At 40.2% G+C, this 72089-nt stretch overlaps 1 protein-coding gene across 2 annotated transcripts; it reads right to left on the bottom strand.

The window, feature by feature from the left end:
* Nucleotides 1–12510: 12510 nt before the first annotated feature.
* On the bottom strand, nt 12511–60084 carry RAD23B (RAD23 homolog B, nucleotide excision repair protein). 2 transcript variants are annotated; one of them, XM_031014545.3, is made up of 10 exons: nt 59473–60084; nt 42967–43048; nt 41070–41149; nt 36531–36799; nt 31427–31482; nt 24249–24376; nt 21064–21199; nt 19159–19286; nt 18169–18339; nt 12511–13861 (listed from the first exon to the last, which is right to left on the bottom strand). In XM_031014545.3, exons 1-10 carry the CDS (start codon nt 59536–59538, stop codon nt 13748–13750), a joined length of 1230 nt encoding a protein of 409 aa, XP_030870405.1. In that variant the 5' UTR covers nt 59539–60084; the 3' UTR covers nt 12511–13747. The 2 variants fall into 2 exon arrangements, with proteins under 2 accessions (XP_030870405.1, XP_004048453.1); XM_004048405.5 differs by lacking the exon at nt 59473–60084 and adding an exon at nt 58257–58479.
* Nucleotides 60085–72089: the final 12005 nt, after the last annotated feature.

The raw sequence follows: 72089 nt of genomic DNA, 5'->3' as shown, positions 1-72089 counted from the left end.
AAAAAAAAAAAAAAAGAAAGAAAGAAAGAAAAAAAGAAAAGAAAAACAAATGTTTTGAAAATAAAAGCCATTCACTTGTAATTTTTTTTTTCATTGTGGTAGGGAAGCATCAGGGAAGTCTTTATGGAGGTGATTATTAATCTGAGGCTTGAAACTCCTTGTCACTGATTCATTTATTCAACCAAAATGTATTGAGCACCTACTAGGTGCCAGGTAGTAAGGACATCCAGAAGAAAAACATACAGGCCTGCCCTCCAGGAGTTCACACTGTCATGATGGAAAAAAAAAAAAAAAAGAAAAAAATCAGACAGAGGCAATGCTTTGTGTCGAGGGCAAGTATTGACAGCAGAGTCCATGGGAGACTCCTGGTCCAGTGGGGGCGTGAGGGATGTCACAGGAGACCCCCGGTCCAGTGTCAGGTTGTGAAGGTGTTCATGAGAGTCCCTTGGTCCAGTGAGAGGGTCATGGGAGGCCCCTGATCCAGTGGCACCCAGTGGCAAAGCCTGGGGAAGAAGGAATATCTGGGATGAGGAATAAGGGCTGAGTCTAGAAGGCTGAATGGGAATAGAAGGGGAAGAAGTATCCAGAGAGACCCTAGAGGGATATATGCAAAGGTCTGGAGGCCAGCCATCTTTCCCTGGGCCCTGAAACAGGCTAATAGCCATTTGTATGTGTGTGAGTTCCAAGCTAACTGAGAAATCTATGAGGCCTAAGCCAGCTTTTCTGGGGTTATTGCAAATCCATCATTGCTCAAAGTTGCATTGTGTAGCTTGCGATTACGAGCTTTGTAAAGTCCCATAGAAAGGGATACAGGAGGCCGAAAGGCATTCCAGGCCACAAGAAAGAATAGCCTTTTGGAAAGATTCTTGGTTCACTTTTTCCCCAGACACCTCCCCTGCCCAGGGGCTGCAGGGACCTCTGGCTTAAGAATGGCCATTGCTCCAGCTGGAAGATAGCACCTGGACTGGCTCAGGGCTAGACAGAGGAGACGGGGAGCTTCAGGTGGTATCACAGGCCAGATAGGGGATCCTGCCATGACCTATGGATGCCTCACAGAGCACTTGTCTTTGTTTGGATGGCTTTTGAAGGTGATTATTATTTTGAAGGATTGATTATTCTAAAGCAACAGACTTCCCTATCCCTTCTCCACTGCATTTACGGCAAAATAAACTTGAAAAAGAAAAAACCCACTCATCTGACTCCAGATCCTATCAGTTTTCCCTGTGCCTCTTCCTCCAGCCATGGCTTAGAAGGGTAAAAGTTCAAGCTATCTCAGATACCTGAAGAAAAGCCCACTGTCCCCCCAACCCTAATATTTGTATAGACAAAAAAAAAAAATTGGTCTAAATGGGCTCAGAGAAGGCCTGGAGCCAAGTGAGTCCCCAACCTCCCTGGGCTATGTTCTAGTTATGAGAATTTGGGCACATAGCTCACCCTCTCTAAACCTCAGTTTCCTCCTCTGCATGGCATTGTGTGTGTGTGTGTGTGTGTGTGTGTGTGTGTGAAACGGAGTTTCGCTCTTGTTGCCGAGGCTGGAGTGCAATGGCGTGACCTCGGCTCACCGCAATCTCCGCCTCCAGGGTTCAAGTGATTCTCCTGCCTCAGTCTCCCGAGTAGCTGGGATTACAGCCATGAGCCACCATACCCAGCTGATTTTGTATTTTTAGTAGAGACAGGTTTTCTCCATGTTGGTCAGGCTGGTCTCAAACTCCTGACCTCAGGTGATCCGCCCACCTCGGCCTCTCAAAGTGCTGGGATTATAGGCGTGAGCCACCAGGCCCGGCCCGACACTTCTTAGAATGGCCTTAGTCAATGCAGATAGAGCTCTCGGTACCTGAAGTTATAGGGGTTTAGTTCTCTTCCTCTTTCCCCTGTAGTTTCGGCAATAGAGGCAAGTATGAGCTGGGTCTCTAGACCAGCGTCTTCCCTTCCTCCAGCGACCCGATTTCCCACAGCTTTTCAGCGACCCACGGATGCTGGGCCTTTCCCTCTTTGTGCTCCTCCCCTGAAACTACACGGCTCTCCCTCACCACAAGGGGGCGTGCCGGCGCATGGCAGACAGCACTTGCCCTCCAGGTGTTCAGCCTGTTGCATGTCAGGTCCTGGCTTTTTCCATCACTCACTTGGACTTTTTGTTTTACTTCCTCCCTACAATGTGAGACAGACTCTCCCTCCTCTCCCACCCTCTATCCTTCAAAGACTTCAAGCAAACTTCCTTTTAGTTCCCTTGTCAGCTATAGGTGCTGAATTCCCACTACTGCCGACAAGGCCAGTTTTGCTTTTGGTTTTGAGACCAATGTCCATGAAACAAACGTGCAAATCAATAGCTATGGTCAGATACGCACCGTTTGTGTACCACATGTTCAGGGAGTGGAACAAGGGAACAATCCTCTGCTGGCTCTGGGGCAGGAAAGCCTTCACAGAGCCTGTAACGTTGTTTGGTTTCAAGCGATTCTCCTGCCTCAGCCTCCCGAGTAGCTGGGACCACAGGCGCCGCCACCATGCCCAGCTAATAGTAGAGACGGGGTTTCACCAAGTTGGCCAGGCTGGTCTCGAACTCCTGACCTCGTGATCCGCCCGTCTCGGCCTCCCAAAGTGCTGGGATTACAGGCGTGAGCCACCGCACCTGGCCACGTTGAAGTGGGTTTTAAACGTTGGCCTACTGAGGAGAGAGGAATGGGGGAGAGTTTCTAGGCAGAGCACACCAGAGTGTAAATGCATAGAGGGGTGGAAAAAGCCAGGGTAACGAAGCCCTGTTGAATGCTGTGGGGAGGGAGGGAGACCAGACTGAAGGTGTAAATTGGAGCAAGTTTATAAGGTACGCTGAAAGCCAAGCAGGGAGTTTAGAGTTTGTTTTCCTGAAAGCAGGAATGGAGAGCAGAATGGCGGAGAAGCATCACACAGCACCAGGTATGTGAGCTTCCAACCATGTCTCCAGCAGACAAGAGGGGACACTTCACCAGTGCCCCAGTGGCCTTCCCAGGTACTCTATTCTGAGTCATCTAATACATCTAACAGAGAACCATCACCTAACACGGCAGTTCTCAAGTTTTTTGGTCTTATGCCCTTTTCCCTCTTAAAAATTGAGAAACCCAGAAGATTTTGTTTTTGTTTTTGTTTTTTGAGATAGAGTCTCGCTCTGTTGCCCAGGGTGGAGTACAGTGGCACGATCTCGGTTAACTGCAACCTCTGCCTCCCGGGTTCAAGTGATTCTCCTGCCTCAGCCTCCCGAGTAGCTGGGATTACAGGCATGTGCCACCATGCCCGGCTAATTTTGTATTTTTAGTAGAGATGGGGTTTCTCCATGTTGGTCAGGCTGGTCTTCAACTCCTGACCTCAGGTGATCCGCCAGCCTCGGCTTCCCAAAGTGCTGGGATTACAGGCGTGAGCCACCGTGCCCGGACTAGTGTTTTTATGAAAATAATTTTGACGCTTGTAATCCCAGCAGTTTTGGGAGGCCAAGGCAGGCAGATCACTTGAGGTCAGGAGTTCAAGGCCAGCCTGATCAACATGGTGGAACCCCATCTCTACTAAAAAAAAAAAAAAAAAAAAAAAATTAGCCAGATGTGGTGGCAGGCATCTGTAATTGCAGCTACTTGGGCTATTGAGGCAGGAAAATCACTTGAACCCGGGAGGCAGAGGTTGCCATGAGCCAAGATCATGTCACTGCACTCTAGCCTGGGTGACAGAGCAAGACTCTGACTCAAAAAAAAAAAAAAAAGTTTTGATTTCATATAACCATCCCCTGAAAATAGTCCTCATACTGCATGTTAAGAACTGCTGGTCTAGCAATAACCAGGCAAATCACCAGAGGAACAAATAACTGTCAAAACAGCAGAGAGAGAAAGAAATCACAGGCAGGATAGAGACTGGCTCAGGGAATGTGAAGCGGCAGGGGCTACAGGGAGGCAGTGTCACTTAGGGTGACTTCGGAACCAATCAACTTAGGTTTGCCACCTGGCTGTCACTTGGTAGCTGTGTAGCTCTACCCTGACTGACCTCAGTTATCCCATTTGTAAAATTGCAAAAGTGCCTCATACAAGCACTTAGCACAGGGTGAGACACTGGACTTGTAAATAATAGCTCCATTTTCTTGGTCCAGAATATAACTTTATGAAAACAGCAGTATTTGTTTAGTAGGCTGTTTCTGCTTCTATAACATGTGTCAGACATGACCCCCAAAGGCACAGACACCTTGAAAAGTCTGGTGTATTATTAGCACAGTCACTTAGTCTAAGGGCACAGTGTGATGTGGCTGCCAAATCAGCAAGACCAAATTTAGGCTGTATTAATAGAGGTATTATGCACAGAACAAGGGAGGTGAGGGCTCCCCTGTAGTGCCTATTGCTCAGCCCCTACTGAAGTATCGGGTTCATCTGAATGAAGGACTCAATACACTCGTCCCAACTGAGGGACTTTTTTCAGCTGAAGGCTTGGCCAGAGGGAGGGACATGGTCAGAGAAAACGCAACCACTCTTCTCAAAGACCTAAAGGATTGACACAGGAAAGAGGGGTTACATTGGCTCAGGGTGACCCCCAGAAGTGAACTAGAACCTGAGGATAGCCTGGTTAGAGAGGAAGATCAGAGATCCTAACATAGCGACCCTTCAACCACTGGAGTGTCTGAAATCCAAGAGGCCTGAGCTGGAGGGTGTGTGTGCAGTTATTGGAAGTGTGCATGTGGAGGCTGGAAGTCACGCGTGCGGGAGGCACTGCACTTGATCGTGGGGGTCACCTTCTAGCCCTTCCCAATTTGAGTTCCTGTGCCTCTGGAAGAGCAGCAAGACTGTCAGAGGAAATCAAAAGAAAACATTGAGAAGAGACAGTTCCTCGAGATGGGAAGGACCAGCAGTGGGCATTCTGTTTGACAGGTTTGCTTGGTTCTCCGCCAAATTTGACCTGGAGGTTGGATGCAGCTGCCAATCCTGTGGCCTAGAAACAGACAGGAGAAAACAAGGCATTGCTCAGAAACAGCTCATAAAAATAAAAACTTTCTGTTCCCCAAATGCCAAATGCTTGGGCGGTGCTGCCCAGCTGAGTGGGAAGCGCCCTGGCCACTTGGGAACGCTGAGCCGATCACAGTGAAGCAGGGAAGGCAATGGCACCCTGAGATCAAAGAGGCTCACCCCACGCTCCTGGAAATAACTCAGCAACACACTCGTCGTGGGAGAAAGGCAAAGAGAACTTCTCTTCCCAGACGGTCTTTGACTTCAGGGTAGGCAGTTGGCACCCGCATCAAAAACCAAACCTGGCCTTTGTAAAGATGTTTTCAATCCACTCTCTCACTTGATCTCCACCAGCAACCTGGGGCAGGCATCCGCAGCTCTATTTTGCAGATGAGAAAACAAGAGCAGAGGTAGACTGATTTGGCTGAGGTCACCCAGCTGATGTGGCTGTGAAGATAACAATCGGGGCCCGACGGACTCCAAGTTCAAAGCCAGGCCCTCAGACCTGGCCTCAGCACAGGCTTTCCGGGAGTGCAGCTGTCAGTGTGCTCTCCAACTAAGTCTCAGATGCATGCCCATCTGGAACTGGTCAGTAGAACCCTGCAGTCTCCACCACCAGCCAGCTCACTGCATTATGTGTCAAGTCTTTCAGAACCTGGTGGAAAAGTCCTTGGAGCTGAGGAAGGAAAAACAGAGCTGCCTTTGAGGCACTGTTCATTGAACATCTTAGGCCACTTTCAGAACCGAAGGGTTCCGGAAAAGGTAAAGAGGAGCTTAGGGCCACAAGAAAAATGACAAAAGGCATCCCAACTATTGTTCATTGTCTGTTTATCCATCCAATGATGCCTCAGCATCTCCTTTGGTCTTTGGTCCAGCCCTTCACCAGGTTCTGGGGATACAGAGATGAAAGGCACAGCCCTGAATTTGAGAGAGCTCACCAGTTTTCTCTCGTTCAGTACCTTCAGTGATACACCAAATGCAGATAATCCCAGTTCAGGGTGTTCACCTTTATGGCAGATACTTAGAAGCAGCTGAGGGAACCCAGAGGAATTCCTGGCCCAAATTAGAGGGGAAAAGGGGGTCATGGGAAGGCTTCCTGGAAGAGGGGCCATATTTTATATATAAAAAAAATTAGCAACATAAAGGAGGTGGGAAAAATTCCAAACCACATGGCAATTGCTCCTTGTTCACGGGACGCATGAATCAGAACAGCAACATGCGCCAGGACAGACAGGAGGGCACAATGCCAGGGTGGGGGGTGCACTACCAGCCTAGCCTATGGGGCTGCTTTTTCCCCTAACCCCCAACCCTGTCTCTCACCACAAGCAGCACCTGAAACACACTGGTCCTAAACTCCAAGTAGGAGGTAACCTTCCGGTGGAACAGCAACTAGAGCAGAACAAATAAGGCCCTTCCTTTCCCATGTAGCTGTGCTTTCCTAGAAGCTCCATCATAGGAGTGCTACACTAGGAAATCTAAACACATTTCACTTCCATTTCCAAGTCCACTTCAAATATGAATGCCTCGGCTGTGCAGGAAAGTGGCCAAGCCGAGTGGCAACTCAGCACAAGAAAGGGAGCAGAGTGCTGCTTGGCGCTGGTTACCTTCAGGGAAGGTGAAATTATATTGAGGATAATGGGATCCAAGTTTCTCACTGCCCTGGAAGGAGTCAGAAATATGGGAAGGGAGAAGACAGAATGAACCTCATGGCATTTTTATTTTTTGAAACAGGGTCTCCCCCTGTCACCCAGGCTGGAGTGCAGTGCCGTGATCTCGGCTCACTGGAACCTCAACCTTCTGGGCTCAAGCGATCCTCCCACCTCAGCACCCCCAAGTAGTTGGGACCACAGGCATGTGCCACCATACCTGGCTAATTTTTGTATTTTTCGTAGAGACAAGGTTTCACCATGTTGCCCAGGCTGGCCTTGAACTCCTGGACTCCAGCGATCCGCCCACCTTGGCTTCCCAAAGTGCTGGGATTACAGGCTTCAGCCACCATGCCCAGCCTGAACCTTATGGCATTGGATCAGAATTAATGGTACCAGAGTGAACTCCCTTTTCAGTGTCTATGTATCAAATGTAAATGTAAGGACGTATTTACTGTGTGTCCACTTAGACGGCTTGGGAGCAGTGAGACTCTAATAGCAGTGAGCACGCCTAGAGCAAGGGTTTGCTTTCTAAATACAGTCTACATTAAGGGGAGCTAGAGCTCCTTGATAAATAGCCGATTCCAGGACTAGGGCACAGGAAATGCAAGAGCCTGGAATACATTACTGTGCCAGAAGGTAGGGAAGTACTCAGAGGGTAATGGCATGTCGAAACACAGAAGCCAGCTTTAAGAAAACACACAATCAGCCAGGCGCGGTGGCTCACGCCTGTAATCCCAGCACTTTGGGAGGCCGAGGCAGGCGGATCATTTGAGCTCAGGAGTTCGAGACCAGCCTGGCCAATACGGTGAAACCCTGTCTCTACTAAAAAAAAGAAAACACACAATCACAGAACCCGGGACAATTCCAACATCAAAGTAATGATGGTAAGGGATTATGTACCATCGAATAAAATAGGAATCAAAGACCATACAGATATGACTAATAAATGAGGGGAAAGAGAGTAAGAATACAGGACAATGTTAACTAATAAAGTAGAAGGAATTTGAAAATCACCACTTGGAAACCATTACAGTAGGCAAGAAACAACAATACTAAAAAGAATGGGCCAAACTTTGATGAGAAATAGGATATTTATGAAGGCTCAAAATATCTCCCTATAAAATATTTATCCAATACAAAGGGACAAAGAGTAACTTTCCAGGGAAGACTGGCTGACACCACCTGCCTCAGGGACCAAGTGACCACCACCAATGATGGGACAAATTGACACCCTGTGTCACCTTATGGGGTGCAGCTAGAAGGGCACAACAGCACTTCTGTTTCCTCCAAACACGCATACCAAGGGTAGTAATGAGGAAACACCAAACATACATTGAGGGACATTTTATAAGACAACTATCCTACAGTCTTCAAAAAATGTTAAGGTCATAAAGATCAAGGAGGGAGAGGGACTGAGAAAGTGAACTGGAGATTCATTAAATGCAGTTAAACACAGCGTGTTAACCTGGATCAGGCCCTTTTGCTTGGAGGACAATGTTGGTGCAAGTGTAAAATTTTATAAGGTTCTCTAAGGTGGTGGTGGGGTATGTGGGAGCTCTGGTGCTGTTCCTGCAACTTTTTCTGCAAGTGTGAAATTGTGTAAGTATGAAGAAACTGCCAATGCTCTTTGCAAAAATGCAAATATGGTATAAAAATTATAAAACCATCTTGAATTACAACACTTAAAGATATGACTGAAAATATTTTACAGTTAAGAAGTAACAAACTGGTTAAAAAGCAGTTTAACTTTGCAATTTCCTTAGAATCGAAGACAATATAAAAATTATAGTCAAAATGCTGTTAAGCAGAAGCAGACCTAATTGACAGCTCCCTATACAAAAAATAACAACAACAACAAAACGCCTACAATGAACTAAAATGTTAAGCTGCAAGAATCACTCCAGGGTCCATAAAATCATCCAATAAACAAAAAACCGAACCCTCAAGCTGTTCTAAGACATAGTCCCACCACCAAATATTCTCAACAAAATAAATTTCAATGAATTTTGAAGCAATATTATTGTGCTCAAATCTGCTATTGTGTGCAAACAAAACCCATATGGCTTGTACAATTGTGCAGCCAAACAAAAGCAGTTTTAAAACAATTTTGGACTTACAGAGGTGGAAGCTGTCAACATCCAAATCCAGTTATCCATATAAAACATCCCAAGAGCCTGAGGTGGCAACCCAATCGGCAGTTGCAGTCCTGGTCAGCACACTGAAGTGTGGAGGGCCATTTACAGCTGAGAAGCCTGTGATGGTTTTGTGTCAACCTGATTGGGTGAAGGGATGCCTAGATAGCTGGTAAAATGGTATTTCTGGTGTGTAGGTGAGGGTGTTTCCAGAAGAGTTTAGCATTTCAATCAGTAGACCAGAGTACATCTACTGGATGATGCCCACCCTCACCAATGCAGGTGGGTGTCATCCATTCTGTTGAAGGCCCAAACGAAAAGGCAGAGGAAGAGCCAATTTGCTCTTGAGCTGGAACGTCCACTTTCTCCTTTTCTGGGTACCATGGGCCTTACACCAGTGCAACTGACCCCACCCTTGGCCATCTCAGGCCTCTGATCTTACTGAACTACACCAATTCCTCTCCTGGTTCTTCAGCTTGCAGACAGCATACTGTAGAACTGCTAGGTCTCCATAATCAGATGAGTCTACTTCCATAATAAATCTCCGTTTGTTTTTTTCTGGAGAACCCTGACTTACGCAAAGCTCATCTAGAAAGCTAACAGATATGTAGGAGAGAGCTTCTGGATCTTTTCAACATGGCAAACATGGTACTTGTATAACACGCTGGGAAAACAGATGAGGTTGCCTGGGATTAGAGCCCAGGTTCCCCAGCTGCCTTGAAGACGACCTCATGGGCTGAGGAAAATCACCATTTCTAAACATCTACACCTATTGCAAGCCGAGTTAGGAAGCTCTGGAATAGGAAGATGAGGAGTGCATAAGTCAAAGGCAACAAGAATGGAAAATTAAATATGACTAAGACATGAGGCAGAAGTCTGGGATGACTGTTTTCTAATTTGTGCTCGTGGAAGACAATTAGGTTAGATCTGTAAAGGATCCATTACTATTAAAATGGCCACTGTCACAGTACATCAAGTTCAATGGCAGAGACCATGTTGGTATCCGCAGCACCATACCACACATGAAGCAAACTTGTCATCCGTTTCTTTGGTCCTCCCAGCCTCCTCTCCACAGTGAAAACCCTACATGAGGGACCACTGCTTTCTAAATCTAACTTCATCACAGTGAAGGCTCTTTACAACCAACTTGTAACTGTTCTTGCAGTTCCCCAAATGTTACTGACAATGCAGTATCTTTTTCCTAGCAAGTCCGAGCCTTCACTCAGACTCATCACTCCCCTTTCCATCCTCCCATCCACAAGGTACACAGTTCTGGAAGCTACCCACCCACCCAACAAAACAGGTCCAATTGCTGTAACTTCTCCCTCTAAGGTTCCACCCACTCTCTTCTTCCAGCTGCAGTTAAGATGCTTCCTCCAGTTGCCCCAACTCCAATCCCAGGGCATAAGAATTTCCAGATGCTTTCATCGGGCTTTTGTTTTCTGGTTGACTTGTCACACTTTGCCAGGTGCTTTTGACAACATGGTGATGGACTTCATTATCCTACTGTAAGAATAAGAAACAGTGTAGCAAAATCCAAGAGTAACTTAGACACCACTAGGCCAGCACATCAGGCTCACAATGTTCCTTTTCTTTGTGAGTGGATAATAGGGGTTATATCACTCCTCTGGAAAGATCTGTGACAGTCACATGGAAGCCAGCCTACAGCTAAGACCTGAAGTCAAGAGTCCAAGAATGTCAGGAGAGGAATAAAAAGCATCATATAACTTAGGGTAGACTAGTCAGTTTTGAACAGGGGCACCAAACCTTTGCTGTAAAGGGCCAGATAGTGATTATTTAGGCTTTGCAGGCCACAGTCTGCTGCAGCTATCCAACAGCAAACTTCTGTAGCACAAAAGCAGCTACAGACAATATGTAAACAAATGAGGATGGCTGTGTTTCAATAACACTTTTAAGGACACTGAAATGTAAATGAAAACTTTTGAGGTGATAAAAAACATATACAATTGAAACCATTTAAAAATGTAAAGATCACTCTTAGTTCATGGACCACATAACAGGCATATGCCAGATTTGGCTCATGAAGCTGTAGTTTGCCAGCCCTTGGCTTAGGGGGAAAAAATGGGGAAAATGGATGGGGGAGGCCAACTGAACTTCATGGCTGGAGAATCCACCAGAACTGACTGGGTAAGGAACACTCATTCTCTCCAATTGCTTACTTTCGGTAGAACATTTTGTAGCAGGCTTTGGCTGGCTGCTTCAGACAAGAAGTATGGAACAATGGAAATTTTATGCATTCCCTAAAAGACCTCACTAACCTTAACATCCCAGCAAGTATCCCATCTCTGTGTTGAGAAAAGAACCAGGAGACCCAATAAAGTCAATCTAGTGCCTGGGCCTCCTATATGATACACTCACCAATTACTGAAGTAAAAAGAAGTATCAGTGACAGAAGCGTTGTCAACTTTCAATCTGATTCTATGTGACAGAATCATTTAAAAAATGAGAAGTGCAATGTTGGATGTATTGAAAATATTTTATAATCAATTCTCTAGAATCCTAGCCATCCAGTACAGGAAAAAATTATATTGGAACACTTCTGTATTTTTAAACAATGAAAAAAAATTTGACTAGAGGATGGCATAAGAAATTTACAAATACAAACTTACGCTTCCTCACATTTCCCACAGAGCAACTAAACGAGAAAAAGATTTCAAGAAATGACAGTATACCTCAAATGCAAAATTCCAAAGTCAAACAGCTACTTACATTAAGAGATTTACCAAAACAGTTTGTAAATTAAACAATAACAGCAAAAGGCACAAAAAGCCTATTTCTTTTATGGTGTCTCGGCTGATTCTTTAAGAAGCAGATAAACAAGGTACTGTAAGGAACGATCAAAACTTGGCCTGAGCTGTCTTCTGATAATTATTAATCCTAGTATATCCAGATTTGTTGTCCAAGGACAAAAGCTCCATGCCACCTTCTGCTGTCACTTTCCAAGGAAGAGGCTGCTGTTTTTTTTTTTTGTTTCCAGTTTTCACTATGATCTGAGTAGACAGAGAATGTCATAAAATAAATGAGAGTATTCCATTATCCAATCAGAAATGCCACCTCTTTTCCCAACTCATTGCTCTGACTTGAAAGATGAACGTATATATGAATTCTCATTTTATTCTCCTGAGAAATTATGCATGATCCATTATAAAACATACAGGTAATACAAAGTCCAAAAGCCTGTCATGTTTATGGCAGTGGTGTGATCTCGGCTCACCGCAACCTTCACTTCCCGGGTTCAAGCAATTCTCATGCCTCAGCCTCCCAAGTAGCTGGGACCACAGGCGTGCGCCACCATGCCTGGCTATTTTTTGTATTTTTAGTATAGACGGGGTTTCGCCATGACGGTCAGGCTGGTCTCAATCTCCTGGCCTCAAGTGATCTGCCCACCTCGGCCTCCCAAAGTGCTGGGATTATAGGCGTGAGCCACCATACCAAGCCAGTTTCATTTATTTTCATAATAGGTTATGAGTACGTGATGTAAATGCTTAAAAGTCATCACCATACTGTGCTAAAGATATTGAGAAATTATGCAGATAAATCTGTGCAAATTCATCTTCTTAGTATCAGATGGTTAAAAAAAAGGAAACAAAAAACAAAAGCAATCCAAATTATTTCTTTAAATACTCTTATTTATACTCAGGAAAACAGATTTGAAAAACTGAACAAGTAGACATCTGCCCCGTTTATGATTAAATAACAATGCCAATGAAGTAGATTCCACAGAAAAAACTGAGATGAAAAAATCCAAATAAAAGCCAACACTGCTATTAAGATTTTTCTTTTAATATGCCATGAAATATCTTGATTGTATATTTTCCAAAGTACTTTCCAGCCACATCTCCCAACCCTTCCAAAAGACTTTGCCAGTCTTTCCAATGCAATAAAAGATGCTGGATTATAGTTTTGTCTACCATTTCTTTTTGAAAGCAATATTATACTAATGACTTTAATGGTAATACACTCTTATCTAATAAAGAAACACATTTACAAATATCAGAAACCCAGTTTTGAAACATTTGCATTAATTTTGAACTGAATCAGCATTTTGTGGGTTTTTAAAAAGGCAGCAGTTTGACTCACGACTTGCTGATAAACACGTTTCTGCTGAGGGAAGGGGAAAAGACAGGGAGAGTGAAATGCTGCATTTCTCCATTGGCCCCAAAAGTGCTAATTTCACAAAGGGATACATCAAAAGCAAACATGCAATGGTTGTTTTAAAACTTTTACTGCAATATAACAATGAAGTAAACAGTAATTAGACACCTACCAATTTTTTCCCCAAAACAAAAAAAAATGTAAACAGGAAAATAACTCTGCCTATACTTGTACAGCTTCTCAAATCATGTTAGAAGGGTCTCACATTCAATGATCAAGAAATTTTAAAATAGCAGTAATTATTTTCATTTTAAGAAAAGGTTCCCTTTCTCCCCTCCCACCCCAAGTATTCAACATGAAAGAATGGGCTTCCTTACACATTAATTTTATACTTATTTTTGAAGCAGCAACAATTAACCATCAATTTGGCATTTCTGTTTACAGTCGCTACAAAAATTTTTTAAATTTCACAAAGCCATTATCCAGTGTTGCCATGAAACAGAGACTGTAAATTCTAGGTAGCTAAGATTCTTTCTGAAACCAATGTTAAGTCAAAGAAATATAAAGCAGGGCATTACACTAAGTTTCTGGATCTAGTACACTAAAAAGAGTGAAACCTAGGAAAAGTTACCTACTGTTTTACAGAAGAAATAAAGACCTGCAAAAGCTGATTTTTGGTTGTATATATTTTACACACTGTGTGGAGTTGCGGCATCTGCTAACTGAAGCAGACATGCACTGTATTTATCCCTGCCCTGTATCCTAGATCCCTCCCTCCCCACCCCCAACAATCTACTACCTTATACCAAGTATTGTGGATATGAGCCCAAGTCATCCCAGACAATCCAGTGAACAAGTTAGTGTAATGCACTGGTGTGAAGTGTGAGATATAAAAAAGTCCCTTTCAATCTTCATCAAAGTTCTGCTGTAGAAGAAAATTGGCAGCCAAATTCTCATTCTTCTCACAAGCAAAATACGCTTGTATCACAAGTCCTTCAGGAAATCCTAATGCCTTTAACTGGAAGAAAAAGGAAAAAAATATAAATCCAACACACCAATTATGGCACATTTAATTTTATTTACATATTATAGATTCCAGCATAGCACTAAAGACAAATCACTACTCAAAAACATACTGCAACCCAAAAAAGCTCTTGAGAATTTTACATGAATTCATCTCTATCAATATGGATTTACTGCCCAACCCAAGGGATTAGATGGAATCTAGACCCTTTCCTTTACTAATCACCTAAAAAAGTCTTTGTTTCTAGTTAAAGCTTAATAGATACTATGCAAATACTCTTTGGCCTAATTAAAAATTAGCTGCTAACTGCTATGGTTTAAAAATAAATGACTCTACAGAAATATGTAAATCAAATGGCTTTTAGTATATTAAGAGTGAAGATAAGGATGAGAGTACCTGCAGTATAGTTTAACCACCTCACCTAATTATTTGTAAATTAAAAGCAAATTATGTTTTATTTATTAATGCCAACTCATGTCTTTCATTTGGATCAAACATCACTCTCAATCTCCTTGCTTTATTCAACACTCCATACTAGAAAAACAGGTGACCAATTATTAGTAATACATGGTACATTTTGAAGATAGTGTTCTATTTTTATCTGCTTAACAGTTACAGCATTTTAAATGGTAATACCAGCTACTTAATTTCATTTTCCTAGTCTATTATATTAAAAATCACTTGTGACAACACTCACTCCTTTTAAAAGCCTTTAAAAACTCAGCCAAATGTCACCCTCCTCAATTGTCTCAATCACCTTGAGTTAGATCACAGGTCCCAAACCCCCAGACCGTGAACTGGCACCAGCCATTGGCCTGTTAGGAACTGGGCCGCCCAGGAGGAGGTGAGCAGTGGGCAAGCAAGGAACTGGGCTGCACGGGAGGAGGTGAGCAGTGGGCAAGCAAGTGAAGCTTCATCTGTATTTACAGCCACTCCCCATCACTCGAATTACCACCTGAGCTCCGTCTCCTGTTGTATCAGCGGCGGCATTAGATTCTCACATGAGCATGAACCCTACTGTGAACTGTGCATGAGAGGGATCTAGGGTCTGTGCTCCGTATGATAGCCTAACAAATGCCTGATGATGTGAGATGGAACAGTTTCATCCCAAAACCACCGCCCCACCCCACTTCCTAACCTAACCAACGCCTGATGATCGGAGGTGGAACAGTTTCATCCCAAAATCACTGCGCCCACCCCACCTATGTTGGTAGAAAAAAAGGTCTTCTATGTAACTGGTCCCTGGTGCCAAAAAGGTTGAAGACTGCTCTGTCAGATTATATTCGGAAATAACCCTTAAAATTTGGGCAAAAATCCCAATTCATCACGAATAACTATTCATCTACGAAAGCAGAAGAAACTAAAAAATCAGTTTGTTATCTGGGTTTTATCCAGATTAAAGCTAGGATAGGTGAAGTAAAGGGTACAATCCAACTGCCTGCTTCTATAAAACACACAATTTAGATTCAAAGACACAAGTAGGTTGAAAGTAAAATGATAGAAAAAGGTATATACCATGCAAATGGCAACCAAAAAAGAGCTAGAATGGCTATATCAGAGGAAACAGATTTAAGATAAAAATTGTTACTACAGACAAAAGGCATTTTATGATAAAAAAGGATCAGGAAGACACAACAATTACATGTAACAGAGCCACAAAATACATAAAATAAAAACTGAGAATTAAAGGTAGAAATTGGCAATTAACAATAATAGTTAGAGACATCTATAGCTCCACCTTCAATAATAGATAAAACAGCTAAGGAAGAAGACTTGACTACAAACTAGATCTATCAGATATTTATAGACCACTTAATAAGAACTACACTATATTCTTCTTCAGTATACACAGAACATTCTTCAGAAATACCATGTTAGGCCACAAAACGAACCTCAATAAGTTGAAAAGTATTGAAAGTATATTCTCTGATTATAATGGAATGAATTTAGAAATCGAAAGGAGAAAATTTGGGAAATTCATAAACTTATGGAAATTAACACAATCCTAAATAACGAATGAATTAAATTAGAAACCAAATGGGAAATTAAAAAACATTTTGAGATGAAAGAAAGCAAAAATACAATATACTAAAACTTATGGGATGCTGCTATAGCATAAACGCAGAAGGAATATTATAGCTATAAACATCTATGCTAACAAAGATAGATAATAATTTAATCTTAAACTAAAACTAAACAAAGAACTAAACTAAACCTAACCTAAAAAAGGAAGAACAAACTAGAAGCAAGCAAGAGGGAAATAAACATTAGAGAGACTTAAAAACAAACAAACAAAAAAAAGACTAGAAAAACAATAGGGAGAATCAACAAAACCCAAAGTTATTTTTGTCATTAACAACAACCACAAAATGAACAAAATTAAAACCTTTAGCTAAACTGAAGGGAAAAAACAAAAATAGGACTCAAATGACTGAAATCAGGAATAAATGCAGGAACATTATTACTTTATCAAAAGAGGAAATAAAATGATTATAAGGAAATACGTACAATTGCATGTCAACAAATTAGACAGCTTAGATAAAATAGACAAATTCCAAGTCAAAAACCACCAAAACTGACTCTAAAAGAAATAGAAAAGTTGGCCGGGTGCAGTGGCTCACGCCTGTAATCCCAGCACTTTAGCAGACTGAGGCGGGTGGATCACGAAGTCATGAGATCAAGACCATCCTGGCTAACATGTTGAAACCCCGTCTCTACTAAAAAAATACAAAACAAAATTAGCCGGGCATGGTGGCGGGTGCCTGTGGTCCCAGCTACTCGGGAGGCTGAGGCAGGAGAATGGTGTGAACCCAGGAGGTGGAGCTTGCAATGAGCAGAGATCACGCCACTGCAATCCAGCCTGGGCAACAGAGCGAGACTCCGTCTCAAAAAAAAAAAAAAAAAAGAAATACAAAAGTTGAATAGACAAGTAACAAGAGACTGAATCAGTAATCACAAAACTTCCCCCCCAAAAAAGCCCAGGCCCAGACTACTGGTGAATTCTATCAACTATTCAAAAAATTCACACCAATTCTTAATAAATACTTCCAGACAACAGGAGAGAATAATTCCCAACTCACTCTAAGAGGCCAGTATTACCCAGACACCAAATTCAGACAAAAACATCACAAAAAAACTACAGACCAATATGACTTATGAACAGATGCAAAAATCCTCAACAAAATACAAGCAGGCTGAATCCAGCAACGTATAAAAATGATCGTATGCTGTAACCAGTAAAATTTATCTCAGAAATGCAAGGTTGGTTCAACATACAAAATCAATCAACGTAATAAAGCATATACTAAAGGACAAAAATCACACGATCATCTTAATAAAGAAAGAAAAAAACATTTGACAAAATCCTACACCTTTTCGTGATGAACAAACTAGTAACAGAAGAGAATTTCTTCAATCTGATAAAGGGCATCCACAAAAAACCCATAGATAATATCATACTTAGTGATGAAAGACTGAATGCTTTCCCCTAAGATCAAGAACCAGACAAGGATGTCGTTGGTTCTTGCTAGTCTAATAATATACTGGAGGCTCCAGATAGGGCAATTAGATAAGACAAAGAAATAAAAGGTATCCATATTGGAAAAGAAGTAAAACTGTCTCCATGTGCAGATGACATGACCTTGTATATGGAAAATCCTAATGAACACATGCACAAACTACTTAATGAATAAATAACAGTTCAAGAAGGTTTTATGATAAAAGATCAATATACACAAATTGTATTTTTATATAGTTAGCAATGAACAGTCTGAAAATGAAATTAAGAGAAAAATCCATTTATAACAGCATCAAAAAGAATAAAAATACTTAGGAATAATTTTAACAAAAGTATTACACAACTTCTACACTGAAAACTACAGGACACTATTGAAAGAAATTATAGAAAAACCTTAGTATTAATATGTGACTTCTGAGCATTTGAAATGGGGCTAGCATGACTAAGGAATTTTTTTGTTTTTGTTTTTGTTTTTGAGACAGAGTCTCACTCTGTTGCCCAGGCTGGAGTGCAGTGGCACAATCTCGGCTCACTGCAACCTCCACCTCCCAGGTCCAAGCAATTCTCCTGCCTCAGCCTCCCAAGTAGCTGAGATTACAGGTATGTGCCACCACGCCAGCTAATTTTTGTATTTTTAGTAGAGATGGGGTTTTACCACGTTGGCCAGGCTGGTCTTGAACTCCTGACCTCAGGTGATCCACCTGCCTTGGCCTCCCAAAGTGCTGGAATTACAGGCATGAGCCCAGCCAAGAACTAATTTTTTTAAAGTTTTATTTAAACTCACCCTTTCTATAGCTTCTTTTTCCTGAGGCGTTACTTGAATGTAGTTCATATGACCACTTCCAGCTTCTGCAATTCCTCCACTGCCACCTCCACCTCCTCCTCCTTGACCACCAGCTTCTTGAACTGGTTCATTTAACATCTGAATAAAATGCTCCTGGTGTTGGCTAATTTGCTGTGGTGATATGAAGGACAGAGAAAAATAATACACTGATATTAAGTATCTGCAGGAACAGAGAAATTCTAAATATTACTAAGAGAAAAGGCTACACTTTTGCAAACGTAGTAATTTAGTGATTCTGGATTATTCAGTCTTTGGAAGGATGTGATTTCTTGTACATTAGTAAAGAAATTCAGTACTTTTGGGCAAAGTAAACAGCGAAGAAATTCAAATTCTTAAGTGCTCTGAGCCTCCTGTGTTTAAAAAAACAAAACAAAAACAAACAAACAAAAAAAACCACTGTGGGACTGTAAGAATAGAACTTATTCTTAATACTTGCATATATTTTTTACCTTCCACACTAGTGGGCATTAAAATGCTGTATAAAATTCAAATACTTGGTGATCTGATCATTAAAGAAGCCCCACAGCTATTTTTTCCAAGAGTAAGTTGTTCCTGTTGCTTAAAAGTTCCTAAGAAAAAGGAACTGAGTAATAAGCTTGTGAAAAGTGATTTAAAGTTAGGCAGTTTCTCTGTTAAACAGCTTCCCAAATTCTTTAACATATTAATGTGTAGTGGGAATCTCCAAAAAGGAAATATAAAATGTTTCCCAAACTTATTACTATTTGGTCAACTTAATTTAACCCAACCTCCATATCCCAACTGCTTTTTTTAGTACACCTATCTAGATTACAGTATCTAAGTGTAGCTTGGAAGAAAACATTCACATTCTCAAATACAGAGTTGTATTTGAGGAGCGGAAGGACCGTTCATGGACTTTTTCAAATTGTGACACACTCTAAATCACTTGTGAAACTGACACTGATTAGTCACCTGAAGTAACTGAGGATTCTCTCGACCTATCTGCTGTAGTAACGCTGGAAGCAAGGAAGGATTCTGTTGAATAATTTGTCTCATCTGTTGAAACTGAGGCTGATTCCGTAAAAATTCAAGGGGATGTCCTGAAATACACATAAACATTTTTAAACAAAAGCAGTAAATACATACAGAAACAGTGGTTAAACAATACATTTAGACAGCAAACACTATCAAGGAAAAAATGATTTGAGTTCTCAGATGTAATAAAATGAAGTAAATAATGATGAAATCTTCCAACTGTACCAACTTGCAAGTTTTATACGGCAAAAATTACTCCTATTAGTAAAGGCAGGGAGTGCAGAACGCTGACTGTAATATGAACCAAAGTTTCCTATAATTGCCCTTGGCACTCAACGTTATAAAATAATATTAGAAACTTGTCTCCTGTGTGTGTTCTATCAAAATAAAAAGTACTAAAAGTTGTTCCTGTTGCTTAAAAGTTCCTAAGAAAAATATACACCACAACTAACAAAAACAAAACTCACTTACTTTATAAACAATGAAAACCCCTAAAAGAACACAATCTGAGCTTGAATTCCTAGGAAATGCTAAACCAAAGAAGAAAAAGATATTTAAAGTCTGAGGTCAGGTTTTGCAAATCAGGAGAAACTTTAATCCAAACTTACATTAAGGAAGACTTCCGGTTATTACCATTAATTTTCAAACATTTGTGAACTACAAAAACTCGGATAAATAAGCTGTATGGCAATCTAGTACTAATATATCTAAACCCTTCAGTCTAAAATCCATTCACAATAATAAATGTTAATAATGCCAAATAAAATATAAAATACAGAACTTCTGGCTTTTTCAGGGTGCTGGTAATTGTCTGGTTATGCTATAGGAAACCAAAAATCGTACATACAGGAATTGTTTTTGAGGTTACTAATGAATAAAAGAGAATTTTTAGATGTATGTTGTAATTTCCTATTCAGGAAGACAATCATTCCAATTGAAATGACCACAGCACAAGGGTTTTTTGTTCTTCCATATATAATACTACTAGCTTTACAGGTGAAGGCAACAAGACTTAGAGACTATGTCACCTAATAAGTGCTGAAAGGAACAGGACCCCAAATCCAAAGCAGAGCTGTGGTCATCTCTTTCCACTTCCATATGCTGAATCACAACAAACAAAGGGCCTGTCCTTGGGAGACTGTACACAAAGCACTGAGTGACCTTTGTCAACCAGAGGTGACTATCATTATCAGAGCTAGGAAATGCACGGAAGAATGGCCTTTTCAAGATCAACAGTTTAAATTACTTTATTAATATACAGAAGAACGAACGAAGGAGAACACTGCGTAATTCCTAAGCTGACCGCAGGTTCCAGGCTTTGCTCTGTTAGTCAGACCTATAGCAATGTGTGGGGTATGGTCAGCATCCCAGTAAAGAGACTTCAATTCAAGCTTTGCTTTCTCCTCTGGATACAAGGTTTTAAACCTCTCACGGTTTCAATTCCTTGGCTGTATAATTACTAAAATCCTGCTGGCTTTGAAATTACATACACTTTGTAACATTTATGGAGAGAGTAAGAGACAAAGTGAGCAAACCATTCTGAATGGCATCAGAAAGTAACACTAAATACAAACTGGAAAGCATCTTTTCCTTAAAACAAATAAAACAGAATATGCCCTTAGGCAAAACTGCAACACTGATGTTTAATATCAGCAAGGATACCTTTTACATCCACTTGGGAAAGTTTCTTTTGGGCCTTTCTCAAACATTAGTGAAGAGAGAACTTAACGAATTATTCGACTGCTCTGGGAATGAACGTCATTTCTGAAGTATTTCAGATTAAATTATTTTACACTAAAAATTCAGGGCCATTCCCTCCCCATCCAAAAGATTCCACTTTACCTCCAGAACTTGTTGTTGTAGTTGTTGCTGTCGTAGTTGCTGCAGCTGCAGCCACTGCTGAAGACTGAGGAGCCCCAGTACTAGCTGCTTGAGGGGGGTCAACCACAGCCTGACTTTCTCTATCTCCAGGGATTCCCTATAATAGAATTTCCAAGCTTTAAGATATCCCATCATGCAAAATTAAATATTATACAGAGTAAAAGATTTATAGTCTATTTAACATCTTGTTTGATTTTCAAAAGCATCAAACAGATGTCTGCTTCAATTAAAAGTAAAGGATTATTAAGCTGCATGGATTCAAATTAGATTAGAAATGACCTGGGTGCATTATAGAAAAACCCACATTGCTATAACAATGCAAAGCAGCACTGTCCAACAGAACTTACCATGATGATGGAAATATTCTCTGTGTTGTTCAATAAGACACCTACCAGGCACACGTAATTAGCATCAAATTTGAAAAATATTGATACATGTACCTTCTTAAAACTGAACACAACCAAAGGTTTTTGTGCTACCTATTAGTTCAGTTGACTTTTTAACTTCCTAGAAATCTTTACCAGCTGTTACTCAGTGATAAAAAGGATTGAGTTTGCAACTCTAGCTTAAGATAATCCAAAAAAAGAGGTTTTGATGCACACTTGACAGTTCTGAAATGACTCCTGGGGGAAAAAATATCTAATGGATACAGACCAGGTACACAGTGGCCAGGCAGGAGGATCTCCCCTACTGATCCATGGTACTGAGAAACTGTCACTCAGAAAGTATCTCATAAATTTGAGATACTTTTGAGTGAAGTGTTTCTTAAAGTGTCAAAGTATCTCATAAATGAGATACTTAAAGTATCGCAAAAAATTTAATTTTTCAAAATTCATAAAATCGATATAAAAGAAATTGAAACCATTTAGTTTTTAGGTGATGCCTTTTGTAAGTTTATAGTACTTATCTTTTAAAGTTATTAAGAGCTTAAAACTGCACGCACTAAACTCTTTTGGGACACCTATTTTGATGCACATGATTGACAGACTTGTCATTTAAAATTTTTAAAAAGTCTTTATCAAGTTCTTATAGATTTTGAAGAGAATAAAGAACCAAGTATTATAATTGAATAAGATGATAAATGCTTCCATTCCCTAATAAACCAGAAGCCAAAAGCAACAACATATAAAGGATGAAGAGTAACACAGCAGGAAAATGGCTGCATGGATTAGATGTCACTCCAGGCATTAAAACCAATGTTTTTGAATGAGTTCACCAATTCAAACCTTTAACTCAGATGGGCAGTTATTTAAGTGCTAACAAACTACATACAAATTTAGGATCCAGAGCGTCCATCAAATTCTCTTTTTATTAAACTAAAAAGTTAATCTTCATTGCTATAGATCGACCTCTATTCTCACACATTACATAGCCTCTTATATAAATGCTCAACATTTCTTCTTTCCATCCACTCACCTTAACCTGTCTCTTAACTAGTAACAGTTAAAAGCAACTTTTCCCCTCCAGTCTATGAAACAAAGAGCAAATATATAAAAAACATTTTAGTTATAAATTGTTTTCAATGAACTCATGTCTCATCTATTTATTTGCATTTGATGCTCTACAGCAGTTTTAGCATTTGGTAACAATGATTCTGTATTTTTATACCTCAAAACTCCATATCTATTAGATCAAAATAACTGATACTGTTGAACTTATACAGAATTCTAAATCAAGTGTAAATGAAAGCCACTCCATAAAAGCTAATACTTTTATACAATCTGTTTAGGGTACGCACTCCTCACCAAACAAATTCACAACAATTATTAATTCCACAATTCCAAACAAACTGGATAAACTGTCAGCATTTAAAGACACTACTCAAGAAGACAATGAAAAAGTGAATTTAAAAAGATAAAATAATATGCTAAGAAAAAGGTTTTGTGAACTTCACATGCAAATGCATGGGCAAATAAATGGTGGAGGCAGAGTACAGTTATGAGGCTTACAACTGACTCTTCTGAAACTAGCTAGCTACCTGAAAGGAGTTTTTAACAGAAGTACAACCTAGACACAAATGAATGGGTTAAACTGTGGATGTAATTCCCAAAAGGGTTAGAATCAGGCAACTTTAAGATGATATTTAGGGCAATTCAGACTTTGATAATACTCCAAAACACCACAGACAATTATAGAAGTCTAAGATTTTTAAAAAGTTAATTCAATTACTTTAGCCTGTGTCACATCTGTCAAACTAACAGACTTTCATCTTAATACCACGGGTTTCAGTTGATGTCCACAACAACCTATTTCTCAAAAACTCCCATTACCAGTAAAAAAAAGAATACTTTATTCAAAAAGTCCCTCAACTCCTACTGACTATAAAAACAAATTCAAATGCCAACGGAACCAGGTAAGTAACATCATTCATTAAACGCATGATGCTACATTGGTAACAGAGTGAATCAGAGGATAATGAATTAGATTCCATGATCTAAAATATTTTCCTTAATCCCTTGCAAAAATCTGGGATCAAAGTTGTCCAGTGAAACCAGAAATCTGTACTTTTATGTGAAATTTCCCAGTTTTTAAAAAGCTGGCAACTTATTACAGAAATATACACAGTATAAGCAAAAGAATTTGGCCCGGATTCTCAAGCTTGAAATTTTGGCCGGGCACAGTGGCTCACGCCTGTAATCCCAGCACTTTGGGAGGCTGAGGCGGGCGGATCATGAGGTCAGGAGATCAAGACCATCCTGGCTAACATGGTGAAATCCCATCTTACTAAAAATACAAAAAAATTAGCCGGGCATGGTGGCAGGCGCCTGTGGTCCCAGCTACTTGGGAGGCTGAGGCAGGAGAAAGGCGTGAACCCGGGAGGTGGAGCTTGTGGTGAGCAGAGATCATGCCACTGCACTCCAGTCTGGGCGACAGAGCGAAGACTCCGTCTCAAAAAAAAAGAAAATAAATTTTTGTTCTGAATAATTCACGCATAGTGGCACCTAAAAAGCTACTACAATGTTGGACCATTAGATTAAAAAAGGTTACATTTTATTAACACAAAATACAAACATACTAGAAAAAAAAAGCATTATGTATATCATCTAGCATATATCAGTGACAAGTGAACTGGTCCTTTAAAATCTGTTTCTTTGAGATTTTAATCTTAAACAACAGAATGGAGTAAAGTAAAACATATTTCTCACCATTAAAAGATACTCCACTGCTCTGTCAGGGTTGTTGAAACTGGCTCTCAGGGCTGCAATTACTTGCTCTCGTTCATAGCCCATTGACATGATCTCAGTTACCATATTCTCGTAAGACTGACCCGTCACTAAAAAGGGAGGGTGGAGGGGAAAGAAAAGGAACATTTAATAAATAAGCATTCTCTATACATTTACTGATTCATGTATACAACATTTCAGGCACTACTATGCTAGGAATACAAAGATGAGTAACAGTATAAATTACAACATATATGTAGTAGGTAATGGTCCTCCAAAGATGCCCTCTGGTTTGATCCCTGGAACCTATAAATAGGTTACATGGCAAAGGGAAATTGCGGTTATAGATAAAATTAAGGTTGCTAATCAGCTGACTTTAAGACAGAGACCTCATTCTGGATTATCCAGGTGGGTCCAGCGTAATGACATGAATCCTTAATAGTAGTAGGAGGAGGCAGATGAGGGGGTCAGAGAAACAGGTGTGACGAGGAGACAAAACCAGGATGAGATGTTATGCTGTTGCCTTTGAAGATGCAGAAAGGGGCTACCAGCCAAGGTATGTGAGCAGTCTCTAGAAGCTGGACAGGATCAGGAAAAAAATTCTTCCCCGGAGTCTCCAAAAAGGAATGCCTGCTCCCTGATTTTAGTACAGTGAGCCCTGTGTTACACTTCTAACCTACAGTACTAGAAGACAGTTAATGTGTGTTGTTCTACACCACTAAGTTTGTGGTAACTTACTACAGTAGCAACAGGAAACTCATATAATATGTTTCAGAGTACAATAGAAAAATGAGGTATGAAGGTAAGGGAGAATTAGCAGGAGGTCAGGGAAGGCAACTGGTAAGAAGAGACACCGAATTCTGAAAACATGCTGGTGAAGGGATGGTATTTCGAACCATCAACTCCGATGGAACAAGTTCACAGTTTCCCTTTGATACCTTATATAACTGAAACGGGGGAAAGAGAGGTTAGGAGCTAGAAAGTTAAAATCTTGTACACTATACAAAGTTGGTAAAATGCCCAAAGCGCTAATATTCCAACAAGTCACTTCTTACAGACTCCTATGCTCCCTCCTCTCAGCACAGACAACACTCTGAATAAATGAAACCTATTTTCCTCATAAACTTACCTCACTTAAAACTATCCGTTCTTCTGCTTGTGTTCTGGGGACCATTACCTTTATTGTTGCCTCACACTCAAACCAAACTGGATTTGGTTATCCTCCCTCTTCTCCACCAACATCTTTCCCCCTCTGTGTAATTATCCTGGGTAAGTAGTTAACTATGTCCTATATTTCGCTCTAAAACAAAAACACACCTCCCACCTTTGACTTCATCCTAATTCCTCTTTGAGGAACCATCTGCTGTCTTCTCATCACAGCCATTGCTATTGAACATGTGTCCACTTTCTCACATTCCACTCATTCCTCAACTAATTGCAATTCAGATTTCCCTCTCAAATGTGTCCCACCATTGTCTGTCTTCTCTCTTTAAACAAATGGCACCTCTATTTACCTAAGCGCTTGGACAAAAACCCTGGTGATTCCAGTTCCTTTTCCTCTTCCTTCCACACCTCACTTAACAGCATACCTGGTAGGTTCTATCTCTAAATTACACCCCAAACCCATCTCTTCATTCTCTACTGTCATCACTGAAGACAAGCCCACAACAGTCTCTAGATGGGATTACACCCTGTTTCCAACTCTTGTCTCCATATCTATAATCTATTCTTCAGCCAGCTGCAAAAGTCAATTAAACACACACACACACACACACACACACACACACACACACACACACACACACGCGCACACGCACAAAACCCCTCATTTCATTTCTGGCTCCCAACCCTCAACAATCCTCCACCCACCACAATCATCTTCCCGGTGTTACTTCAGCAGGCCACACCTTTTCCTGCCCCAGGGCCTTTACACAACACCAGCCATCTTAGATGGCCAGTTCCTTCAACATATTTCAGTTCCATATTTAAAAGGCATTGCCTAGTCATACTAGGTAGCCTTCTGTTTTTTCTTTAGGGAAGCCCTTTGTGTTCTTAATATCACTTATCTTTTTTTTTTTTAATGTTTCATTATTTTTTTCTTGCCCCAACTGAATGCAAGTTTGACTGTGCAGGAAACCACGTCATTCTGCATGTTTCCCTGATACACAGCTGACACCGAGTATCTGTTGAATAATTTTTTTCTGCAGAATTTTCAAAAATAAAGGTGTTTAATAGCTAAAAACCCCCAAATATCACAAACAGATTAAGCATTTGATATCTTGCTTAAAATAATGACTTTCCTTTTCCCATCCCATAAAACAATAAATTTTAATTATTTATTTTCTTATCTACTGATGTAATTCGAGCACAAAGCAACTCAAGTAGCAATACACTTTCAGTAACCTAATTCCCAGATACAGAAATCAGTATCAATACAAACGAAATTACGAGCTACAGAAAATCAGAACTGCACTATTTTAACATGGTGTTTCTCATTTAGTTCTCTCTCACTACTTCATAAGAAAGGTTTAATTTCAACTCCTTTAAAAGATGAGGAGGGTACAGCTTGGAGAGATTAATAATTTGGTAAAGACTAGGTGTGGTGGCTCACGCCTGTAATCCCAGCACTCGGGAGGCCGAGGCGGGCAGATCACGAGATCAGGAGATCGAGACAATCCTGGCCAACATGGTGAAACCCCGTCTCTACTAAAAATACAAAAAAAATTAGCTGGGCATGGTGGCACGCGCCTGTAGTCCCACCTACTCAGGAGGCTGAGGCAGGAGAATTGCCTGAACCCCGGAGGCGGAGAATGCAGTGAGCCAAGATCACGCCACTGCACTCCAGTCTGGCGACAGAGCAAGACTGTCTCCAAAAAAGAAAAAAATTCGTCAAAGTATTAAGTCATGGTGCAGAGATACAAACCCAGGCTGACAGTCAAGAGTCTCCACACCTAATCATTACACTATGACTCCTAAAATCATGTTTCCTAGTTAAATTATACAATCTCAAAAAAATACCCATAAGCAATGTGATACTTTTTAGATCTTAAAAGTCCAAAGGCAAATGACTTGTAAAAAGAACTAGAGAGGCCAGCACAGTGGCTCACACCTGTAATCCCAGCACTCTGGGAGGCCGAGGCAGGCAGATCACCTAAGATCAGGAGTTCGAGACCAGCCTGGCCAACGTGGTGAAACCCCGTATCTACTAAAAATACAAAAATTATCTGGGCATGGTGGCAGGCGCCTGTAATCCCAGCTACTTGGAAGGCTGAGGCAGGAGAATTTCTTGAACCTAAGAGGCGGAGGTTGCAGTGAGCTGAGACTGTGCCACTGCACTCCAGCCTGGGTGACAAAGAGAGAGAGTCTCAAAAACAAAACAAAACAAAACAAAACAAAACAAAAAAAAAAGAAAAACGAGAGAGACTGGACAAGAAACAGAGTAATGAGGCAAAAGAGGTGGTGATGAAGAACCTTATATATGTCATTCAGAATAAGCTTTGATCATATTGCCTGACTTCAAATAATACTACCAGGCTATTGTAACCAAAACAGCATGGTACTGGTATAAAAACAGACACATCAATCAATGGAACAGAACAGAGAACCCAGAAATAAAGCTGCATACCTACAACCCAAATGATCTTCAACAAAGTCAACAAAAACATACACCGGGGAAAGGACACCCTATTCAACAAATGGTGCTGGGAAATTGGATAGCCATGTTTAGAAGAACGAAACTAGACCCAGACTTCTCATCAAACACAAAAGTTAACTCAAAACAGATTAAAGCCTAAATATTAAGACCTGAAACTACGAAAAAACCTAGAAGAAAACCTAGAAAAACTCTTCTGGACACTGGCTTAGGCAATCTAACAAAGTGCTATTATCCAGAACTTTAAAACATCAAGAAAAAACCAAATAACCCCATTAAAAAGTGGGCAAAAAACATGACTGGCAAAAAACATTCTTCAAAAGCAGACACACAAGTGGCCAACAAACATGAAAAAATCCTCAACATCACCAATCATCAGAGAAATGCAAATTAAAACCACAATGAGATGCCCCATCTTACACCAGATGTTGGGCAAGGATGTGGAGAAAATAGAATGCTTATACACTGCTGGCGGAAATGTCCATTAGTACATCCTTTATGGAAAACAGTACGGAAATTTCTGAAAGAACTCAAAAACAGAACTATCATTTAATCCAGAAATCCCACTACTATGTATATATACCCAAAGGGAAATAAATCATTATATCAAAAAGATACCTGCACTTGTATGTTAATCACAACATTATTCACAATAGTAAAGATATGGAATCATCAATGGAGGATGAGATAAAGAAAATGTGGTGTGTGTGTGTAATAATACTCACCCAACAAAAAGAATAAAACCATGTCTTTTTTACAGCAACATGGATAGAACTACAGAGGCCACTATCCTAAATGAAATAACTCAGTAACAGTCAAATACCCCATGTCCTCACAAGTGGGAGCTGAACAATAGGCACACATCATATAGAGTGGAATAATAGACACTGGAAACTACAAAAAAGGTGGGGAGTGGAGTGTGGGTTCAAAAATTTCCTGTTTGGTACAATGTTCATTATTCAGGTGATGGCTACACTAAAAGCCCAAACTTCACCACCACATAATATATGCATGTAAGAAATCTGCACTTGTACTCCCTATATACAAATTTTAAAAATTAAAAAGAATAAGCTTTGGACTTATATTCTAGGTCATGAGGAACTATTAAAGGAATTAACGAAGACCCCATTAGAGTTGCTTTCCACTCTGGTAAGGAAGAGGTAGACCAGGTGGATAAGGATAATGCAAGAGTACAAGTGAAATAAGGACCTGAACTAAGGCAACTAAATGACAGTGAAAACAAATATTCCAGAGACTTTAAGAAACAGAGTCATTAGTAACTGTGGAATGAGGGGAAGAAAGGGAAGGAGGAAGGAAGGAGAAAGGAAGGAGGAAGGAAGGAGAAAGGAAAGGAGAAAGGAGAGAGGACAGAGGAGAAAGGAGAAAGGAAAAGAAAAGAAACACTCACTGGGCCAAAAGAGGCAGAGGGTGGATGAATGAATGACGGTACAAGTAAGAAGTGAACAAGAAAAGAGTCAGACTGGGGAATAAAAAATGAGTCAGTTTGAAACCTGAAGTCATGGAGGTTCTAAAGTTTTCTAGTTGACAATGTGAAGATACGAGTTTGGGAGTTCAGAGGGAGATCTGTACTGCAGCTGTAATTTGGGGAATCTATATAGTATATGGATGGTATTGGTCATTCCCATAATTTAAACTTTGAACTATGACCTAGAATGGAACCATAGAAAACTCATACATTTAATGGTCAGGTAAAATAAAATGAATTAACTGGCCGGGCACTGTGGCTCACACCTGTAATCCCAGCACTTTGGAGGCCGAGGCGGGCAGATCACAAGGTCAGGAGATTGAGACCATCTTGGCTAGCAGGGTGAAACCCCATCTCTACTAAAAATACACAAAATTAGTCGGGCATGGTGGCACGTGCCTGTAATCCCAGCTACTCAGGAGGCTGAGGCGGGAGAATCGCTTAAACCTGGGAGGTGGAGGTTGCAGTGAGCCGAGATCATGCCACTGCACTCCAGCCTGGGCGACAGAGTGAGACTACGAAAGGAAAAGGAAGGGAAGAAAGAAAAGAGAAAAGAAAATAAAGGAAAAAAGAAAAGAATTAACTAGAAAGCTTGAGAAGGAAGAGCCTGAGGTATGGATCAGGAAAAGAGTGGTATCACAGAAGCCAAAGAAGGAAAGTTTAAAGAAGCAAGGTTAATTTGTACAGCAACAAGATAAATCAGAAAAATAAAATAAAAAAGCAGGGAATCAACATAGAGACTTGGGTAAATTAAAGATGAAAATGTAGAGGGATCCCGAGACCATAAAGCTGAGAATGGGAAGACATCGTCACAGAGGCTTGAGTAGCAGCAGCTACAGCATGGCCTCCCAGGCTCCCGGGAACTCAGGAGCATCAACGCATTCCAGCTGCAGCAGCAGTGACCACAGCCAGAGCCTTCAACACCATCAGGGGCAAGTGCCAGCTGGCTCCAGCCCCGAGGCCACAGACAGTTTACTGCCTCTCTGGGTAATCCTATTTTCCAGCCCTTCCAATTCCTAACAATTTCCTAAGATTAAGCCTTTCCCTCTTCGAAATAGAGTGGTTTCTGTTTTCCTGGCTAGAGACTAACTCACACTGTATTTGATAGCAGAGTGGTTTTAGGACACTGCTCCTCAAAGATGAAAATCTGGGGTTGTCACACCCAGGCGATCTTAGATAATTTAAACTACTGTTTTGCCACTAAATGTACATGCCATTTTCCACAGCAACGAGGGCATCACGGAGTTCCAGCCCAACTACTCAGAGAACCAACTCAGATGCTAGGAGGTGGTACTGCTGCTGGAACCCTGCTGATGTAGAAGCTAAGCAGGAATCCAGAAGCCTACAGGCACCAAAGCTGCTGTTTCTACCTATTCCTCGCTTTCTCCCTCCCTGCCATTTAAGAGTAACAAACTAGGAATGGAGTTGCCAGCCAATAAACCAGTAATTAGCAGGAACTGTATCAGAGATGCCACAATGGGAGAAAAAAAAAGCTGCTTCATGTTGACAGATTGGGGTGATGGGAGATGGAAAGGCATTATTCAGTAGGTAAAATTAAAAGTTGGGGTAAAAAGGCATTTTTGCTGCAAGCCAATGCAAGCAACAAGATGTAGATGGGAATGTATAGTGCCATCAAGTTGAATTAAGTCTGATGGTGTATACACATGAAGTGTGAGGCAGATCTAGAAAAATTTCATACCCATTTCAAAGACCCTTGGTAATAAATCCATACACAGATCAACCATGTTAGGATCACATTTAAAATTCACATCCGGAAAATGGAAATTTATTTGCTTTAACCAAGTATGCTCAACTCAGAGCAAGTTTTAAAGAACTCAATACATAAATATTAAAAGTCTTTAGTAACACTATTAATTGAATAATTACCTAAATCGATCATCTTACAGCTTGATTATAAACAACCATGCAAATTATTAACACTTACTTTTATCATGATCTAGAAAAGTGAAACCTCTTTCGTATCTCTTTATAGGTTATTTATAAAGAAAAGTAGATACTTACCAAGTGCACTCGTTGCATCTTCAAAAAGGTTTGACCGAGAAGAATCACCCGATGTACTATAAAAGGATTTTAGAAAAATCACATTTTAAAAAGTATATAAAATTTAATTTACATTAGTTTAGTAACTATCCAATTGGTAAATAGATTCTTTGATTTTAATTAAATATAAAAGTCTGACTACAGTATTTAAACTGTCTCTTCTAGATTAAATCCAAAAGCTTTATCTACAACATTTGTGGTTTGGGGAAAATTTTCAGTCTTGGTACTCCTTCTATTCTGAGACTCCATCACTTTAAATATCAAAATATATAAAATAATATCCTAACAGCTATCTATTGAATACAAAAAAGATAATGCACAATTATTTACCTGAAATAATTTACATGAGAAGTTAAATAATTTATAAATCAAGTCACACCAGAAGAAATATCAAAAGCAGTATACAAAATAGCACATGGAGAAACCAAATTAGGCTATAAAGTCTTTACATAATGAGGTCTTATAGGTAAGTTCTGAATGAGGACACTGAAAGAAGACATTCAAATAAAGAAACATGGCATATGCAAAAAAGGTAGATATGGGTTAAATCCAAGTTTGAATGTAATGAAAATCAGTTTAAAGAGATTAAGTTTCTGTTGGGAAACTACAGAGAAGTCTGCAATAAAAGACAGAAAATTATGAAAGACCAAGAGCAGGCCAAAGAAAAATAAACTTAAGTTTACAACAGTGGTAAAGGTAGTAGTTAGAAGTTTAAATTAAAGCAGACACACATACACACTTAGACCTGTATCTCAATTAAAAACAACACACACATTATATTTCAGTTCTGAGAAAGCCCTTGGTAGTATATGATAAGAGCAGAAAACTCAAGTTTGGATTCATAAATTACTTAACCTTTCTAAGCCTGTTTCTTCATCAGTACAATGTCAACGACCGTATCATATACTCCAAAGTGTTGTGGGTAGGGCTACACTAGTACAGTGCTTAGCAAAGTGTCTGGCATCGTAACACCCAATATGAATATTATGATTAATATAATCCTTTGGTATAATTTAAGTTCTTCATTAAATATACTGTAAAACTAATACAGAGAAAATAAAATTTCAAAATGCACAATATATAAAAACTAAATTTTTCCTACCCCTAACCCAGAGACAACCACTATGACACCAATTTCTATTTAAAAGAATAACAACTTGTGTCTTGCTTTGGTGTTTTTTTTTGTTTTGTTTTTTTTTTTTTTAGCCTTTGTGTTTTTTTAACTTAACAATCATTCTATGTTGGCACAATCAAATCTACTTCAATTTCTTCCCAAAGGTGCACAGTATTCCATTTAAAAGACCAAATCAAGCTCTTATTAAGCAATGTGTAGTTTGGTTTCCTGCATTTAAATTCTTTCTATAGTCAAATTTATCAATCTTTCCTGTTATAATTTTTTTTTTTTGGTTGTCTTGCTTAGGAATGACTTCTCACAGTGAAGACTATTCTCTTGTTTCCTTGTTCTCCATTAGCTTATGGCTTTGCTTTTACATTAAATCCGTATCCATCTATAATTTATTTTTGCAGGTGTACAGTATGAGGGGTCATTCTTTTTTCATTCCAGATGGTGAGATCTCAATAGCATTTTCCCCACATTGTTCTGAAACTGTACCTTTATATTAAGTTCCTGTATCTATTTGGGTCTATTTCGAAGCTACTGTTGATTTCGCTGACCAATCTTTCTAATATGAGCCGTTCCAAACTGTTTTAATCATTACTGTACAATACATTTTAAAATCCGGTAAGACACATCTCCCTTAGAATAATTTACACTATTATCACACTTTTTTTTTTTTTTTTTTTTTTGAGATGGAGTCTCACTCTGTCGCCCAGGCTGGAGTGCAGCGGCGCAATCTCGGCTCACTGCAAGCTCCACCTCCCGGGTTCACGCCATTCTCCTGCCTCAGCCTCCTGAGTACCTGGGACTACAGGCGCCCGCCACCACGCCCAGCTAATTTTTTGTATTTTTAGTAGAGACGGGGTTTCACTGTGTTAGCCAGGATGGTCTCAATCTCCTGACCTTGTGATCCGCCTGCCTCTGCCTCCCAAAGTGCTGGGATTACAGGCGTGAGCCACCGCCCCCGGCCCACACATTGTTTTTAAAAAGTTCTCTTTAAACATCACCGATAAGACTGGATGTACATATACTTTAACCACTATTCTTTAATCTTGATTCTGCCTCACTACTTCTCCCCTCTCCAACCACAGAGGAAACCACTCATTAGTTATATGTCAACGCTTGCCTTTTCTTCTTCTACACATTAACATGCATACCCACAGAAAATGTACAATGTTGTTTATGGGTTTTGTCTGGTTTATGGTTATTGCCTATACTCTTTTGCAACCTGCTTTTTTCACTCAATAACAAAGCCTCAAAACCACACTCATTTAACATGCTTATACAGTACATACTTTAACTGTCTTGTAGTATCAGCTATCAGGGTTTCTCAAATTTTACAAAGTCCGAGAATCCCAAGTATTCACCAGGAGGGCTTGTTGATTTCTGGGATCCACTCCCAGATAATTCTGATTTACAGGTCCAGGGTGGCCCAAGAATTCAGGTCAAACACACTCCCAGTGATGCTGATGCAGCCTATTGACTACCACACTTTGAGTAGTCCTGTTCTCTACTACGAATAAACCACAGGTCAATTTAGGATTCCAATTTGTCCTTTATTACAAACAATACAGTCATGTGCACAAGTGCAGTTTCTCTCAGGTAGATATCAAGTGGAATTTGCACTGTAACAAACAATTTTTAAAAGAACAAAATTGACCTAAAGAAACAAATCCCTAATAACAAAACGTCAGGTCAGTGGTCCTAAACAGACTTCCTGACACTCCACAAACTCTTATCAGCTTATCTCCTGATAATTATTCACTAGGTTTTGTGCTTCACAAGACACTAGATATTTTCCAGCAAAGATAAAGGAACTAAGACACATTTTAGCAGCTTCTTTTCTGAGTTTCTCTCATTCCTCTCTTCCTGTGTTGTATTTCTGAGGTAAAATTTTGAGAAATAAGAGTAAGCAGTTGGTGTACAAAGTCCAACTAAGTAAGAAACTCTAGTGTCTGCTTTCCTGGATCACTGACCATCAAGTTACTTGTGCAACTTCTGTAGGTCTGAAAAGATAACCCTGGCTCTTTTTAGAATAGGCAAGTAAAACTGCAACTCCAGGAAGAAAATAAAACTAGAGTTAATGGGCTGGGCATGGTGGCTCATGCCTATAATCCCAGCACTTTCGGAGGCCGAGGTGGGCAGATCACCTGAGGTCGGGAGTTCGAGACCAGCCTGGCTAACATGGTGAAACCCCTTCTCTACTAAAAATACAAAAATTAGCTGGGCATGGTGCCATGCGCCTGTAATCCCAACTACTCAGGAGGCTGAGACAGGAGAATCGCTTGAACCCAGAAGGTGGAGGTTGTAGTGAGCCGAGGTCACGCCACCGCACTCCAGCCTGGGTGGCAGAGCAAGACTCTGTCTCAAAAAAAAAAAAAGTGGAGTTAATAAAGAAAGAAATTTAAATTGATGGCATTAGCACATTAAAATGTATTGATCAACTCTAAAATTCTCACACTGTAAGCTTTTTTTTTAAAAGGAGCTTAAAGCAATTAAGAGAATAAGATGTATTGTGCTGATTGACTTAAGACATATTAAGTTTGTAATATTTAAGTGCTTTAGTAAACCGATTTTTTTAAATGTGTAAGTTCCCTCTCATATACAGACCTGATCAACAGCCCTTTGATGTAACAGCTTAACCTGACTCTAGGTGGTATCCACTAGGATAAGACGGTTGAATGCATTTCTAGTTGTACATGGGAAAGATGGATCAAGTTAGGCAATGGTGTCATAGAATGCTTAAAGCAGTGTTCTAGGCAAGTAACAGGGCAAATATTCTATTGCCTAAACCCATGTTGTCTTCTTAGGGAATCAATTATTTAGAAAGATACCACCAAGTAAGCAATGAACCAGGTGGCTCAGACTCCTCCAAACATGGTTGACTAAGTCAGACACAGAAACCACACTCTAAGGCAGAACACTAAAATGAAGGATCACAACTATATCTTTCTGATCATTGTCATATATATCTTAACCCCTTTCCATGTCTGTAAACCCTTCCAGTCACTGCATAGTTTTCCACTGTGTCTGATTCTGACTCGAAAGATCATAACTACTGCCTCTGAGGTCCTGAGTTGCACTAAGTCACAAAATACAAACAGTTGTAGTGCCAGTGAAGGCTGGTCATAATATAACTCATCCTCTTAGATCAAGGAATTGTGCTGTATGATTTCCAACCAAGAGAACTCTGACTTAAGCATCTGCTTTGGTCATTTTACCTGATCATCTGGGGAGAAAAAAAAAGTCTTGTCTTAAACTGCTCAATAATCCTAACTGCGTAAGCAGCCACTTAGTTGAGGTGTCTCTGCTGTCAACTTCCCACAAGAAATTATTTCTTGCTCCTCAAATATCTCAACACTCTTTTCCATTTTTTCCCCTAAAGATCCACACAGGCAGAAGCCTGAATTTCTCACAAGTTCACAAAGATACAGATACAACAGTGAAAAACTGAAATAATCCATAGGTTCAGGTTACAAGAGCTAACAAATGTCAGAACCAAACACAATGCTATATAACTATGGGAAAGATTTACTAACATGGAAGGATGCTTATGATACATATGACAATGACCACAAAGAATACAGATCAAGTACAAATGATGATCAGGGTGGCAATGTCATGATGTAATCCTTATTCATTTTGGTTATTTGTATTTCCTAACGTTTCTACTCAAAAAAAAAAATGACTTTCACCTGCTTTCTCCTTTCCACTGCCTCCCACCCTGCCCAAATCAACAGAGTACAGAAATCTGATTACGAAAATTTGTACTTATATTCTCCTTAGTAAGCTATCAAAACAGACGCAGCATATGTTTTAGTCAAACGTTTAAAAAAAGCTTAACATAGTAGATATAGTCGGTTTGATCAAAACAATATCAAAATAAATGCATGAAGTTCCTGTTAAACACGGATTTTGAGATAGAATTTCCTAGAATCCAGTTCCTACCTGTCAGTTGCTGTTGGGCTAGTAGCCACTGGTGTCTCTGCTGGCTTTTCTGCAGGTTTCTCTTGTTTAGCTGCACTAGCAGGTGCAGGTTCAGAAGATGCTGTCGCTGATGCTGGAGTGATGGATGCAGGTGTGGAAGTGGGAGCCAAGGCAGGGACAGGGGTTGGAGCCTGAGCCACAGTTGTGGTGGTGGAGGAAGTAACTGCTGTAGTGCTGGCAGGAGCTGACTGCTGAGTTGTAGCTGGTGCTGGTGTGGACACTGCTTTGGGCTAAACACATTAAAAGACAAAATAATTACGATAAAATACTACATACTGCCTGATCTCTAATTAGACTGTACCGTTACAGGATGCCACAAACGTAGCACTAATAACAACCTATAACTTGAAAATAATTTTGTAAAATGACACAATAAATGATCAATATTAACAATCTGACTCATGGTTACTCTTTCGAAGCTCATGACAGCGTATGTTAATCTTAACTATCAACCACAATTAATTTTACCCAACAATTTCCGTCTTCATATCAAGTTAATATAAAATAAAAAATTTGAAATAGAGTATATATATATATACATATATATATATATATATAAAAACCCCGTATCATTTTCCCAAAAAAACTTTACGTACCTAAGTTGTAACTTTAAGGTACCTAATACCACTTAAAAGCATTAACAAAATAATTTTCTTTAATTTTAAAGACAGGGTCTTGCTGCCTTGCCCAGGCTGGTCTTGAACTCCCGGCCTGAAGCAATCCTCCCACCACGGGCTCCCAAAGCGCTAGGATTACAGGCATAAACTACCACATCCAGCCCAAAATAATGTTCTTGAAATGGCAGTATAAATGTTTATTTATAAACATGTCAAATATTCTGTTGTACTGTATTTTTAGAAGAGGGAGGAAAATCCCAAAATTGACTACAAATCAACAGATCCAAGTACAAAAAGGTTCACAATACTTTCAGACATATATGTAGTTAAGCAGAAAAATAAAGTCCAAATTAAGTTACCTCCACACGCTCAGCACTTTCTGAACTGGAAATAGAGCCATAAAGTTTCCCACAGAGCAAAAAACAATTAGTTGACCCTTGAACAACAAGGGTTTGAACTGCACTGGGTCCACTTATATGATAATTTTTTTCAATATAAGTTACACTGAGTGTGCCTGCCTCTCCTACCTCCTCCATCTCTGCCACCTTGAGACCGCAATACCAACCCTTTCTCTTTCTCAGCCTATTCAGTGTGAAGACAAGGATGAAGACCTTTATGATGATCCACTTACACTTAATGAACACTAAAAATATTCTCTCTCGTGATTTTCTTTTGTTTCGTTTTGAGAGAGGGTCTCACTCTATCGCCCAGACTGGAGTGCAGTGGTACGATCACAGCTCACTGCAGCCTCAACCTCCCAAGGCTCCTGGCTCCTGCCTCAGCCACTGCCCCCGCCCCCAACACCAGGTAGCTGGGACTACGGGCTCACACTACCACTCCCCGCTAAATTTTTGTATTTTTTTTTTTTTGTAGAGACAAGGTTTCGCCATGTTACCCAGACAGGTCTCCAACACCTGAGCTCAAGCGATCCGCCCACCTTGGCCTCCCAAGGCAATGGGATTACAGGCATCAGCCACCATACCTGGCAATGATTTTCTTAATAGTTTCTCTAGCTTACTTTAATACAGTATATCATGCATGTAACATATAAAACATGTATTAATCCACTGTTTACGTTATCAGTAAGGCTTCTGGTCAAGAGTAGGCTATTAGTAGGTAAGTTTTGGGCAAGTCAAAAGGTATATGCAGATTTCTGACTGTAGGGGAGAGACCGGCACTCCTAAGCTCAGTGGTGTTCAAGGGTCAACTGTACATGTGTAAAAATCATACATGATTTTTAGTCTTCTCCTAAGGCCTGTCAATGCTTGCTACCTGTTTAGTTCATAACTTTCCCAAGGACAAAAGGTAGCTGTTTTAGTGGAAGACAAGGCTTAAATTCAACATAATTTGCCACAAGCATAAACAAACTCTAAAACCAATGAGCTGCCTTGTCTTTTTGATTTGAACTAATAAAGAAGACACTAGGAAAAAGGTTAGTGAAAGGTGATAGGTTTTTAAAAAATACTAGTAGCATTACTCCCTTCTTTTCCTATTTAACTTAACTTTCTTAACAGCCAATATAATATTCTGCAGATTATTAATGTTCTAAAACTAAAATGAGCTGAAATCCTGAGATGATTCTGGATCTTCAGTTATTCTGGATAAACTGGAGCTTCACAAAGGTGAAAATTCAGAGTCTTAAGCACCAAAACTTTATAATAACCAATCTAGATAAAAATGTATTTTTAAATGTGGTATACTCATTTAATATTTTCCTTAATTATTTGTTATCAAAATAATATTGCAATATAACTTCCCTTCAAGGTTCCTACTGCCAAGAACAGCTATTTATACTTTATTCTAAACAGTACCAAGCCCTTCTCTGCTTTTTAGTTTTTATTCTTGCTTTTGATCTTAATAGCTTTTTCCTTTCCCTTCTTTGTATTAATAAGGTCATTTCTCAGTGCTTCCATAATGCCTTACTGTAGCAGCATTCCCTCCCTTCTCATAGTTGTCCTCTACTATTAACTTCAAATAAAACAATCATAAATATCATTAGAATCCTATGTAATATTAGGAATAAAAGACTTTAAGGAAAAACAAAAGGACTGTATGCAATATAACGATAGGCTTCAAGTATCTATTCCTCAAACACACGCACCTATTGAGACTTTTTCTGCTTAATTCTTGTGTTCTAAATAGTCAGGATTACTGAATATTAAAAGAAACTAAGACCAGTAACAAAACATATTTAAATGTGTGGCTATCACATTTCCCATTATGTACTATGTATGCTAAAACTAGATAGGAAAATAGGACAGTATTCAGTCTTAAAAGTTCAGCAAATTCTGGCACAAGCTATAACATAGATAGATGAACCTGGATGACATTATGCTAAGTGAAATAAGCCAGTCACAAAAAGACAAATACCATAGGATTCCACTTATATGATGGTGATAGCTGCAAAACAATGTAACTATGTTATTGAACTGTACACTTAAAATGATTAAACTGGAAGTTTGTTATATTTTACCACAGTTGAATAAAAAAACCTAGATGATACAAGGTTTCCTCAAGATTCTGCTTCTGTTTTTAAACTTAACATATAATGACTTAAGTTCTTAAGTATAGCAAAATCAACATGGTTCTTAATGAATTAAAAAATGTTCAACACATGTAAACTATTTAGCTTCTTGTTTCCCAGTACAAAAGCATGTGGTAATTAAAATTTATTTCTTCGATTCTATTTTCTATGACTATTAACTATTTTGTGACTTTGAGAAAAAACCCACATTTAATCCACTTTTGGCTTTTGATGAAGTGGTTTCAATTAGTGATTTAAACTCATTTTCAGTGCTACAAGTAACACTGTTCTTTCTCAGATTATGACAATCCAGTCCTAAAAATGAATGTCATGAGTACCACTTCTCCATTTGTCTCTTAATTCTACACTGCATTATATATCTTTAAATAAACAAGTATATAGTCTCTTAAAAAAATCCATGTTCATTCTCTGCTTTAAAAAAAATTTAATTTTATAAATTGTTCCAAATACATTCCAGCCTACTAAATCACAAAAAAGTATCTGTTTAAAACTTCCAGGCTGGGTGCGGTGGCTCACGCCTGTAATCCCAGCACTTTGGGAGGCCGAGGTGGGCGGATCACGAGGTCAGGAGATCGAGACCATCCTGGCTAACACGGTGAAACCCTGTCTCTACTAAAAATACAAAAAAATTAGCCGGGCGTGGTGGCATGCGCCTGTAGTCCCAGCTACTAGGGAGGCTGAGGCAGGAGAATGGCATGAACCCAGGAGACAGAGCTTGTAGTCAGCCAAGACAGCGTCACTGCGCTCCAGCCTGGGCAACAGAGCAAGACTCCGTCTCAAAAAAAAAAAAAACAAAACAAAAACAAAAAAAACTTCCTCATAAAAATCATTCCTTCATTTCTTTAGTTATCTTTTCCCTTTTTTTAGTTTCTAAAAACATATTCTTTCACTAAGAACTATCACTGTAATAATAAGCTTTCATGCCTTTTCTGTCTTGAGGAATCTGTTAGGACTAGTACGTAATTTAGCAAGTCTATTTAAGGCAAGCTTACAAAAACTACAGAATAAACATTTATTCCACTTATAAAGACATTTTAAAAGAATTATATAACGATTTCACTACTGTAGCAAAAATAATTTTAACATGACATTTTATTTTTCAATTGTTTTAATTTACATAAAATTTTATTAAAACTATATTATAGTTTAATGTGTAATTAATGTAAAACATTAATAACTTTATGTTTCACTTAAGGTAAATTCTTAAAAACCTTTCATAGTAGTTAAGTGTACACCACTATGGATATGTATAAACTGTGTCCATTGTGTGGACTTGTGATCATCATTTTTAAAAAGACCCACATGCATAAAGATATACAGAATGAGGTTGAAACTTACTTTGGTCACCATAACCACCACAAAGTTTTTCTCATCAATTTTATATTCTTTGAGAGCAGTATCATCATTGAGGATTTTGCCTAATACATTAAGAGAAAAAAAAATCATTTAAGGCATAATCTTTCTCTTACACTTAAGTTAAAACAACTTTCTACTCGAAATATGAATATTTCAGAAATATTAAAATATGAATCACCAACATAAATTCTATCAGTTTGTACTTTTCCCAAAGAAAAACCAATCAATCAAGATAAAAATAAAACAACTCCTAAGCGGCAGGGCATGGTGGCTCACACCTGTAATCACAACACTTTGGTAGGCTGAGGAGGAAATATAGCTTGAGGCCAGGAGTTTGAAACCAGCATGGCCAACATAGCAAGACCCTGTTTATGAAAAAAAAAAAAAAATTCAAAATTAGCCAGGCATTGTGGCACATGCCTATGGTCCTAGCTACTTGGGAGGCTGAGGCAGGAGGATCACCTGAGCTCAGGAGTTCAAGGATACAGCAAGTATAATCACACCACTGCACTCCAGCTTGGGTGACAGAGCAAGACCCTCTCTCAAACAAATAAAACTAAAAAGCATAAGCATTTGACTAAAAGATGTCAAACTTATATAGTGTATATAGAATGACAATCAATTTTTACAAATGTATTGATTATACAAAAGACTTACTGGGCAAGGAAATATGAAAGAGGCCCTGAAAAGGAGGAGATCATGAAGATAAAGAAAATTCAATACTCCGATTGCTCAGGGGTCCTCTGGAAAATAACCTATATTCTTTTATGATATGAAGAAAGGGAGAGAAACAAATTTCCTGCTCCCCAAAATACTGATATCTGATAAATCAGAAATGTTCTAACACTATCAAAGCAAGATACTAAAAGTACTTCAGAAAACGACATGATACACAAGAAAGGGCAAGATGCTACAGAACTCAGAAATGCACGAAGTACACAAGACTGTGGTCGTGCTGAAGGTCACTATTAGGTAGGTAGGACTCTCTACTGTTTCTTGATACATGAATTTAGTTTTCCACCTTTAAAAAGCTATTGAATCAAAAGCTGCTAACATTAAGTCAGAAAGGAATATGGATAGGAATGGGAAAACAGGCCAAAACAAGAAACTGGAAATTTGAATTTTATGTCCGCTTCTTTAGGCTTCTGAATTCTGACCTATAAAAATAATGGGACTGAATCACCAGGTTAGCATTTCCTTCAGGCTGTCTCACTTTAGGGAACACTATTCAGAAAAAGAGAAGAATCCATGGGCGATCAAACACCCACCTTACTAACATCTACAATGAAAGCATTTTCTCTAAAAATTTGGATATCAAATGTATTTTTAATATACATTTTCCTGGTTATTAGTGAGGCTAGTCAAATGTGTAATTCCTACTCTTATCCTTTGTTGCTTTATTGGTCATCCTTTCCTTATTGATTTCTAAGAATTCTTTACATAATCTGAATATTAATTTTTCTTCTCCCTGTAGGTGTCTGTGTGATGTGTTTTTTCTGTACTCTTCAGTTAGTTTTGGTTAAAATAATTTTACAGGAATGATTCCAAACATACGAATAACAACACAATCAGTATAAATGGTTTCAATTCAATTTAAAAAAAAAAAGCTCCGTTTGATTAAAAACACAAAAGCCAGTTACATGATGCTTACAAAAGATAAAACAAAACTAATACCATTTGATGGAAAAATACATAGGGCAAATGTGAATAAAGAGAAGATTGAATATTAATATTAGATTCAAATGACTGCTCTTTCACTGCTTTTATTTGTACAGTCATTTTTCTGACAATTTGAATATACTACAATATATAAGATAACATTTCTAAAACTAAAAGAATATCAAGACATGGCATGTTAATTTTAATATTTAATTCATACCTGCATAAATTAATTTTTGACCTGCTACCGGAAAGGCATCTTTCCCCTTTTCAGATTCAATCTTCTCTTTCAGTGCTTTCACCTATAGGAAAAATAAAGATTTGTTTTGGAAAAAGTCTAAATAAAAAATGACAATCCAGAATCTGAATAAATAATGGAAGACAAAAATTATATACATAATTATTAATGCTTCCAAAACCTCAAATATTATGTTTTTCCAATTTATATCAAAAAAGATTCAACACTAACTCATATTATTAGTTATGATAGGCATAAACTTTAACACCATCTGATACACACAGATTTTTTAAAATTTACTAGTTGACCTGATAATTTAAAATAAAGTTTTCAACATCAAAGTTTTGGTTTATATAGTGTTTATGGGTTTATTTTCCACGGAGCAAGAAAGTAAAGCTCAATCACCTAAAAAATCTAAGAAATAAAACAGTCTCATCAACAATAAGAATACTTCAATGTTAAAGGTTAAATTGTGAATGTTAAAAGGCAAATGATTCATTTTAAGTGTTATGTTTCATTACAATCACCAGGGGGACTTTACAAACACCAATTAAAACATAATCTCTGAGAGTGGGACCTTGACATTAGTATTTTTAAAAAGTTTTACAGGTGTTTCCAAAGTTCAGCCCAGGCTGAAAACCTCCAGACAACTTCAATGCTCTTAAACAAGCAGCTTAGCTTCTCTCAGCATCAGCTTCATCTGTAAGAGGAGCTGGAATCCATGACCTTTATAGTCTCTTCATTTCCTAAAATTGTGTGACAATTAGGCTCATTATACAGTATTTACAAAAATGAGTCTAATGAACTTCTTAACTTGTTAAGTAGGGAGGTACAGGAGTAAAAAAGGCAGAGATGGCTTTCCCATTTGCCTTTATAGAACTACTTTCATTACTTTAAAGGCACAAAAACCAAGGAGAAAAATTCAATACTTCTTGAAAATTATCTAAGTTGACAGTTCTCTTGAGTTTTAGACAGAAAGGGATACAAATAAAGGTTTCTTTTGTACAATTAAAAAGTGATGGTGTGTACTTCAAAGATAAAAAAAGCTTATTTAGCTTCAGATGTTAACATACAATTTCACACAATCCTCAAAACTCTGGGACAAAGGGAAATGTCACCCACTCAATTTTATAGATGAGGAGACGGAAATAAAGAGGTTACCACCCCTTATGACTCCAAGCAGAGTATTTTGCAAATACCATATAAACCTTCCTTGCTGCACTGATCTTCCTGAAATGGGTCAGTAGCATCACTGCTATTCTGATGTTCCCCAAAGTAGAAATCCATCACAAAAATCTCAATCCACTATTTTCCACTGTTCCCCATTTCAAAGGTAAAACACAAGTAAAATTTTTTTAAAGCCAAACATCAGATTTGCAAAAAAAAAAAAAAAAGTAAAACAGTGTCAGTCTTTTCAGTGCTTTGTTGTTACTGTTATTTTGGCACACAGTTATTTTTTGCAAAAAAAGTAAGTATAATATTTATTATAATAAGTTTATATTTATTTTTAAATGAACATTAATAAAGTTTGTTTTAATTTCTAATGTGGTAAACATTAATAAATGCAAGTACATTGGGTCAGGCGCAGTGGCTCATGCCTGTAATCCCAGCACTTTGGGAGGCTGCAGTGGGAGGATCACCTGAGGCCAGGAGTTCGAGGTCAGCCTGGCTAACACAGTAAAACCCTGTCTCTACTAAAAATGCAAAAAAAAAAAAAAAAAAATTTGCCAAGCATGGTGGTAAATGCCTGTAATCCCAGCTACTTGGGAGGACGAGGTACAAGAATCATTTGAAAAGTGGAGGTTGCAGTGGGCCAAGATCACACCACTGCACTCTAGCCTGGGTGACAGAGTGAGAATCTGCCTTAAAAAATAAATAAATAAAATAAAACGTAAGCATATCGACAAAAGTTATTTTGGAGCCCTCAATAACTTATTTAAATGTAAACAAGTCTTGAAACCAAGTCATTTGAGGACTGCTGTCCTACATGCTAAGAGACTTGCCAAGTCAACTGATGGCAGAGCATGGGTGGAGCACTCAGTGGTGTATGGTAAATTTCTTCTCAAACTTTGTTTACAGAGGGACAAAAGGATACAATATTTGCAAGTGTGATTATTTAGGAAAACTACAAATAAATTACAGACCAAGTGTATCTCTATGCATGAACCCAGTTCTCAGAACAATACATAGTGGCTTGGCATGGAGTGGGTGCTCCATTATCCTGTGCTGGACAAATAAATGAACAGACCATAGACATATGTGAAGAAAAAAAAGACACACATGAAGCAACAAATAAAAGAAAATAAACATGCAGGAATATCTCATTCTTGACAGGTTACAATGAAGTATAAGACAGACTTAAATATTTCATATTTCAAAACGCTTAAATAAATAACGGGACTCTCTAGCTTTATATCAAAAATGAGGGAGGACAAAAGGAAAAAAAAGCCCCATAAATTAAGAAAAGCTGGACCAAAAAAAAAAAAAGGCCCTTTAGTAATTTACTACTAAATAACTTTTGCTTCAAAGAAATCAAAATTGATTAAAAAATATTAAGGCTGGGCACAGTGGTTCACGCCTGTAATCCCATACTTCGGGAGGCCAAGGCAGACGGATCACCTAAGGTTGGATTCGAGACCAGCCTGGCCAACATGGTGAAACCCCATCTCTACTAAAAATACAAAAATTAGCCGGGCATGGTAGCTGGCACCTGTAATCCCAGCTACTTCGGAGGCTGAGGCAGGAGAACTGCTTGAATCCCAGGAGGCAGAGGTTGCAGTGAGCCAAGATCATACCATTGCACTCCAGCCTGGATGACAAGACCAAGATTCTGTCTCAAAAACAAAACAAAACAAAACAAACACAGAATATTAAGAACATAACAATGGGAGCTCCACACAAGATACCTATATGATTTGGCTAAAGAAGTAATTGTAGACTAAACACTAAAAATGTTTATTCAATAAAGAAGAAAAATTAACAGGCTAAACATGCAACTCAAACAGAAAAAAAGGACAAATAAAAATTAAAAAAATAAAAGAAATTAAGAGGCCAGGCGCAGTGGCTCATGCCTGTAATCCCAGCACTTTGGGAGGCCAAGGCGGGCAGATCACAAGGTTAAGAGATCAAGATCATCCTGGCCAACATGGTGAAACCCTGTCTCTACTAAAATAAAAAAATTAGCCGGGCATAGTGGTGCACACTTGTAGTCCCAGCTACTCGGGAGGCTGAGGCAGGGGAACCAATTGAACCAGGGAGCCGGAGGTTGCAGTGAGCCGAAACTGTGCCACTGCACTCCAGCCTGGCGACAGAGCAAGACTCCAGCTCAAAAAAAAAAAAAAAAGCAATTAAAAAAGAGAAAAGGCAGCTGGGTGCCATGGCTCACGCCTGTAATCCCAACACCCTGGAAGGCCGAAGTGGGTGGATCATTTGAGGCCAGGAGCTCAAGACCAGCCTGGTCAACATGGCAAAACTCCGTCTCTACTAAAAATACAAAAATTAACTGGGCATGGTGGCGCACGCCTGTAATCCCAGCTACTCGGGAGGCTGAGGCTGCAGTGAGTCAAGATCACGCCACTGCACTCCAGCCTGGGTGACAAAATGAGACTGTCTCAAGAAAAAAAAAAAAAAAAGAGAGAGAGACAAGGCACAAAACTGTTTTTGCACTAATAAAAAAATTGGACAAATGATAGGGCAGGCAATTCACAATTACACAGTCACAGCACAGAAAAGCTCAACCTCATTAGTAACCAAAGACATAAATTTTGATGCCTATTAATATTTGATAGGCATAATATTTGATGCCTATTAATCCAATAGACTATCACACTGGAAAGATTGTTTTGAATAATTCTTGGCATTGAAGGTGAAGAAATACATTCTCAGAATAAGAATTAAAGTATCAAATGATCAAAATTTTTGAGGGCAACATGCCAAGATGCTTCAACATTTTTAAGGTGGTGGGGGAAGGCACGGGGATTTGACCCAACAGTATCACTTCAAAGAAAATAACTGAACCAGACTTTGGAACCAGGTGCACTGACCTGTCTAAAATTCTGGCATTGTTCCTTACCTTGAACAAAACAGTGATCTTTACTTACAATCCAATCTATACTTACAGAACACAGGCTGAATTTTGTCATCTAAAAACCACTCCATGTTTAAAATTATAAGTGACCAATCTCCTGTTCCTACCAGCTCTTAGTAACTGTTCACTATACTTGATCTTGAATCTCCTTAAGACTTGGTCCCTAGAGTCTCTACTTTCATTTCAATCTTCACTATCATTGCTCCTATCACCTTCTTCCTAATATCAAAAACTTCCTTGTCTTTCTGCTGCTCCTGACACACAAAATTCTGTATTTGGACCAACACCATTTATTTGTCAGTACTCAACCTCTAAAATTTACTCCAACCACTCTGTGGTGTCTCATTGTCCTAACCTTGCTTAGCTAACAAATCTCACCTTTTACCTAAGAGATTGCCTATCTATATTTATACCATTTTCTAAATGCTAGTGGAGAAAAGGATACACTAAATCTTCTGTTCCCCCTAGTTAGCCCTCTTCTCCATCCTCCAAAAGAATATCTCAAATCTGCATTCTACTCTAAATCTGATTCACAGCATCCTCTCGTACTCTCCACAGGTGACCACTTTCTACCTTATTAAAAACAGAAGACAGAGGAACTTATTTTCAACTTTGTCTAACTTTGTTGCATCCAGACCCACCTACATCTCCTTCTCACCTATTAAATGAAAAAAGTATCCCTTTGTTTCAAACCTAATTATTTCCACCTGTCCTCTGGTTCTCCTCCAAGTATTTTTCAGTATCTTACTAAATTCATTATATTTACTAACCCTCCCAGCTTTTTCAGCCTCTCTCTCACTCAGTTCACTTTCATTCACACTTAGACCTAATACTTCATCGTTTTAAAAACAAACACTTAACAATCACGTCTCCTCCTAGACTCTCTCCCCCCATAATCTAATTCTTCAAAAACTTAAATACACACCACTGTCCTCACTTATTCATAATCCCAAACCAACTACTCAAAAGAGAGCAATAGTGTGCTGATAAACAAAATCATGAAATTTATTCTCATTCTGCTGCTTATTTTCTCTGGTAGTCCCCCCCCCCCAACCACCCACCACTGGCCATTCCATTAACACTGCTCTTTACCAACATCACTGAATTCTGCAACACCATAATGATAGGACACTTCTTAATCCTCTCCTATCTTCCTCTTGTCACGTGTGACAGTACTGACCTGTCCCTCCTTTACACACTGCCATCCCTTGGCTTCCAGGATGCCACACTTTTGGTTTTCCTATCTCTCCATTCACTGCTTCATGAAATCCTCCTCCCTGGCCAGCCCTTTAAGTGCTACTTAGACTTCCAGGATAATCCATCGTGTCTACTCCTAGTTTCAATAACCATGCAGATGTCATCTGTACTTCTAGCCCAGCTCTCTCTCCCTGACCTTCATTTATGCACACTTAACTCTCTACTGAACACCTTCACGGGATGTCCTAGAGACATTTAAACCATAATGTATCTGTAGAAGAACTGTGTCTAAATTACTTTGTTTAAATCATCCCTAATCCAACCTAATTGAGCATACTTCAAAACAGATTAGCAAGAAAGACTGCCTTCTTTCTGGATGCTTCAGCACAAGGTTTCTCTTGGAAAGGATATGGCCCACCAACAGATGCAATTATGACTCCTTTAACTGCGCTGAGCCCCACACCAACGCTCCCATTCCAGTAAGCCATCTCAACAGAGTGAATATAAACCTGAGCACCACAGTCCCAGTACATAACCAGGGCTAGAACTTTCATTGTGCTGCATTTCCCACTACATAAATAATGGTGGTTTATCATCAATTCCACTAGAGACAAAGACATGGTTAACATTCAAGAAATCAAACATTTTTTCTAGCTACTTAATTCTCTCTTACAAAATCATGCATTTAAAAATAAAAACGTACTCAACATAATATTAAACATGATGGGCATGGTTTTTCTTTTTTCCTCCAAAGGATGACAATCATAATAGTGTATTTAAAAGTGCCGCCACAAAGCTAAACTTACCATCTAATTATTCCCTAATGTGAGCACTACTGTGCATCTCTGTGGCACTGGCACTATTCTAGTTCAGGCCAACAGCCATTGAAAGTAGTCATTTCCCGTTATCCCAACAGTTTGAGGTCAGCCTGGTCAATATAGTGAGCCACCATCTCCAAAAAAATTTTTTTAATTAGACGGGTGCTGTGGTGCCTGCTTGTAGTCCCAGTTACCTCAGGAGGCTGACGTGAAAGGATTGATGAGCCCAGGAGTTCAAGGTTGGAGTGAGCTATAATCTCGTCAGTGTACTCCAGCCTGAGCAACAGAGCAAGACTCTGTCTCTTTAAAAAAGCAGTCGTTTTCATTCGACAAATTTAGGTCATGCATGAGACATCAAAATAATATCTTGTAAATCATATTCCTATGATGGTATAATGAGCTGCCATGTCAATCTTCTTACACAGCACTTTGCATAAGATTTCTAGGCTACTGCTTGTTAATTAGGTCAGCAATTGCATATTCCATATAACAGCTTGCTCACTGTTACAGTATTATTTTTCCTTCTTACTTTTGTAACTATGTTGTTCCTTATTACTGTTGTAACTATATACAGTATAAATAATTGTGTAAAGTTTTAATGGGTAGCCCTGAAATATAACATCTGAATAAAAGCTAATGCAGGCTATGTACTTGCCATATGCCAGGCAGTGTACTAAGAGCCTCACAATAATTAACTCTTTTAATCTGTACTACATCTCTATGAGGTTGTAGTAGCCAACACCCAAGATGGCCCCCAATGACTCCCATCTCTTGGTATTCAAGCCTTTGGTACATACCCTTCACATACTAAATTATGGCTAGTCCACAAGAACAGTAAGATACTGCTGAAGTAAAAGTGTGACTTCTGAGGCTGGTTTATATATAAAAGCCATCGTTTCTATTTTGCTCTCTTGGATCACTAACACTGGGAGAAGCCAGCCACAATGTCATGAGGACACTCAGGCATCCTGGGGAGAGGCCCATATGGGGAGGATCTGAGGCCTCCAGTCAATAACCATCACCAAGTTGTCAGCCATGTGAGGAAGTCACTTTCAGAGGGAACCCTCCAGCCAGTCAAGCCTTTAATGCATAGAATGAAGTCCTTAAATGCAACTTCCTGAGACTCTGAGTAAGAACCACAGAGCTAAAATATCCCTGAATTTCTGACTCACAGAAATTATGAAATAGTAAGTGTTTACTGTTTTAATTAAATTTTGGGGTAATTTGTTATGCAGTAATAGGTTAACTAGTACACAGGTAGATACTATTATCCTCTTTTTCTAATGGGGACACTAAGGCAGATGAAATAAAAAGGTTAAACATATAGGCTCTAGAGGCAGAGTCTCTAAATTTGAATCCTGGCTACTCATATGGGAGATGGTATTTGTAAATAACAAATATTGTTAATTTTTGTAAGTACTGACCAGGCTTTTTTTTTTTTTTTTTTTGACGGAGTCTCGCTCTGTCACCAGGCTGGAGTGTAGTGGCATGATCTTGGCTCACTGCAACCTCCACCTCACGAGTTCAAGCGATTCTCCTGCCTCAGCCTCCCAAGTAGCTGGGACTACAGGTGCACGCCACCACACCCAGCTAATTTTTTGTATTTTTAGTAGAGATGGGGTTTCATCACGTTGGCCAGGATGGTCTCGAACTCCTGACCTCGTGATCCGCCCACCTCAGCCTCCCAAAGTGCTGGGATTACAGGCGTAAGCCACGGCGCTCAGCCTGACCAGGCATTTTTAAAGGCAATCTGCCACACTTTGACCAAATAATTCCGCATCTAGAAATCAATGCTAGAGGTGCTCATGTAACTACTTCAAAGACAAAGGTACAAAGTATGTGCACTACATTGCTTTTTGCAATACTAAAAACTGAAAACAACCCTAAACATCCACAAAGGAGAAATGGTAAAATAAATTAATGTACATACATTCATTTGAACACTATGCAATATAAATGAATGAAATATTTATAACTATGAGGAAAAAAAGCTAGTTGCTAATTAATTTTTTTAAACAAATAGTGTAGTTGTGTCCACGTATTACGTGTAAATATATTTTTTAAAAAGACTAGAGGGATATACAGAGTCTACAGTGGTTCCTTAGACCGATGGCAAAAGCCATTCACATTTTACTGTACTTTATTTACTATAACAAGCCTGAATTATTTGAGTAATTTAGGGAAAACTGGACTTTCAAAGAGAAAAAGATTTCATTTAAAAGAAAAAGGTCTAAGGCAGTTCTAATACTACACGGCCTAATTAAAAAATAATAGCAATTAACTTTTGGCAATCAACAATTAGCAAAATTAAGGAGATTCCCAAAGCCAAATGTTTACTAAAGGATTTCTTATGTTTACACTACAGGTAATGCTTTTTCTTTTTTGGTTCTTTGGTTCTTCTCCTTCCACTTGAGAAACTGGTACAGGCACCAGAGTATTTCCTGGGGAATTTCTGTCCCAAGGTAGGTTCCTGATATTTCTACAAATACAAATTTGATTTTAAAAATGTCAGCTGACTTCAGTACAAACAGGAAAAATCTCCTCACTGGACCCAAGGAATAAAATAATTTAGTACAGGAGATTTTTACAATTGAAACAATAACTGATAGCATAACATTAATTATGTGAGAAGAGGCAGGCACTATAACAAAGGCAATCCTCAAATTGGGGTTATGATCCAAAAGGCTATTATTTTAAATATATGATTTGAAATCCAAAACCCATTTGTCCCACAGAAATTAAGCCAACCAATTCATGCCAATTTAATCTATTAAAAAATATATTCCTAACAGTATGATTTCAACAAGACCAAAAGAAACACAGGAATTTGAAAACTGAGTAAGCAGAATTCCCAAGATACCTGTAAGTTTCTATATAGGCAAAGAATGGATCTCTCCAGTGCACTAGCAAAAACAAGGTGCCTACCTAATTCAACCAGAAGTGTGTGGGGAATAATGTGTGAGAACAACTTTATCTACCTGTTTAAGCCTCTAGAATCTGTTCATGTATTGTCAGTCATTTGTAGCTGGTCTACCTCCTCGAAATAAGTTTATATAATGTTTAAAAGTTTTATAAAGCTCATTCAGTTGTAAAATTCACTTTCGTGACACTATAAAAAACATTTATTTATCTAAACTTATAGGGAACAGATGGTGTAGTGTCCTTCGTACGACTCACTGTGCCACAGTAGGGTTAAATTTAGCAAATTTCTTTCAGAAATTAACCGGAATCCTATACGGCATCTATCACGGCAGGAGCTTGTTCATTGATTTTACACACTGTTCAAAATTGCTGATTACGTCAATCTAAGAAAATGAGAATATCTCATTCATACAAACCTTTTAAAGAAAGAATAGTGAAATGATCGAAATAAAAACTGATGAAAGCAGGATTTGTTTAAAAACTGCAAAATTTATTTCTAATTTCACAATTCACTAAATATTTCCATGCCCATGATCTCACCTGATTTTCACAACTGTTAGGAAAGCAGTTCAATTATTATTACTCCCATTTTAATAAAGAGGAGAAACACTTTTTTAAAAGTATTGTACTTAAGGACAAAGCACAAGTACAAAGTTGTGAGGACTCCCTTTTAGGAACAGTATGGTGGATCTGAAAAGAGCAAGATGTGGAAAAAAGTAAACAGAATTAAGAGATACTCCTGAATTTTCTTGAGAAGCAGGGAAATAGGGCAGCAGCTAAAGAGGGATGTGGACACAAGGGAGTGTACCATTAAGATGGGGAAAAAATGTTTGTATACCCTAGAAATGGGAAAAATCAGTGATGAAGAGAAAAGAAGATCTGATGGAGTGATGTCCTTCACACATGACAGGGGATGAGGTATAGTGGAAAAGTGGAAGGACCTGCCTTAGATAGCACCGCCCACAATTCAGAACTATCTACAGTAAGAGGAGGCTAGCAGGTAGGTAGCTATGGTAGGACCTTGTAGACATTCTGTCTCGATTATTTCCAAATTCTCAATCCAATAAAGACTAGGGTTATCAAGTGAAAATAAGCAGGGTAGATGATATGAAAGCATCCTGTGGCAGTGGAAGAGTGACTGGACTAGTAAACTGTAAGACTGTCAGGTGCTGCATACTAAGGACCCAATTAAGGTTCCTTAGTGTGCCTTAGTGTTCCTTAGTGCTCATGAACTTAAGTTCCTTAATGTTCATAAATTTAAGCAAGACAAGTCAATGTGGCTACAAGGTGCATCTCTGGCCGCTCAGGTGCAAGTACAAACACTGAGTTGAATTTAATCACATTTGAGGCTTTCTAAGCAAGAACAATGGAGGGAGAGTGGTACCACATTGCCAAGCACTGTTAATATTATTTCAAAACTCATATACCAATAAGTTAGTACTTTCATACTAGTATTCTCATTTTACAGCAGAGGACCAAAAGGCACATACTGAGTAACTTGCCTGAGGTCACAGAGCAAGTGGTACAGCCAACTGTACCTCTCAAAACATATCCTAATTCCATCTACTTCTCTACATCTCCACTCCTACTGCCCTGGTTCAAGCTGCAATTACTTAAAACTACTGCCCAAGCTCCCTAACTGATGTCTCTGCTTTTCAGTCTTGCCCACCCCACAGCATCAAAGTAACCTTTAAAAATCCTACAAGAAATATTTCTTGGCTAGGTGTGCTGGCTCATGCCTGTCATCCCAGCACTTTAGGAGGCTGAAGCAGGAGGATCACTTGAGGCTAGAAGTTGGAGACCAGCCTGGATAAAACATCAAGACCCCATCTCTACAAAAAAAAACTAAAATTAGCTGGGCGTGGTGGCATGCCCCCGTAGTCCCAGCTACTGGGGAGGCTTAGGGTGGAGGATCACTTGAGCCCAGGAGTTTGGGGCTGCAGTGAGCTATGATCATGCCACTGTACTCTATCCTGGGTGACAGAGCAAGACCTTGTTGAAAAAGGAAGGGAAGGAAGGGAGGGAAAGGAGTGGGGAAGGAAGGGAGGAAAGGAGGGAAGGAGAGGAAAGGAGAGGGGAGGGAGGAAGGGAGGGAGGAAGGGAGGAAGGAAGGGAGGGAAAAAGAAAGAGAAAAGAGAGACAGAGACAAAGAAACAAAGATTTCTGTCCTGCTTGTAAATGTTTCCAAGTTTACCCTGAAAACCCCTAGCCTAACTCACTTGCCTAACTCACTCTCTTTATCTCTTACCCAACTCACCCTTATCTCTTACCTATCACCTTAGCAATGCAGGCTTTTTTTCAGTACCCAAAACACATTCTTAAAGGTCTTTGCTCTAGCAGTTCCCTATAGAAAACATTCTCTTCATTCTCGAGTGCTCATTTTTACTCAGCTGTTAGCTTAAATGTCACCTTATTCAGAAAGGCCTTCAGTGACTAGTAAATTTAAAAGTAGCCACCCAGATCTCCTGAGCTCAGGAGTTCAAGACCACCCAGGGCAACATGATGAAACCCTGTCTCTACTAAAAATACAAAAAAATTAACCAAGTGTGGTGGGGCACACCTCTAGTCCCAGCTACTTGGGAGGCTGAGGCAGGAGAATTGCTTGAGCCCCAGAGGCGAAGGCTGCAGTGAGCCAAGATGGCGCTACTGCACTCCAGCTTGGGCTACAGAGTAAGACTCCGTCTCAGAAACAAAACAAAACAACAACAAAAAAGTAGCCACCCAGTGAAGTATTATCAAATACTTTATCCTATTTCAACTTTCTGCATAGCACTTACCATTACCTGGTTTTTAAAATTTATTTTTTGACGGTTTTATCCCACTAGAATGCACATACCATCACAGCAGGGCCTGACATCTAGTAAGTACACAGCAAATATTTATTAAATAAATAAATCAACATGCAAACACACTACGTTGAGGGATCACTGCTTTGCCAGTTCACCAAAAGAATATATTCAGTTCAAAGATCTTTACTAAATGCCTACTGTGTGCACGGCATCAAAACAGCAAAAGTCTGGCAAAAATGTACCAGATTTCTCAGTTTCTTCCTGTATCTTGTTCTACCAATATGCCAAGAACTCTTAATTTCACCTCTGTGATATAGTACTTTTAATACATTTACTACTCATTGCCTTAATCTAGGAAGCTTCCATAATATGAAATTGTATCTAGCATGACTATATTGAAAATACAATAAACCACCACAGGAATACTTCACTAATAAATGATGGCTAGTAAATACTGTATAATACAGAGCAAGTACTAGAGCAATATACACACACAGTTTTGTTTTTTTTTTTTTTGAGATGGAGTTTCGCTCTTGTTACCCAGGCTGGAGTGCAACGGTGCGATCTCAGCTCACTGCAACCTCCTCCTCCCAGGTTCAAGCGACTCTCCTGCCTCAGCCTCCTAAGTGGCTGGGATTACAGGCATGCACCACCATGCCCAGCTAATTTTCTATTTTTAGTAGAGACCAGGTTTCACCATGTTGCTCAGGCTGGTCTGGAACTCCTGACCTCAGGTGATCCACCCGCCTCGGCTTCCCAAGGTGCTGGGTAAAGCAGTATTTTATAACCATCACATTATAGAGATAAACCACGAAATTAGGTAATTCTTCACAGCACACTAATATGCTATTTATAGATATTAAAACTGATGTCTTTGCAATTCTCTTAGCAAAAACATCCAACGTATATGTAGAATTTTAATGTCACTTATATACTAATCCAATCACATTTCAGCTTTTGCATTTAAAGTCTCATCTCAAACTTACTGAGTTTTGTTTTTAGTTGTTCAAGGCAAACAGTGTCAAGAGTTAGACTGCAGGATTAATTTGTATTAGACTGCAGGATTAATTTGTATATCACATACTTTTTCTTGTCACCATTTCAGTGATGCAATAAAATACTGCACTGTATTTTTTTTATCTCAAAAGGTTTATTCCTAAATCTTCCTTTCTTAATGGCTTTAAGCAACAGTAATATAAAACACTAATTGACTATAAAACTGAGCTTAAAAACTGTATTCCATTTCCCTCTAAATGTCCATCACACCATTAAACTTCAGAATTTTTTTTTTTTTTTTTTGAGACGGAATCTCGCTTTGTCGCCCAGGCTGGAGTGCAATGGAGTGATCTCAGCTCACTGCAACCTCTGCCTCCTGGGTTCAAGCGATTCTCCTGCCTCAGCCTCCCGAGTAGCTGGGACTACAGGTGCATGCCACCACGTCCGTCTAATTTTTTGTATTTTTTTAGTAGAGACGGGGTTTCACCGTGTTAGCCAGGATGGTCTCCATCTCCTGACCTCGTGATCCGCCCACCTCGGCCTCCCAAAGTGCTGGGATTACAGGCAGGAGCCACCACACCCAGCCTAAACTTCAGAATTTTTAAGAATTTCAGAGAAGCAGTGCTCTATCACACATCTCAAAATGCTTTAATATGTAGGCTACTTAAAAGTCTCCCACAATTTTTACAGTAAAAAAAAAAAAAAAGCACATAATGAAGAAAATCTAGCAATGGTCTCCCTACCCCACACATACCACCTTCTCATTTTGTTTCTGTATTGTTTGAATATTTTATAAGAAGGCTTGCATTACAACTGTAAAAACAAAAAGATCTTTGTAAAGATTAACACTAAAGGCAGTCGTCATGTAATGTATCACAGTAATAGTCAAGTAAATGGTACAAAACGCCTAATAAGTCTAAGAAAGTTTTGTTAAAACTAGGGCAAATAAAAACACCTTAAAACAAATTATCTTGCTTTTTCCATTTTGTATATCCCCCTACTCTATAGCCAATGAGCTTTGACTAAGTCAATAAGGCTCCCAGAAGCCCCAGACCACGTTGTACAGGTCCCTGTACTCCTCCAGTCCTACCAGCAAAGCTCACTGAACATTTACTTGTTCAACAAATGAATCATTCCCATGATTCCACTTATCACACAGTCCTTTCTTCCATTTTTGCTCATGCTCATCTCAAGCTCACAAGAGTTGCTATACTGGCTACGTAAGTTACTTAATTTCCTTGGTTCCTTCTAGGTAAAAATTAAACAAGGACAAATCTGTGACCAGACCAAAAACAGGTCTCAATAAGATCCTATCTTATTTTAGATCTATTTCTAATATCCTTGGTTACCTCGTTCTCACAACAACTTAGAAACAGGACACTTGGCGTTGCCCTAGAAAACATAATTTTCATTGTTTATTTTCTTACTGGAATTCTAAGGTGACGTATCAAAAACAAATACTAATTAAAACCCACTACAAACATAGAATTGAAACAGTTGTCATGAAAAATATTTCCTAAAGTCATTAAAATAAAAACTGACAAGTCATTAAATGCAAACGTTCCATACATCCCAGGGGAAATGCTTTAATTTCTTGCCCCAGACTAATAGTATTAGTTTTTTTATACTAATAGCAACAAAATTATATTTATATAAATAGCAGCGAAAGCCGTAGAAACCGCTCCCTAACAATGGGCTTTTCAAAAATATACTTCCAGACATATAACATATTACTTTTCCTTGGAAATAAACTGGAAAACAGCAAAAATAGTTAAGAATTCACACAAACACAGGTACAGCATTGACTCTCAGTTAACACTGTATGTGTAAAGTGCCTAAAACGCTAAACAAATCTTACAGAACATAAATACTTCAGTGGAGCTGTTGAAACAGTCACTGCATAACTTCAATACACCCACACATATTTACCAAAAAGCCACAATATTTCTTTAGCTTTCAATAATTCTGAAATTAACTGAGTATTATAAGCCGATTAAGTTACTGGGGCACCAACATTTGTTACCACAAAGAACCAAAGTCAAATAGGCATTTTACGTAGTTTGTCTGAAATCATCAAACAAACTCCATTTTAACTTTCACCCTTCAACTTATTAATGCACATTAAGCAGTAAAGAAATATTCAAGAGAAATTAGATTCTATTAGTACTGTCAGTCCACAGGGTGTTGTCAATTACTTCTGAGGACACTGAAAAGTTTCTCATGTATAACTGAGATCTCCTGTACTTTTAAGAAGTTAATCACACAGCATACACCCACATATAAATATTCTCAAATCAAATAATTTTGTACCAAAATCCCAAAAAGGCTGTTTCTTAAAAAATTAAAGATGTACAAAACTTAAGATTAAATGAGATAAGTAAAACGTAACACTGTATCTCCACTCAAAGGAATCCATTGTTTAAATAATCGATTCCATTTACTGACCACCAAGTAAATACATACCATCTAATCTTCACATCTCTGCAAGGCAGGTATTATCCCTATTATACAGAGGATGAAACTAAGCGTAATTTGCCCAAGGTCATAGCAAATAAGTTACAAAACCACAAATGGAACTCAGGTCTACTTAACACCAAAGCCCCTGATCTCCACCCAAAATAGAATCAACTACTTTTAAAAATAGAGCTGGGCAGAAAGCTGCTGGTTTAAACTTAGTATTATGACAATCTTGGCGGTGTATTTCCGAACATAAGCAGTAAATTTACACTCACAGCGTTTTTAGATTCTTGGCATAAAGTTGTACTGACCTCAACAGTGTCTCTTTATGCAGTCACAAATACAGAAAAATGTATAATGTGGACTTCTGAAATGTTTAAGGCTTTAACTGCAGAAAGGATTCAAAGTTGTTGTTTTTTTTTTTTTTCTTTTTTCCCCCTTGAACTGCTACTGTTTGGGGCATCGGGGGAGGGTGGCTGCAGCGTTCCAACTCCTACAATTCCAAGATTTCTAACACAGAAAACCCGTTAAATCTGAAGTTTAGTTTGAGCCTGGATGGATCTGAAGAGCTCTAACAGCTAAAACCATCACCAAAGAGGCCTCAAAGTGCAATCTACGCAAGGGTGTGGGTTTGGTGGCGGGAGCAAGGCAGCAGAACGATTCATTTGCAAATAAAAGGGTTAACAATTCTGAGGGGAAAGGGGCAAATTCATTTTCACCACCACTCACCTCTCGGCGGCAAACGGAACCTGATACTTTTTTTTTTTCTTAAGGCTCATCTTCTCGGGTTACCAACTCTAGGAACTAAGCGGCTAACCAGGTCCACACAGGGGTAGTGGCGACGCCTACGTCTCCCTCCCCCACCTGTGCACCCATACCAGAAAGCCAGGCTCTACGGCCGAGACGGCCTGGACCTCCCCATCCCCCTCCGGCCCCGCTAGCACGAGCTCCTAGGCCCAGGCCCGCGGGCGTGCGCTCCACGCCATCTGCCACCAGGCCTTCGGCGTCCGGCCACTGCTTCCCCATTCTCCTGCCACAAAGCCCACGGCCAAGACAGGAGGATCGGCTCCGCTATACGCCGCCAAGGCCGGCACCAGGACCCAGGGCCCTCATCGCGCCCTCCGGGGCTTCCCCCGCTGGAGCGCGCCGCCCGGCCCCACGAGCTCCGGGCGCTACCCGCGGCCCGCATGCGGCTGCCCCTGCCCCCGGCCCGCGCGCATACCGTCTCCTCGGGGTCAATGTCTATCTTGAAGGTCTGCTGCTGGAGGGTCTTCAGGGTGACCTGCATGGTGCCGCCGCGCAGCTCGGCTGCCGGGCCTGCGCCAGGTGCTGGCCGCTGGGCGGGGTCTGTGGCCTGGCGGGGCCCCGGGGTCGCCCGCGCTCCTCGCGCTCTGGGGAGGAAGGCGGTGGGGGTGGGGGCTTGTCACATTCGCCCAGCGGAGCGGCCTCTCCCCCAGCCCGTGCCCCGGACCGCGCCGCTGCCTCCGCGACTGCGGCCTTCCCCGCGAACTCGGGCCGCCGTGCTTCCTCACGCGCCGAGCGCCAGCCGCGGAGTCTGCAGAAGGCGCGAGGGGGTCGGCGAGACAAGCAGGGAATCCGCTAGCTCACCACAGGATGGTGGCCGCCATCATCGTGACTCGCCGCGACGTGCCCCCTCCCCCACGCGAAAAACCTGGGGGGGATGGGGCCGGGCGGGCGAAGCGCGCAGGCGTGGGGTGCGGCGACGCTTTGCGCCGGCGCGGCCGAGGACTCCGCCCCGGAATTGGGGGCGGGGCGGAAGGCGGCTCTGGAATGTCGGCGGCCTGGACCCGGATTACGCAGGCGCGTTCCGTGGGCGGCAAGGGCTCTTGGGGCTTCCTCCTAGTGACTACTGCTGGGGCGTTCTCTCCGTCCGCCGCGGCTCCGCCTCTGTCCAGACTCCGCCCGGCTGCCGAAGTTACGCAATGTGTAGCCCGGGAAGCGCTACGTGGAGACCCGGCAGAGTGGATGCGGAGCCCTGGAGCGGGGGAGTAATCGGGGCGGAGTTTAAGTGAAAGGATGGCGGTAACCACAGTCTGGGGGCCAGCACCCGCGGGGCGCTTGCTGCGGGGCTCAGCCCTGGGGGTGTCGACTGATTCTTTAATCCCGACAGCACAGACTCCTGAGCTGGACTGCGCGAGTTCAAATATTGTTTTTTCTCACTAGCCTTGGGACCTTGGGCCTAAACAGATGGACCGATTTAAAATGAAGGTCAAGTTCTGTCACACCTCGGGGGTAGAACTGTCCAGTGTTTCCCCATCTAGCCCCGAGTTAAAAGTCAGAGTTATTAGAACGGATGCATTAGCCCCTCGCCTTTCTCCGAGTCGCCTTACTCTCCCCACTGGTGGATTCTAGGTTGCCCCCGGCTCCCTTAACATCCTTGCTCAGATATTGCCTTCTTGGGTGAGGTCTGTTCTGGCTGCCTTAAAATCCCAACTTCCTATCTCTGTTATCCTGCTCTGTTTTCTTGTATAGCGTGTATCCCCTTATAATTACCCTGTAATGTACGTATCTCTTGTTTATCATCTTTCTCCTTTTCCTGTGAACCCCAGACTGAAGCTGCACAGAGGCAAAGATTTTGCTGTGTTCACCCATGAACATGCCTGGCACATTGCAGGTGCACAGTAAATATTTGTGGAATGGGTGAATGTGCTTCTGGATCCTCAGTAGTAGAATGAGAATAATAATGTCACTCATTGATTATTGGAGGGGGGAAGTTGAATATTGTATGTAAAATCTTGATAAACAGTCTGTAAGCAGTTAGCTATTAGTAGAAAGTCCGTTTACAGATAGAAAACTGAAGTACAGAGATGTTGAGTAATGCACCTGGAATCACCCAGCCAGTAGTAAATGGCAAATCCACAATGTGACCTCAGACAGAATGACTCCAGAGTCCGTGTCCCAGGGTGTGCCACTATTCCCCTCTTTTTTGTTTTAAAGATTATTCTTATTTTTTTAAAGCGTCTGACTCTGTCATCCACGCTGGAGCGCTGTAGCACAAACACGGCTCACTGCAGCCTCAACCTCCTGAGCTCAAGAGATCCTTCCACCTCAGCCTCTTGAGCAGCTGGGACCACAGACACACACCACTGCTTCCCAGCTGATATTTTATTTTTTTGTACAGATATGTTCTCCCTATGTTGCCAGGGCTGGTCTTGAACTCCTGGGCTCAAGTAATCCTCCTGCTTCGGAGTCCCAAAGTGCTGGGATTATATGTGAGCCATCGCGCCCAGCTATTCTCCTCTGTTTTATACTGTGCCTGTGGCACATTTGATTTAGTTCAAGTATAAAACACAGTTCTAGTCAGGCCACTAGCTCTATGACCAATTACAAATTACTTCTCTGGGACAGCATCCTCACTAATACAGTGTCACTGCTTGGTTTTCAGTGGCTTCAAGGAGCTTGGGTTTAATGTTTCCAAGAAACTTTCCTTGACCAGCTTCTCCCTCCACTAACCTGATATTTCCCCTTTCACAACACATAACTCCCTTCATAGTAATTAAATATGCAATCTTCTGCCCTCTGTCTTCCTGTGTCTACTCGTAGTCACCAGGTGGTTTCATCTTGGCCCTTGTTTTGAAATACCTCCAGCCTGGACCTTTCCCCTTAGCTATAGAGTTAGCCAATTGCCTAAGCAATATCTTCACCTGAATATGTAACAAGCCTCTGAAACTTAATGTGGCCAAAGAGAACAATTGATTTCTCTCTGGACCTCCTTCCCCTCTGCAAACTGCTCCTCTCCCAGTTTTCCCCCATCTTAGTTTATGGCCTCACAATCTACCCAGGTGCTCAGACCAAAAATCTGGTCTTCATCCCTGAAAACTCTCTTCCCTCACTCACGCACTCCCAACCACCACATGCAATTCATTATCAAGCCCTGTCAACCTTATTCTCCAAAGTATATCCCCAAGTCAGCCTTTTTTCACCGTTTCTACTTCTACAGCCCTAAGCTAATCCATCATTATCCTTCACCTGCGTCCCACCTGGTCTCTCCGCTTCCACCCTTTACCCCCAACAGCCTCCCCAGCAGCCAGAGTGGCCTTTTAAACCCATAAATCAGAGCATGTTGTACCTATGCTTAGTATCTAATTACATATTAGAATAAAAGTCAAACTCTTTACGGGGCCTTGGAGAGCCCACATGATCTGACTCCTGCCAGTTTCTCTGACCTCATCTCTTTCCTTCTCTCACCCACTCATTCACTGTCATCCATTTCCCTTTCAACCCTCAAACAGGTTAAGCTGGTTCTAGCCTCAGGGCCTTTGCACTTGAGGTTCCTTCAGCTTGAAACTCTATCTTCCCAGATCTTTGAATGACTAACTCCTTTTCATCTTCAGGTTCCAATTCAAATTTTACTTTTTTAGAGAGGACTTCTCCAACCAATTTAATAATACATATTAAACATGTGTTAAGCCTTTTTTCTTTTTTTTTTTTTTGAGCTGGAGTATCGCTCTGCTGTCGCCCAGGCTGGAGTGCAGTGGCGCAATCTCGGCTCACTGCAACCTCTGCCTCCCGGGTTCAAGCGATTCTCCAGCCTCAGCCTCCCGAGTAGCTGGGATTACAGGTGCCTGCCACCATGCCTGGCTAATTTTGTATTTTTAGTAGAGATGGGGTTTCACCATATTGGCCAGGCTGGTCTGGAACTACTGACCTTGTGATCTGCCCGCCTTGGCCTCCCAAAGTGCTGGGATTATAGGCATGAGCGTCCTCGCCTGGCCTAAGCCTTTTTTCTAGGCAAGCCACTTACTTTTTAGGGAGAGACACTGACTCGTATTCATGACTGTTGTCACCTACAACAGTGCCTACAACACAGTAGGTGCTCAATAGTGTATGCTGACTGACTCCTAACTCAGTTGTAAACTCCATGAGACGGGCTGAGTCAGTCCTGTGCATCTTGTTATCTGAAGGAGCTAGCACAGTGTGGATACTCTATACAAGTTGTTTGAAAACATGGTAAGGCCATTTTAGTTACAATTTACAACAGTTGTAAGAAAATGTGAAAATATTTAAAAATATGTGTACAGTTGTAATATTAAAAGTTTCCTGCTACAACTTATTGTCTGCAGAAAAAAAAGGAGAGAGATGCCTTTCCATATATTAGTGCGTGCAAAAAAAAAAAAAGTTTTTTTTTGCTCGTGGCAAAAGGAAAAAAAAAGCCAATATAGAAAGGGAGGGATTGATTGAAAATAAAAGTCCTCCTCGCACCTCCCTAGAAGTAAGCATTGTTTTGAGTTCTTAGAAACTTTCTAGATATATAAAAGAATATATTTCCCCAGCTGGGTGTAGTGGCTCACACCTGTAATCCCAGCACTTCGGGAGGCCGAGATGGGTGGATCACGAGCTCAGGAGTTCGAGACCAGCCTGGGCAATATGGTGAAACCCCATCTCTACTAAAAATACAAAAGTTAGCTGGGCGTGGTGGTGCGTGCCTATAGTCCCAGCTACTTGGAAGGCTGAGGCACAAGAATCACTTGAACCCGGGAGGCAGAGGTTGCAGTGAGCTGAGATAGCGCCACTGCACTGGGCAACAGGGTGAGCCTCTGTCTCAAAAAAAAAAAAAGAATATGTTTCCGCAAATACAGTCATGCGTCACTTAATGAAGAAATTTGTTCTGAGAAGTGTGTCATTAGGCGATTCGGTTGTTGTGCAAACATCGGAGAATGTACATATACAGCCTAGGTGGTATAGCCTACTACACACCTTGAATATATGGTATAATGTATTGCTCCTGGGCTACAAACCTGCACAGCGTGTTACTGTACTGAGTACTGTAGATAATTGTAACACAATGGTAAGTACTTGTGTATCTACACATAGAAAAGGTATGGTTAAAAAAGTGGTATAAAAAGATTAAAAATGGCACACCTGTATAGGGTGCTTATCGTGAATGGAGATTTCAGGACTGGAAAATGCTCTGGGTGAATCAATGAGTGACTGGTGTGTGAATGTGAAAGTCTAGGGTGTTACTGTACACTACTATAGACTATAAACACTGCACACCTAGGCTACACTAAATTTAAAGTGTTTCTTTTTTCAATAATAAATTAGCTTGCTGTAACTTTATGAACTTCTAATTTTTTTTAACTTTTTGACTGGTAATAACAGCTTATAATACAAACATTGTACAGCTATAAAAAATAAAAAATATTTTCTTTATATCCTTATATCCTTATTCTATAAGCTTTTTTTTTTTTTTTTTTTTTTTTGAGACAGGATCTTGCTCTGTCATGTAGGCTGGAGGGCAGTGGCATGATCATAGCTCACTGCAGTCTCGAACTCCTGGCCTCAAGAGATCCTCCCACTTTAGCCTCCCAAAATGCTAGGATTACAAGCACGAGCCATTGCCTCTGGCCATTTTTTTCCTTTTTTTTTTTTTTACTTTTTAAACTTTTTGTTGTTGTTAAGAACTAAGAAACACACATTAGCCTAAGCCTTTAGGATCGTCAATATCACCATCTTGTACCTCCACATCTTGTCAAACTGAAGGGCCTCAAGGGCAGTAACACCCATGGAGCTGTCATGTCCTATGATAACAATGCCTTCTTCTGGAATACCTCCTGAAGAACCTGCCTGAGGCTGTATTACAGTTAACTTTTGTTATATAGGTGGAAGGAGTACACTCTAAAAGAACAATAAAAAATATACCACAAGGCCAGGCACAGTGGCTCATGCTTGTAATCCCAGCACTTTGGGAGGCTGAGACAGGCAGAATGCATGAGTCCAGGAGTTTGAGACCAGCCTGGGCAACATGGCAAGACCCTTTCTCTACAAAAAATAAAAATTGCCAAGTGTGGTGGCACGCACCTATAGTCTCTGCTACTTGGGAGGCTGAGGTGGGAGGATCACCTGAGGACGGGAGGCGGAGGTTGCAGTGAGCCAAGAGTGCACCATTGCATTCCAGCCTAGGCTACGGAGCAAGATCCTGTCTCAAAAAAAAAGTATAATACAAGCTGGGCACTATGGCTCACGCCTGTAATTTCAACACTTTGGAAGGCTGAAATGGAAGGATAGCTTGAGCCCAGGAGTTCAAGATCAGCTTGGGCAACATATGAAGACTTCATCTCTACAAAAAAAATTTTTTTTTAATTAGCCAGGCATGGTGGTGCACGCCTGTGGTCCCAGTTACTCTGGAGGCTGAGGTGGGAGGATCCTTAGAGTCCAGGAGGTCGAGGCTTCAGTGAGCCATGATCGTGCCACTGCACTCCAGCCTGGGAGACAGAGTGAGACCTTGTCTCAAAATTTTAAAAGTGTAGTATGTTAATGCATAAACCAGTAACAATCATTTTTCATCAGGTACTACATACAATACATAATTTTATGTGCTAGACTTTTATGTGACTTGCAGTGCAGTAGGTATGTTTACACCAGCATCACCACAAACGTGAGTAATGCATAGCACTTCGACGTTATGACACCCAAGATATCACTAGGTGATAGGAATTTTTCAGCTCCATCAAAATGTCATGCATAAATATGGTTCAGCATGGACTAAAATGTCATGTGGCACATGACTGTAGTTGTGGCAACAGTAGATTTTAGATGTCAATTAATTAAAATGTTTGCACAATATCATTTTTCTGAAGTACAATGTTAAGATGAAATTTTGTTTTGAATTTCTAGAAAAACTGCACACTAGACGTGCTAGATAATAAGACCTCCACCCCTACTCCAAAACACAAAAACCATCAAGATGAAGCTCTTGTCAGCAAGGCATTGTAGGCTAGGCCTTGAGCCTCGCTTCTAGAGCTGTTGGGCCAAGATTAAATTCCAAATGCTTCATAACAAGCATTGCTTGCATTTTTGGAAATCCATCAAATGGTTTTAGGGAAGAGGCTGAGCAAGAGAGATACAGCAGCTGCTGACTTAAAAAATCCAGGGTAAAAATGCCAGACTAGACAATTCATTTGTCCAACAAATAATTTTTAAGGATTCAGTAGGAAGCAGAACAAAGTCCTTGCACCCATGGAGTTTATATTCTAGTACGATAATAAACTGATAATACACTAAAAATAAATTATACATCAGATGATAAGCACCATTTTAAGAAAATGCATGAAGAGGATGAATAGTGCTCTGGAAAAGGAATATTGCTTTACAGATTGTTCCATTTATGTTTTATTCCCACCCCACCCCCAGTATTATTTTTGTCTCCTTCTTCACCCAGAAATTAGCCCCAAGAAGGCTGATCTGTAGGACTACCGCAATTGGCTTCCTGGGGCATCTCTGCAGGAGACAGGTTTCAGGGAGGAGAGCGAAGTTAGGGAATTTATTCCTCTTTGAGGTTGGCAGTGCACTTGATACAGGGTCATTGCTTCTGAAGGGTGGCTTTTCCCCAGGTGATTCTGGTAACTGCTCCTCACTTTGCCCCCTCAAGCCTAGAGGGACCTTATTTCTCACTCCAGGGAAATGTACTCTCCCTGCAGTTTCCCTGTGCTCTCTCCCACATCATTGCAAAGCGTCTGTTGCGTGAATGTTTTCAGTATATCCATTATTAGTTTCTTAGGGCTGCCATAACAAAGTACCACAAATTGGGTGGCTTAAAATAATCAAAATTTGGCCAGGTGCACTGGCTCACACCTGTAATCCCAGCACATTGGGAGGCTGAAGCGGGTGGATCACCCGAGGTCGGGAGTTCGAGACCAGCCTGACTAACATGGAGAAACCCCATCTCTACCAAAAATACAAAATTAGCTGGGCGTGGTGGCACATGCCTGTAATCCCAGCTACTCGGGAGGCTGAGGCAGGTAAATCGCTTGAATCCAGGAGGTGGAGGTAGCAGTGAGCCAAGATCGCACCATTGAACTCCAGCCTAGGCAACAAGAGTGAAACGTCGTATCAAAAAAAAAAACTATTTTTCACATTTTCACATTTCTGGTGGCTTGAAGTTCAAAATCAAGGTGTTGATAGGGCTGTATTCCCTCTGAGATTTGGGAGAATTCTTCCTCATCTCTTTCTAGCTTCTGGTGCTTTTCCAACAATCCTTGGCGTTCTGTGGCTTGCAGCTGCAGCACTTTGGTTTCTGCCTCCATCATAATCTGCCCTTGTGTGTCCACATCCCTATGTCTCTTCTTATGAGGACACCAGTCATATTGGATTAAGGGTCCCCGTCTACGCCTGTATGACTTTGTCTAACTAGTTGTATCTGCAATGACCCCATTTCCAAATAAGGTCACATTCTGAGGTGCTGGGGTTTCAGTTCTCACCATATCTTTGGGAGAATACAATTCACCACCAAAAATAGCAATGTGATGTCTGTTTTTCTGCTGAGGCCCAGATTGATGTACCAGTTAATGAAGAAAAGTCTCCTTAATCAAGTGATATTGGAGTAGTGCAAAGCAAGGAAGCCAGTCATGCCAATGCTAGGGAAAGAGAGAGAACTGAATAAAGGGAACAGCAATAATAGCCATAAATGTTCATATTCATATAGCACTTATTACGTGCAGATGCAAGGCCATGATATAGGAGCATCCTTGGTGTATCGGAGGAATAGCAAGGAGGTGAGGTGAAGGAGCCAAGGAAGCAAGGAGGAGAGAGATAAGGGGAGGTGGGACAGTGGGCTGAGAGCCATTGTAAATACTTCGGTTTTAGTTCTGAGTAACATAGAAAGTCTTTGGAGGGTTTAAGACAGAGAAGTGACATGATCTGACTTATGTTTTGAAAGAATTACTCTGATTACTGTATGGAGAATTCCCTAGAGGAAGGCAAGGATGGATGGAAAGAAGCCAGTTAGGAGGTTTTTGCAATAATTCAGAAGAGAGTGGTGACTCATATCAGGGTGGAAGCTGTCCAAGCGGTAAGAAGCAGTTGGGTTCTGGATTTATTGAAACTACAGCTGACAGGCTTTGCTGATGGAGTTGATGTGGTATGTGAGAGAAAGATGCTCATGGAATGCACGTTCATGTTAGGAAACTTCCTAGGCATTTTCTGATCCTCCTCACTCACATCTTGTCTACCCTGACTCACAGTGTTCTGCAGACATCAGTCTATCCAGCAAATATTCTCTGAGCACCTATTCTGTACCAGGCATTGTGTCGGAAATACGATAATAGGCAAAGTTTGATTTTGGATCCTATTAAGGAAAATAAGTGTTTCACTTAACCCCTTCTTGTAGGCAGAACACACACTGCATAAATTTATTTAATATAGTTGTAGTCTTGGCATCCATTTTTAGGCTTGACATAAGTTGTTTGAACCCCAGTTGTACCCTATCACCTTGGGCTTAATTAAAACTTCCCCCCCTGGCCGGGTGCTGTGGCTCATGGCTGTAATCCCAGCACTTTGGGAGGCCGAGGTGGGAGGAATGCTTGAAGCCCCGAGTTTGAGACCATCTTGGACAACAGAGCAAGACCCCATCTCTACAAAAAAATTTAAAAATTAGCCAAGTGTGGTGGTGTGTGCCTGTAGTGGCAGCTACTCAGGAGGCTGAGACAGGAGGGTTACTTGAGCCCAGGAGGGCTATGATCATGTCAGTGATCTGTGATCATGTCACTGCACTCCAGCATGGGTGACAGAGTGAGATCCTGTCTCTAAAACAAACAAACAAAAACAAAACCTCAAACATTTCCCCTTGTGGTTGTTTGAGATATAGCCTTTCTGCTCCCCATCTTGCTAACCCCAAACCCAGCAGGTTCCACAGATGCTGACCATGATAAAACCTAATGGTCAACACCAGGGGCAAGTAAGTAGTTTCCCCTTTCGCATTTGTTTTCTTTAAACTAGCCAATCCCCAGCCCTCTTCACGAAAGCCTAAGGGATAATGATCATGGACCTTAATAAAGGCATAGCCTCCCAGGTCCTCTCTCTCCCTCCCTTCTTCTCCCCATCTTCTTTCTCCCACTGCACTCCTTCTCCCTCCTTCTGTCTCCTTCTCCCTCCTTCTGTCTCCTTCTTTCCTGCTCTCCCATTTTCCCTCTCTGTCTCTTTCTCTCTCCACCCACTGGTTGAGCTCTCTGCCACCTCCAGACATTCTCAGCACCCCTAATACCTCTGGGATCTATAAGTAATAAATTTATTCTGTTTCGTGTATTTTGGCTTCACTTCCTCATTGTGTCTCCCCTGACCAACACACCAAAGCTAACTTCGCCCCAGTCAGGGCTCTTCTAGAGAGTGGCTATCTTGGCTTGTGGCCATTGTCAAGAGAGAGAGCTTCAAACCAAATTAGAAACCGTAACAATAGAAGTCACAGTACATGCCTAGTCATTGAGCTATTGTTCCTTTTCCCATTGTTAATAAGTAGATTGGTGATTTATGACATACATTTTATGCTCATAGAACCTCTTTCCAAATTCTAGATGCTTGTAGAGTGGTGACATTTTGTTAAGTATAACAACAGTGCCTTATTGTAACAAAAATGTTCATTATTGAAAGCATTTCAGCATCCCACAATTAAACACTTAAAAACAGTTTCAGCCTGCAACAATTAAACTTTAAAAATACCTTTTGTCAGACTGTGCATCATGTCTCACGCCTGTAATCCCAACACTTTGGGAGGCTGAGGTGGGAGGATCACTTGATCCAGCAGGAGTTTGAGACCAGCATGAGCAACATAGGGAGACTCCGCCTCTACAAAAAAAATAAAAAAAAATTAGCTGGGTGTGGTGGCACATGCCTGTGATCCCAGCTACTGAGGAGGCTGAGGTGGAAATATCACTTGAGTCTGGGAGGTTGAGGCTACAGTGAGCTGTGATCGTGCCATTGCACTCCAGCTTGGGTGACAGCATGAGACCCTGTCTCAAAATAATAATAATAATAATAATAATAATAATAATAATCTTTGTCTTCTTAGACTTCGGGCTTCTTCAACCTCCATCCTGCTGCTTACAGCTCAAGTTTCTCATCCTTGTAAATCTCTTATTTGTTGTTCAGTCACTGTGTAAGTTCAGGTACCTGGGAAGCAGACACCAAAACAGTTAGGAATAATAGTCTTTTTTTTTTTTTTTTTTGATGGTTATCAATTGTGAAAAATAGAAGGGAGGAAGCAGGATTTGGTAAGGAAAGCCTTTAGACAATGGTGATAATATTTCCTTTGAAAGGAAAGTGGAAAGGAGGCACAATTGGGCAGAGAGAGAGAGTCAGACTGTGATGTAGATCAGACAGTTTCAACCAACCTAATGGGCAGGTCTGGAGTCAACATTGCCCATCCCAGCAGTCAGTGGACAAAACTGCCAGATTCTGGTGCTGTCACCATGCTCAGTAGCTAGGGGCTGCCCTGAAAGAGCTGCCAGTTAATTGTGTTTCTCACAGCTAAGTTTTGCTTTTTTGTTTCTTTGGAAGTGCAGTCTGAGCAGTTCACTTCCCTAGCTGTCATGGGGATGCCACTTGCACCATGCAAACCCCCCTGCAGTTATCTGCCCTCTCCTTAACTTGCCCTAATCTTTGTTCACATCCCACCTTCTCAATGAACCCTACCCTGAGCCCTTATTTCATACAAAAAAATGCCCAACACTTCCCATTGCAGCTTTCCCCAATGCCCCTTAGCCTGCTTTTCTTTTCCCTCCCTTTAAACTTATCTTCTAACACACTATATCATTTATTTATTATATTTATTGTGTAGTGTCACCTCCCCTGTTAGAAGACAGAGATCTTTGTCACATTCTTTAAGCACCAGGAAGTGTGCTTAGTGAAGTACAGAAGTGAAGCAGAGAATGAGCTCAATTAATAATGAAAGGAAAACTTAGCCATCAAAACAAAGCAAACTGAAACAAGATGATATTGTTATATACAAAAATTAAACAATCAAGACTTAATAACCTGCAATAATATCAAAAGTGGATTGAAATGGTGTTTTCATAGTTTTCTGATGAGTTTGCACTTGTTACAAGCATTTGGAAAGCCACTTAGCCGTACAGGTGGTTTTTAACTTCCAGAATTTTAATTCTTGTACACACCAAAGTCTTGCCAATTATACATGAATAGCCCTAAAACTAAGCGATTCTCATCTTAGCTACCTAACTATGATTTGGAAAATTGGTTTTATGGTGCAGTCAGCGAGCTACTGGGGCAAAAGTCTGGCATTCACATTTTTTATGTTTAAACAACACCGTTTACGCAACTCAACATTCCTTTTTCTCATTTGAACTGATTTTCTCAGTAGTTTTGCAAGAGAGAGTAGAAAAGTTGTTCACAATAAATTGTGAAATAGATCTTTTGCTAAAGTTCAATATGTTTAAACAGTTTTTTCTCCCTAACATTCTTTTTCTCATTTTTTTTAAATTTTCAGCTAAAGCTGATTTTAATACATGATATATTTCAAGTATTCCTGGCTTATCTCTGGAGCTAAAAATCATGGCTGGCCTTTTGTTGAAATTGTGTTTATTTGTTAATAAACTTATTATCATTTATTCTCCAACGTTTCTTGGGATGTGGTGCCATGTCAGGTCCTATGTTGGGTGAGTCTTTGGATCTCTGACCTGAGGAGCCCTACCAAGAGAGATAAATAAAAACCTGTGTTATGTGCTGGGACTAAGGAATGTTCCAGAAAGCCTGTGAGACCTGATAGGCTCTGGGTGGGGTGGGATGTGGACAAGGGACTCATCGTCTTTCCAGCTCTCCCTATATCCTACTTTTACAGCTGGTTGTCTAGTAAATGTTTTGGATACATGCTCTGAAAATTGTATTAGCATTAGAATACTATCTTCTCACAAAATAAATTCTGAGTAAATTAATACAGTTATGTGGGCTTCTTGTTGGAAGAACTTTATGTAGAGTACTACATTAAAAACAAACAAACAAACAACTTTATGACTGGGAGCGGTGGCTCACGCCTGTAATCCCAGCACTTTGGGAGGCCGAGGCAGGCGGGTTTGTGACCATCTTGGCCAA

The sequence above is a fragment of the Gorilla gorilla genome, chromosome 13 (assembly GCF_029281585.2).
Source record: "Gorilla gorilla gorilla isolate KB3781 chromosome 13, NHGRI_mGorGor1-v2.1_pri, whole genome shotgun sequence".
Classification (NCBI taxonomy): domain Eukaryota; kingdom Metazoa; phylum Chordata; class Mammalia; order Primates; family Hominidae; genus Gorilla; species Gorilla gorilla.
The sequence above is the reverse complement of the archived record's forward strand: the minus strand, read 5'-3'. Positions and strand labels throughout refer to the sequence as shown.

Excerpts from the sequence above, each read along its gene's own strand:
- RAD23B (XM_031014545.3), bottom strand. The coding sequence starts at position 59,538 with ATGCAGGTCACCCTGAAGACCCTCCAGCAGCAGACCTTCAAGATAGAC. Across the intron at positions 21,200-24,248 it reads CAGTGGAGTATCTTTTAATG|GGAATCCCTGGAGATAGAGA; the intron begins GTGAGAAATATG and ends ATTCTATTATAG. Across the intron at positions 19,287-21,063 it reads TACAACAACAAGTTCTGGAG|GACATCCCCTTGAATTTTTA; the intron begins GTAAAGTGGAAT and ends TGTGTATTTCAG.